Source organism: Nicotiana tabacum, chromosome 3 (assembly GCF_000715075.1).
Source record: "Nicotiana tabacum cultivar K326 chromosome 3, ASM71507v2, whole genome shotgun sequence".
NCBI lineage: Eukaryota > Viridiplantae > Streptophyta > Magnoliopsida > Solanales > Solanaceae > Nicotiana > Nicotiana tabacum.
This window is the reverse complement of record NC_134082.1, coordinates 137,174,447-137,246,535: the sequence shown is the minus strand read 5'-3', so window position 1 is coordinate 137,246,535 and position 72,089 is coordinate 137,174,447. Positions and strand designations below refer to the sequence as shown.

Below are 72,089 nucleotides of genomic sequence, written 5' to 3'. Positions count from 1 at the left end.
CTTGAAGAAGAGACTAGAAGAATCTAAATGTAATTGGCTGGAGGTGCTACCTGGAGTATTATGGGCTTACCGAACAACAGCAAAAATAAGTACGGAAGAAACATCATTTTCACTTGTGTATGGAGTTGAAGCCTTAATTCCAGTTGAGATAGGGGAACCAAATATGAGATATACTCAAGCTACTGAAGAATCAAACGAAGAAGAGAAGCGGGTAAAGCTGGATTTACTTAAAGAAAGAAGGGAAAATGCATTAATAAGGATGACAGCACAAAAACAAGTCATTAAGCGGTATTACAATCGTAAAGCTCGTCTCAGATACTTCAAGATTGGGGACTACATACTCAAGAAAGTTTTCCAATCCACAAGGGCTGCCAATGCAGGTAAGTTAAGTCCGACTTGGGATGGGTCTTATAAGGTTCATGGTATCGCAGGAAAAGGAGCACACGAGCTCGAAACATTGGATGGAAAGATTCTACCTTCAAATTGGAATGTTGTTCACTTGAAGAGATACTACTTCTAAAGGAAAGAAAATACCACCGGGCGGGTATCCTCATTAATGATTATTATTTTTAAATTATTAAAATTTTACTAACGATTTTAGATGATAGGCAGAAAGCTAACCCGTACTAAATGATGAATTACGACCTGAAAGATACGTGGAAAGGACATAATTTCCGGTCTAGGGTTACAACTATTCTGATGAAAATTTAATGGGTTAAGAAGTCTTCATCTAAAATCGTACCTCTGAGTCCCTTATGTTTTTCCTTTTCAGGAAAAGGACCAGATGGAAGGAATAGTCAAGTGCTCGAGATTCATACTTCAAAGCTCAAATACTTGGGGGACTATATAATATGCAGATGATGTATGTATAAAGAAACCCTGGCAAAGAAGGCTAAAACGATTAAATTTCAAGTCAAGCCTAAAATCTATTCAAGTTCAGAGCAAAATCACGAGCTTAAAATACGAGTCTGAATCCAAAAACCTGTGAAGAAAACACTCGTGGATACATATTTCAAAATCTTACGAATGTTTAGGTTAAAGTCAGTATTTAACCATGGGTCATAAAGAAATCCTTGAATTTTATTTTTTGTAAATCTGTTGTAAAGAAAACAGTTACGAAAAAGTAATAGAAGATAGTCAAATACATGTAAGGTGTTATCTAAACTTGACAAAGTTCGAATGAAAACTTTATCAATCAAAGTTATTTCAAGAAACATGTATGTTCCTATTTCTCTTTTCGTATGTTTACACCATTATGAAGTTGAGATGTCTTCTTCATTAAGTATCGTATATAAAAGGACCCTCTTTTATAAATTCATGTTTGATTCAAAGATCCATGAAGTTAATAAAGCATTTTTTTCTTTTAAAGAAAAAAAATGCAAAAAGGGTAAGACAGAAACCCACGAATTAAGACCTTGGACTTATAAAAAAATAAGGCAAAGAGAGTAAAACAGAAATTCAAGAGAATTGAGTTGAAACAAAAACTTTATAATATTAAGTTTAAACTAAGTATGAACTTAGTCTTAAACTGGTTGTCATTTTTACAAAGTGTCCCGAAAAGACCTGGGGGACTTGTCATCACCAAAAACATAACCCCCAAATGGGACCAGAGGTAATACCACCAATTCCACCAAAAAAGAAAAAAAAAGAGGAGTGAAACTTCATAAACTTTCACTGAGGAACAGAGGAAGAGTCTAAAACAGCATCATCAACAACAAAAGGCTCGATTTGGTCTGAAGAAGCTGAGGCATCCACCGCACTTGGATTAGCTTCAACGTACTCGGGAGTATCAGCCATGGGAGAAGGAAAACTTTGTCCTTGCTGAGTCTTTTCAATGGTTTCTTTTATTTTAGCTAACTCAGCATCCAAGTTGAAACCGTCTAGGCTTGCCTCCACAAGGGTATCATGGCGTGTGTTCAAAATAACCCAACTCACTTCAACAGTAGCTTTGTCCTCAAGGACCTCATAATTTCTTTCCCATTAATCAATTTCATTCTTGAGCTCCCCCCTCTCAGCCAAGGCAGCATCATAAGAAGATTGCAAAGGGGCAAGTGAACTCTCCAAAAATCTAACCTTATCAGAAGACACACGAAGATCTTCTTGGGTCTGGGTGAGAGTCTAAATAAGTTCACCTGCATAAACTTCTTTCTCGTCCAGCAAGACCTTCAACCTTCTGAGCTCTTTACTGGCTTTGGAGAGTTGTTCAAAAAATGCTGATTCAAGGAGGTTTTTATCCTTGCCTCCTTGATTGGAAGAAGCTTTTTCAACTGCTAACTCTGAAATCAAGACCTTCAATTGTTGCTCTAAGGTACACTTATTTTCTTCTAAAACTTCCATGTCAAGCTGAAGACTTTCATATTGTTCTTTCCAATTGTCTACTTCAACTTGGTAATCATGCATCAACTGCTCTGTATGGGAAACCCTTTTCAACATCTCTGTACCAATGAGATTGATCTAAAAAAAGGGGGAGGGATAAAAGTCTTAATAAAAGGAGAATGGAGTAAAATGTAAAAAGAAATCAATACCTTCAAAGATGATTGTACTATGTCATTCATCCAAGTCAAAGAACTATGACTTTCTAGCTTGGATTTTTCAACCGGACCAATCAAAGGTTTCAATAATACGTCAGCCCGACCTGACTTTTTCAAAAGATTACCGTCAGCAGGGACCTCAATGGTAATATGCTTCATCTCTCTACTCCCACTTGAAGAACCAATCTCAGTATGAGAAATAGTAGTAGTGGGGGTTGTAGAGTAAGTCATAACAGCTTGAGGTGGAGCAAAAATGACAGTAGCAAAAATTGGCAAGGAACGTTCCACAAGGGCAGACACGGTATAAGAGGCAAGAGGTACTTCATCAGACACCAAATCCAAATTTTCACTATCAAACCCACGAGAAAAGAGCTATTCATCAGAGTCACGAGCTGCCACAGGTGTATCATTGTCAGAACTTACTAAGGTGGCTTCAACAGGCTCGGTTATGGGAACAGAACGAGGAGGAGTAGCTTCGTCGTCTGAAAAGACACGTCCTTCTAACCAAAGAGCTTCCATCCTATTCTACTTTCTCTTCGGAACCCTGGGTCACATCAGCCTTCCTTTTCGATGAAGAACTCAAAATTATATCTTGAGCTCTTGCCAAAGAAACCCCGAAAGCCATGATTGCTTCGGCACCTACACCGAAAATAGAAAACCCTGATAAAAAGAAGGGTCAAATAAATTCTAAAGGAAAAGATGAACGAAAACAGAAAAGGGGTGAAATATTTACCATGAGTTTTAACCTTCTAACCAAACCTGTGTGAAAGGTTTTTCCAAGATTTACCTTCCATCGGAGCAACAGTAAATAATTTCTCTACCCAACCACGGAAACTGGGAATCTCATCAACAGTTTCCATGGTTGCTAAAAAAAGAGAAAGTTAAAACAGCCGCGGGAAAAACAAATCCCTTCAAAATGAAGAAAAAAAAGAAGAGAGAAAGTTGCAAAAGTAAACTTACATGCAAAATTCTACTTTTCAGGGAATGGTTTATTCTCTTCACTAACTAATTCAACAGTAGGAGCAGCAACAAATTTGGCATACCAGTCACGGCCTTTGTCATCCTTAGGGTTGACTAAAACTCTCTTACTCCTCACCACCAAAGTGAAGATCCCATGTCGGAATAGCTTAGGGGAGTAGAGGTGGATCAAATAGAAAAAAGTAAAAGACAAATTAGCCAAACTAGCTAAATCCTTACACAAGCAACATCCCTCCACACAATGGGGCCAATTTGTCCTAGACAAACATTGAAAAAACGATAGAATTCAATGATAAGAGGATCAATAAAAGGTTTAAAATCAGAGTAAAGGGATATGTATACACGAAAGAAAATCCAGTCATGTAGGATGTGATTCTTTGATTTGCATTAGGAATTATGATGGGGAAATCAGATTTCCAGCGGCAATCCCTGCGGATAACAGAGATTAAACCTTCAGTAATTTGAGAAGTGTAAACGTCAGCACAATCGAGAGAAGACATAGAAGAAACCTGATTCCTAATTGATTCCCTATTAGTGTAAAAAGAAAGTTCGGAAGGGACAATTTCGTCTACTAAAGGTTCACGAACTGGTTCATTAGAATCTCTGCTTCTAGAAGAAGATCTATGTGAAAGAGGGCCCCTAGTTCTAGAAGGAGGGGTAGAACCCAGTGGGTTAAAGGAGCACCTCGTATAGATGAAGATCCCAAAATGAGTAATCTTCTTCCTCTTCTACTTCTAACAGAAGCAAGGGAAAGTTCATCGACAATAGGTACTCTTCGGGGATTATGGTTCGAAGAAGACATAGTTGTACGAGGAAGAAGACAAGAATGAATATTCAAAGATGGAAAACTTTTGTGGAAAAGTAAAGACAAAGGTTATATTTATACCCAGAAGCAACCATCAAACAAAAAAGGTAATGATGGGAACGTCATAATGAGAACTGTCACATCGTGATTGATGCAAGTCAGAAAAAGCCTCAAAAGGCGTTGAAGGGTTGCAGAACCAATCAAAAGCCATCATGTGTCAAGAGAATTAAATGGAAGTGGCATGCGAAGCGTCAGTTTTGGAGAAGTTATAATGATACAAAGAATGGCGGCAAAAATTCCCGCTTTTATGAGGTCCACTTCTCAAATAGTCAATTGATGAATAAATGAAAAGTGGGGGGACTATCTGTATTGGGAAAAATCAAGTTAACATTTGGAATTATATAAGTGTTGACACGTCAAGACACGTGGATCAATAATAGAAAGGCAGCTGGCAAAAGAATAGTCGAAGAGGCACGAATCTTAACAGGCACGGGCAAAGATTCAAGAAAACAGAAAGAAACGGTTACTCGGACCTCTTGGTGATTTGAAGAGACATTGGAAGAATGAACCTAGATAGCAAGAAGTATAGATACGTATTACCCATAATTAATGAGCATCAATGATGAAAACCGTTATAGAATCTTCACGAAATAGTTATGATGACCAATTATAACGTTACATTAAATGTCATTAATTGCTCATAATTGTAAGATAGTTTGTTATTGGCAAGTTTGAAGTGGAATTCTTCCCACATCGGAAGAAAGAAGTTCCGTGCCTGTCATGTGAAACAACCCCGGGACCGACCTTACTCGTACCGTGCCTGTTAGCCTCGGAACTGATCATTATGAAATATCACATAACATGCACGAGATTGACTCAACAGGCACAAGACTGGCTCAACAGGCACGAGATTGACTCAGCAGGCACGAGATCCTAGAGTTAATTAGTTTTAACAGAAAAATCAAATTTATTTGAATTTTAAATTCAAAATTCGAATAAATAGTCGTGTCTGTTTGTGAAACAAGACATCTTTTCTGAAAAGGTCTGTTGGTTGCCTATAAATACACAAGAATTCCAACGAAGTGGATATAGAAAATCACAAGTGTTATTGCAGGCTTTGTTGTATCCTGAAGAGAATCATTTTGTATTTTCCCTAAATTAGTATACAGGCGATAACTCTTTAAGGACAGTCGATTTTCACGCCTCAAAGCCAATTTTGTTTATTATTTTCTAACAATCTTAAAGAGTTATTCTGCTATGGAGAAATTGATGTCTGTTGTTGAGAATCCGAAGGAGTTCATCAAACTTGATCGCTTTGATGGAACGAACTTTACCCGTTGGAGAGACAAGATGATATTCTTGTTGTCCGCTCTCAATATCTACTATGTTCTTGATTCTGCCTTGCCTCCGATACCTGAGCCCACAACAGAAGATTCTGACGTAGTCAAGGAAGAAAGGAAGAAACGAGAACATGATGAACTGTTGTGTCGCGGCCATATTCTGAATACTTTAACAGATCGACTCTATGATCTTTACTGCAATATGAAGTCGCCAAGAGAGATTTGGACTGCTCTACAAACTGCATACCAGAATGAAAAATGAGGTATTCACAAATTCCTGGCTCTACAGTACTTTGAATTTAGAATATTTGATACTAGGCCTATAATGGATCAGATTCATGAACTGCAAATCTTAGTATCAAAACTAAGTGATCTTGAAGTTAAAATTCCTGATGCACTTCAAATAGGTGATATTCTTTCGAAATTGCCTTCCTCTTGGAATGACTATAGAAAGAAAATCCTACATTCTATGGATAAAATGACGGTGGAACAATTTCATACTCACATTCAAATTGAAAGTGAGACTCGTGCTCGTGATGCTATTAGTCAGCCTTCGAGTTCCGCAGTCAATTTTGTCAGTCAGAATGGTTCAGGAAGTGGGAACAAACATTTGAAAGTTTCCAAAAAGTCTTCTTTTAAAAAGAGAAAGAACTTTAGTTGTCATCATTGTGGAAAGAAAGGCCATATGATTCGGGACTGCAGATATAGAAATGCAGAAATAAATTTCAATGCAGGCAATACCGAAAAGTCTGGAAAGATTAAAAAATCTGGAAATTCTGAAAAGGCAAACGTAGTGGAAAATTTTGCCCAAGGACTGGTTGCCATGGTTTCTGCAATGCAAATTGGTATGGTCACAGAGTTGAATGTGGCTATCGCTGCTACAAATACTCAAGACTGGTGGCTAGATTCAGGTGCTACTATTCATGTCTGTTATGACAAGAAGAGGTTCAATACATATGCAGAAGTGCAGGATTCTGAACAAGTCTTGATGGGAAACCATGTTGCGGCAGATGTTGCAGGAAAAGAAGCAGAATGGCTGAGGAATATGTTACTTGATATAAAGTTGTGGCCACAACCTATGCCAGTCATTTCCATATTCTGTGATAGTGAGACTACAATGTGTGTTGCTCACAATAAAATATACAATGGGAAATCGAGACATATAAGCTTGAGACATGCTTATATAAGAGAATTAATTACAAATGGAGCTATAACTATAATATATGTGAGATCAAATAAGAATTTGGCTGATCTACTTACGAAGCCATTAGGTAGAGATGTAGTACAACAAAGTTGTGGAGGAATGGGGCTGAGACCCTTAAATTAAATACAAGGAATAGGAACCCCACTTTGAGTTAGTATACACTCTAACAATATAAGTTCAATGGGTAATAACAAGTTACTTGTATTGTTTAAGCACTGATCTCCTCTTTAGGAGCCCTAATTCTATTGTACTACTTACTGTTATATGAGGAGTTAAGGAGTTGTTAAATGCTTGTTATAACAGGGGCATAAAGACAAACTCCAAAGTGCATACTGTTACATGAAGAGGTTGATTAATCTTAATGGAATTATTAATGTCTGGAGTAACAGGGACATAGTAACTAAATCCACCTATATGAATATTGAAGTGGTGCCGCTTCTAGCAAGATTTAAAGGGTTGATCTTGTAAATATTCATGAATTCAGGATGAGCACATGGCCGTAAACGTGCTAAAGCGAATACTGGATTTTCTAAGCTACTAGATAATACTGTGTGTGTGGTACTTTCGGTTTTGGCACAAGGATTTGTGGTTCAAATCTTAATATACCATTAACTTCGTCAAAACTTTAATATACTTATACTAAAGGAAAGTTCAAATCTGTAAAAGATACTTTCAATTATTCACAAGTATTATGAAGTGAAATAACAAACTAGTGGGGGATTGTAAGATTGTTTGTTATTGGCAAGTTGGAAGTGGGATTCTTCCCACATCGGAAGAAAGAAGTTCCGTGCCTGTCATGTGAAACAACCTCGGGACCGACCTTACTCGTACCGTGCATGTTACCCTCGGAACTGATCATTATAAAATAGCACATAACAGGCACGAGATTGACTCAACAGGCACGAGACTGACTCAACAGGCACGAGATTGACTCAACAGGCACGAGATCCTAGAGTTAATTATTTTTAACAGAAAAATCAAATTTATTTGAATTTTAAATTCAAAATTCGAATAAATAGTCGTGTCTGTTTGTGAAACAAGACATCTTTTCTGAAAGGGTATGTTGGTTGCCTATAAATACACAAGAATTCCAACGAAGTGGATATAAAAAATCACAAGTGTTATTGCAGGCTTTGTTGTATCCTGAAGAGAATCGTTTTGTATTTTCCCTAAATTAGTATACAGGCGATAACTCTTTAAGGACAGTCGATTTTCACGCCTCAAAGCCAATTTTGTTTATTATTTTCTAACAATAATTGCTTGGTATGAGAGGAAAAAAACGTATTACTTAGAAATAGCTATAAAAGGAGAGAAACGACATTTGTAAGGACACAGAATATTATTGGAATACAACGATTTACTTTGCTTTCTTTTACTTATTCTGCTATTGTTAAAGTCAAATTCTCTTATTCATTTTATATTTGATTATCAGTAATCCGAGTTCTTCTAAAAATAAGTTTTGACTGAAATTTCTATTTTTTGGTTAAACAATGTGACCGTTGATTAAGAAAGGGAAATTATATTGCTACTTTTAATCTAAGGGATGATAAGCATATATCCATCAGTATATATATGGTTGGCCAAAGCTTTTTAGTCAGTATAATAAGTCAACAACTAAACTAAAGACAAATTAAATTCCTTTTTCAATTATATTATTAGTATTATATTGCTGCTTTTTGTGGTACTTGTATAAAAGAAAGTAAAACCATGAACTGGCTTCCAACAACGTAGAGTTTTCTCCTAAAAAAGTGGTTCATCGCTGATCATTCTTCATTAGTAACTGTTTGGAACTTTTGAAAGTAATTACTACCAAATTCAATCAAGGACGGCGCTAGGTGTTGCTATAGAGGTCTGAGGTTAAGAATGATTAGGTCACCTTGACTTTTTAAGCAAAGGGGAAATCAACTATGCCTAATGGTACTTAATTCATTTCCTCCGGATTAAAATACTTGATAGTGTAATTTAGTGTTAATCGATTAAAATATATTGAATATAAAAACTCTTTATATAGACAGTACCTAAATTTAATCTGGAGGACACTAATATTCATATTCTTTAAAATTTTAATTTATTTTTCAATTGTCGACCACTAATGAGAGAGAATTAATATAACTTAGCATACTCTTCTTGCTTGCAATTGAAGTGCCATTTTTGACAATGAAACTTTCATATCTTGCAATTTTATTGTGAGAATATTTCTATTATTTAAGACTCAATGTTTGACCAAAAGATGCCAAAATCTTTTTGGTTAAATAAATTAATAAAGATGATGAGGTAAATCTCAACCAAACGTAATAAAATCTAGATTCAATGATGAAAGAGATGAATGATGCTTCTTAGAATGTCAGAATCAAATGACTACTCATAAATGTGGTAACTTTAGATGTACAAATAAAACGTAATGAATGTGATTGACTTAGCCAAAAGATGATGTTCAAATCATTCTAGGATCCCCCACAAAGTGTTTGTTTCTCCCTATTTATAAGGGACAATCCTCAAAAAACCCTAAAAAGTACAACATAAAGAATATTCCAAAAGCATATTCTTACTACCTCCCACTAAGTATACACTGTCGTGGATGTTATGCATCGACTGACTACCATCGGTTCTCACCTTTCACCACGACGACCATCAGACGGTACATCATGATAACCTCGTTCCTTATCCTGCTCGATATTGGTCGTGGTGGCCAAATTTGGACCTATACAGTTAGTCCCTCCGCTTGTTGAGGTCGTAGCCGTGTGCGTCCTTGATAAGTGGACGTCGCCCATACCCGCGGAGAAATTTGGCGATTAGATTGCAATGGTTTGATCGATACAGAAAAAGCGGCACAATCTACGGTATTCCGGATAGCATAGCATATCGGTAAATGGTGTCACTCTCACGTGCGTCATCATTGCGCGTCTTCCTGAGGCAGAGACCAATTGGCTTGCCGCTTCAATTTTGGTGCCACTGGCAGCCTTTCGCTTCGATTCTGACGCATAAGGTCGAAGAACTGAAAGAACGAGATAAGGACCTTATGAAGGCCATTGCCCGTTCTAGTGAACTCGAGGTGGCCCATAAAGCCAGGGAAGATGAGCTCGAGCTGAATAAGGGAGTAATGGCCGAAAATGCCGACCTCCAAGTAAAGGTGGCTAATTTAACTGCTAAGCTTGGCAAGAGGGCGGTGGAGATCGTCGACCTTAAGGGTGAGTTGGGTGCTAATGTTGATGGGTTGGATCACGCCGAAAGGGATAGGGCGAGTGTCATCTCTGAGGCTGTGGCTCTGGAAGACGCGCTCCGTGTTTGCAGATTAGAGCGGGACAAGAAGGTGGAGGCATCTACGCTTAAGATGGCGAGATTCGAGGGGCGTATACGAGATCTGGAGGCGGAATGTTCGCATTAAATGAACAAGTTGCTGCTTTGAAGGTGGAGGACGTACGACGTCAGTCGCAGCCTTCTACTTCCCATGCTTCGGCCGACCCTATCGTGCCTCGAGATTTATATGAGCTGTGGGTTCATGCCGAAGCCCAGCTTGACGTGTATAAGTCTCTTCACGCTGATGGGAAAATATCTGAGGCGAAACTCCGAGAGGTGCATATTAAAGCGCGCACCGCTCGAGAGGCATTAGGTTATGACCCCGTCACGCCTAGTGGAGACGATGTCGATTTCGACAATGCGGACAAGCTCGCCTCCGATTCTTGGTACAATGAGGAGTATGCCATGGGGAGTGATGCATCATAGGACTTGGCTGTATTTATTTTCCTTTGCCATTTTTGCGGGGGCATTCTTGAGCCCTTTGTAAAACGTTTTTGTAATATAACAGATGTAATGGAGCTAGCAATTACTTTTTATTATGTACCTCTGAATTGTTTTCTTGTCGTGTTTGTTTATTTGGCAATGTCCTTTGTCGTAGTTGTGCTTATTTCGGGTTGTCGAAATGTTTCCTATTGTGTTTCGAGCGTTATTTCTCTTATGTCGAGCTTTTTCGTTCCCTACGACCTTAGCCATAGGGATGTTGCTTTCGAGCTAATGTCGAAGTGTTATCCCGTCATATTTCGAGCGATGTCGAACTCATTTTTATGGCGGTAGCCTTAGCCATGGGGTATCATTTTGACTTAATGTCGAAATGTTAACCCCTCGTGGTTTGAATGGTATCGAACTCTTTCGTGGTGATGGCCTTAGCCATGGGGTGTTATTTCGACTTAATGTCGAAATGTTAACCCGTCGCAGTTCAAATGGTATCGAACTCTTTTATGGTGATGGCCTTAGCCATGGGGTGTTATTTCGACTTAATGTCGAAATGTTAACCCGTCGTGGTTCGAATGGTATTGAATTCTTTCGTGGCGATGGCCTTAGCCATGGGGTGTTATTTCGACTTAATGTCGAAATGTTAACCCGTCGTCGTTCGAATGATATTGAACTCTTTTATGGCGATGGCCTTAGCCATGGGGTGTTATTCTGACTTTAAAGTTGAAATGTTAACCCGTCGTAGTTCGAGTAGTGTCAAACTCTTTTATGGTGATGGCCTTAGCCATGGGGTGTTATTTTGACTTTAAAGTCGAAATGTTAACGCGTCGTGGTTCGAGTAGTGTCGAACTCTTCTATGGCAATGGCCTTAGATATGGGGTGTTATTTCAACTTTAAAGTCGAAATATTAACCCGTCGTTGTTCGAGTAGTGTCGAACTCTTCTATGGTGATGGCCTTATCCATGGGGTGTTATTTCGACTTTAAAGTCGAAATGTTAACCCGTCGTTGTTCGAGTAGTGTCGAACTCTTCTATGGCAATGGCCTTAGCCATGGGGTGTTATTTCGACTTTAAAGTCGAAATGTTAACATGTCGTGGTTCGAGTAGTGTCGAACTCTTCTATGGCAATGGCCTTAGCCATGGGGTGTTATTTCGACTTTAAAGTCGAAATGTTAACCCGTCGTGGTTCGAGTAGTGTCGAACTATTTTATGGCGATGGCCTTATCCATTGGGTGTTATTTCGACTTTAAAGTTGAAATGTTAACCCGTCGCGGTTCGAGTAGTGTCGAACTCTTCTATGGCGATGGACTTAGCCAAAGTCGAAATGTTAACCCGTCGTGGTTCGAGTAGTGTCGAACTCTTCTATGGCGATAGCCTTAGCCATGAGGTGTTATTTCAAACTTTCTTCGGAATGTTAACCCGTCGTTGTTCGATCGAGGTCGAACTCTTCTCTTTGGTGAAGGCCCTTGGCCTTAAGGGTGTTATTTCGAACTTTCGTCGAAATATTAACCCGTCGTTGTTCGCTCGAGGTCGAACTCTTCTCTTTGGCGAAGGCCCTTGGCCTTAAGGGTGTTATTTCGAACTTTCGTCGAAATATTAACCCGTTGTTGTTCGATCGAGCTCAAACTTTTCTCTTTGGCGAAGGCCCTTGGCCTTAAGGGTGTTATTCGAACTTTCGTCGAAATATTAACCCGTCGTTGTTCGATCGAGGTCGAACTTTTCTCTTTGGCGAAGGCCCTTGTCCTTAATAGTGTTATTTCGAACTTTTGTCAAAATATTAACCCGTTGTTAGTCCCAGTTTTTTGGAGAGTCGGGTATCCTCTGGGGGAGTCCCAGTTCTGCTTAACCTCTGCGCTTCCTGGGTGAGTCCCAATTCGCTTGACTTTGTTTGCATCGGGGAGTGTAATGTCGGAGAGTACGAAACGTTGATGTTTTGCTCACGTTCGTTTCATGCACACATTGGGGTTTCCTTGTCTAATCCTTTCGCCTTCTGGTCTGGAGATGTCCTTGGTAGGCGGGACGATGAATTATACTTTAAACTTGAGGATATTTTCCTCGTCGACTCGGTCCCTAAGTCACTGGGAAAACCGTATTGGGACAACTCCTATGCGAGGGAGAGAGAGTACAACTTTAAGGGGCATCCTTTTCTAGAAGTTGGATTGTCAGGTGGGCGATATTTCGTAGTAGTTTCGCATTCTCCAGTTGAGATGTTTCTTTGCTCGCTCGCCTGCACGGTGCTTGTGTTCCTGTTTGAGCAAACAGCAGAAGGTGAGCCAATATGATATTTTCCTTACCCCGATCCGATGAGTCGGTGAATGAGGATGGATTTATAGCGTTGCTCATTTTGCCTGGCGTTTCAATGGTTGATGGGGCGGTGATTTCTAAATTCGGTGGTCGTATTCAGCTCTCTTTCCCCTTCTATTTTGTGTTTTTGCCCTGCGTGGGTTGGGCTTGCCTTAGCGCTCTTTTTGGTGGGTGATCATGTTTCCAGTATTTGATCTGGAAGAGACTAGGAAATTTCACTAAGAAATCCTCACAGGCGGCGCCAAATTGTTTGACCAAAAGATGCCAAAACCTTTTTGATTAAATCTATTAATGAAGATGATGGAATAAATCTCAGCCAAGCGTAATAAAACCTAGATTCAATAATGAAAAAGATGAACAAGATGAATGATGCTTTTAGTATGTCGGAATCAAATGACTGCTCATAAATGTGGTAACTTTAGATGTAGAAATTAAACGTAATGAATGTGATTGACTTAGTCAAAAGATGATGTTCAGATCATTCTAGGGTCCCCCACAAAGTGTTTGTTTCTTCCTATTTATAAGGGACAATCCTCAAAAAACCCTAAAAAATACAACATAAAGAATAATCCAAAAGCATATTCTTACTGCCTCACACTAAGTATACACTGTCGTGGATGTTATGCATCGACTGACCGCCCTCGGTCGTTACCTTTTACTATGACAACTATCAGACGGTACATTATGATAACCTCGTTCCTTATTCTGCTCGATAATGGTCGTGGTAGCCAAATTTAAACCGACACACTCAACAGTGGCAAAATTAGAACAGGAGAGGAAAGAGGCGGCAGGTGAGGTGAAGCTGGTTGATCGGGCGGCTAGTCTTGTGATATGGACTAATTGGTTGTTCACGTCAAAGGATGCGGTCGGCTGTGACCTCCCATCATTCGGCGGACCTCATCATTGACACTTCCCATGGTCCACAACCCCCACCCCACCCCACCCAATAAAAAATACTAGTATTGTCATCTTAAGAACATGTATTGAATAATTCTGCTAGTAAGACTTAAGGCACATATATACAAAAATTACCTAATCTCTTGTGTATTTAAATGTAATTTTCTTTTGTAGTGATTTATTTATTTTATTGACCACGGTGTCACACTATAGTCTTCTCCAAACTTCACTATTATAGTTATCTGTACCCGTTGGATAATCATTTGAACCTTAAAGTCTGTCTCTCTCTAAACATGTGTTCAATAGCAATACAAAGTGTATAAAAAAGTAGTAATGAAAATACCAGTTAGCGTAACGAGCAAAAGGAATATCCTTGAGGGGGGTCCTCTCAAGATTTTAGACTTTTGACATTGACTTTCCTCCAAACACCCCCCACCCCCTGTCGGAAAATCCCCTTAGGATAATGGAGTTTTAAGAATACTAATTAATCAGAACATAACAGCTTACCCTTTAGTTAAGTGAAATTATTGACTTGTGGTTATATGGTGGTTGGTGAAGAAGAAAATTCACACTCTTAAACTCACTATAAATCAATGGTTCTAACAACTTCACCATTATTTTCACGACCAACACAGTTGCATTTCATTTCATTAATGCCCTCTTCACTAATATTTCGAGAGGTGTGAAAAACAAGATTCTTGTTTTGGGGGGGGGGGGGGGGGAGCATATGCATTATGATTACACTCTCCCACCCCCATCTCTTCTCTGCTAGGTAGCAATACTAATGTCCTTTTACAAAAGAATTGAACATATCACTTTTCGAGACTATAACATCACACCAAAAAGCTCATGATTTAAATTTAAACGCTTTTGGCACCTTATAATTAGCAATTGTGCGAGACTGTTAACATCACTAAACTTAATTAATTTCGATTTAAAATTATTGAAATTAGTTTTGGAGTTACTTGCCTTCCCTAGAAATTAATGAGATGTTGATTATTGACCATCATGGTAAATTGAAGTGGATATATCCTGTGCCTAATTAATGGACCATAATATTATTTAAAAGCTACAAAGTTACTGCTAGGTGACTGATTGATTGATGACATACCAAAACATTGGTTGTGTGAGACTCCTTTTTGTCTCATAAATTTATGGATCTCAATCTTATACTTTTGGGTCTACAAAATTGTGAGACAAAACAAATGTCTCATACAACTAGTGTCAGTTGTATGAGACACAAAACAAAATTTTCCCCTTTGTCATATGTACAAGCCAAAGATGCTTGGAATTCCTTTGATTAATACTTTGACAGCTCGTTAATTCTGAGAGAATGAAAGTATCACAACCCGGAATTCCCACCTTCGAGACGGTGATGACACCTAACATTTCACTTGCTAGGAAAGTCAACGTTAGAAGATCTTTAGGACAATTTTAATCAATTTAAATAAATAAAACCAATGAAACCGAAATGAAATCAATACGGAATGCGGAATGACATAAAAACCAATAATATCTAAGTACAGGCCGAATCTGGAGCTACAAGTTCACGAGCTTCTAGAGTTTCTACAAACAAGGTTTGAAATAAGTACAAATGTCTCGAACGAAAAGAACAGCAAATAGGAGAAAGTGAAAGGGAATTTCAAGGTCTGCGGACGCTAGCAGATCTACATCGAGTCTCCAAATGCTAATCCGAGCTGAAACGCCTCACGGACAGCTGGGACCGGTACCCAAATTTGCACAAAAAATGCAGAGTGTAGTATGAGTACAACCGACCTAATGTACTCCGTAAGTGTCGAGCCTGACCTCGACGAGATAGTGACGAGGCTGTGACAGGACACCCACGTAAATAAACCTGTGCAGATAACAATATACATACAACATAACAACAAATAAAGCCTAACACATGTACTATTGGGAAGGGACATGCGAAAGGGGTACAAGATACGATAACCACGTCAGGGAATGATAACAAGAAACAGTCAATAAGCCTTTAACCAGTAAAACGAATAAACATAATGAATAAAATTGCATGGCATCACCCTTCGTACTTTTACTCTCAACCTCACTATTAAACAATAATAACTGTACGACATCACCCTTCGTGCTTTTACTCCCAATTTCATCATGAATTAATAGATACAACACAACATTACCCTTCGAGCATTAACTCTCAATTATGGCACGGCAACACCCTTCGTGCATTAACATTCTCTCTTACCATATAACAAGGAACATATAATAATAGGGAGATAGAATAAAAAGGACAAACCTTACATCAACAATGGTTCCACGATACCAACCTCAACTTCAGAAACAGTACTCAATTATCACAGATAGCCCGTAAATGAGGAAAGAACGATCAATTTAGTAATTAACTAGTCTAAGCATGAATATCATGACCAAAAAAAAGCAATAAATTACAAGAACCAAGTCTCACCTGCATGCTTTAACCTAACAACAAAGCATAAGTACTTGTCACCCCTCATATATACGTTGTACCCAACATTTAAACAAGTAATAAATAGGCAAACAAGTCCTAATCCCTCAAGTCAAGGTTAACCACGACACTTTCCTAGCTCCAAAGATCAAATCAAAGCTCAACCACGGCTTTGCCTTTCAAACAAGCCTCCAAACCAACCAAATCTAGCAAATTATCAACAAAACGATTCAAAATAAGCCTTAGGAATTACCCAAAAATGTAAAAGGTTCAATTTAGGTCATTATTCAAAAAGTTAACAAAAGTCAACTCCCGAGCTCGCTTGGTCCAAACCTAAAATTCGGATCAAAATTTGATTACCCATTCACTCCCGAGTTTGGTTATGTAATTTGTTTTAAAATTCAACCTCAATTTGTGATCTAAATTCTAATTTTACAAAAATCCCTAATTCTATCCAAATTCCCAATTTTCACCATAAAAATCCTAGAATTTTAGGTTGAAATCTTATGAAATGTAATGTAAGATTGTACGAAAATAGGTTAGAATCACTTACCAATGAATTGGGGAAGAAAGATTCTTGAAAAAATCGCCTCTAGGGTTTTCTAAGATTAAAAATGTGAAAGAATGAGAGAAATCCCGTCTAACTTAGATTTTGTTCAAGCGTTGGTGTCACAATTGTGACCCGGGATTCGCAATTGCGAAAGCCGCAAATGCGAGAAACACTTCGCAATTGCGAAGATCCCCCATTTCGGCTATCATCGTATTTGCGATGATTTGTTGCAAATGCAAACCGTGGTCCCCCGCTATTTCAACCCCTTCGATCGCAAATGTGAACCCTGGTTGACCCACCCTTCTTCACAAATGCGAAGATTTTCTTCGCAATTGCAACCCGAGCAGGAAAATGAATTCTTCGCAATTGTGAACACTGACCTTGCAATTGCAAGGTCAGAGACCTGTACCAGAACTGGAGCACACACCAGCATTGTTTCTATGTCCAAACTCACTCCGTAGCCTATCCGAAACTCACCCGAGCCCTCGGGGCTCTAAATTAAACATGCACACAAGTCCAAAAATATCATACGAACTTGCTTGTGTGATCAAATCGCCAAAATAATACCTAGAACTATGAATCGGACATCAAACAAAATGAAATTTTCAACAAAAACTTATGAACTTCTATATTAATAACCGGACATCCGAATCACGTCAAACTAACTCCGTTTTTCACCAAATTTGACATACAAGTCATAAATATAGTAATGGACATATACCGTATTCCGAAACCAAAATATGAATCCGGTATCAACATAGTCAAACATTGGTCAAACCTTTAGATTCATTAAGCCTTTAAACTTCAAAATTTTAACAAAAAGCGATAACTCGAGCTAGAGACTTTCGAATTCAATTACGGTCATACGCACAAGTCCCAAATCACGACACGAACCCATCGGGATCGTCAAAATATGTATCCAGTTTCATTTTCTCAAAACGTTGACCAAAGTCAACTCAAATGGATTTTTAAGGTAAAATTTTATATTTTATCAATTTTTTATATAAAACCCTTCCAAAAAAATACCAGGATTTCACACGCAAATCAAGAAAGACTTAATGAAGCTATTGGAAATTTCGAAATACAGAATTAAGGTTTAAGACTCTAGATGACCTATCGGGTCATCACAGAAAGAAAAGGTTTTAACAAGTGAGCATTTTACACTTCCACTGAATTTGGTAAATAGGGAATTAGTGAAAAAAGAATTTAAAGTTTTTTTCTCCAAAGGAAAGATCTTCAGAATAACTCCTGTTAAATTTGCAAGAATTTTAACGGAAAATGGTTCTTTAATCTTACTTTAGTTGTTCTTTTACCTTTCAAATAAATGCATGCACGAAAACGTTTTTCTTTTTCTTTATTTATATATGTATAATTGTCTTGAAAAATTATACTCTAACTTCTCTTTATTTTCCTTTTATATTTTCTATTCTAATTGTGAAGTAGGCGAGATTATAGAAATGCAACTCTAGATTGTCTGTCACTTTCAAGAAGGAATGTTCCACATGTGATATTCTGCACACTCACTCAAGCTTTCTACTCTACGATTAGTGGAGATGGAGAAAAGAAGAAGTGCTTCTATGAAACTTCGAGAACATAGCAGCAAATGAAAATGAATGAGCTTAGCTTCTCATTGATTTAATCCTTTATTTATACAAGTGACTAACTCCTACATTTAACTGACAGCTCATTAACAACTGTCCAAACTATCACTAGCGAACTAACTACCTTTCCAATAATTAGTTACATAACTAACTCTAGTTTTAACTCCTAACTACTTCTACTTAATGTTGGTTCCCATAACAGCTTCAAGTTATCTCATCTCGAACACTCTCCCTCAAACTGGTAGGTGCGAAAATGTTGAGCACTCCCAGCTTGAACATCAAGTAATCATGTTGCAACCTTAACAGCCTCTTTGTCAAGATATATGCATGTTGATCTTTCGAACTCATATGCATTGTGTTCACTTGTCCTTGTTGTATTTTTCCCTGATAAAGTGAAAATCTATCTCAAGATATTTTTTTCTTTCATGATATATTGGAGTTGCAACAATTTGCAGAGCTGCTTTGTCATCACAGAACAATTCAACTAGAAGCTTCACTTCTGCACCAAGATCTTTAAACAAGCTTGTTAACCAAACAAGTTCTACTACTATCCAAGTCATGCTCGTGTATTCTGCTTCTGCAAAGCTTCTTGAAATTGTGTTTTGCTTCTAAGATTTTCAGGATATAAGAGAATTGTCGTGCTTAACAAGAAACCCTGTGACTGACTTTCTTGTGTTAGGACATGAAGCCCGATCAGCATCATAATATACACTTAGTGTATTGCTCCTTTGACTACTCATGAAGATTCCCAAACCCGGTTCTTTCTTGACATACCTGACCGCTCTCAATGCTGCCTCCCAGTAACTTCTTTTGGGTTGTTGCATGAATTGACTAAGTATTTGGACTGCAAAGGATATGACTGGTCTTGTCAATGTTAAGTAAAATAATTTCCCAATCAGTCTTTGATACTTGTCCTTGTCCTCTAGTTTCTCATCTCCTTCTAAGCCTGCAATATCATCCAACTCTTTGAGAGTATACTACTCTTCATGAGTTCTAGTGAATATTTCCTTTGATTCATCAAAATGCTTCTCTTTGACCTGTTGAACACCATCCCCAAAAAGTACCTCATGTCTCCAAGATCTTTCATCTTGAAATCTTGCTGTAGTTTCTGCTTTGTTCCTTCTATCAACTAGAGATTTTTCTCAGTGATTAACATATCATCCACGTAAATAAGAATAACAATGATATTGGTCCCTATTTTCTATGTAAAAAGAGAATGATGAAGAGTGCTCTACATGAATCCCTGAGCTATAAATACTTCTGTGAGTTTAACATTCTATTTTCTACTTGCTTACTTTAGGACATATAAGGATTTAACAAGCCTACATACCACTGGAGTCTCCCCTAGAATGTAAAACCCTCAAGTAGTTGCATATAGACCTCATCAGGTAAGTTACTTTGTAGGAAAGTATTATACACATCCACTTGATGGATGTGCCACCTCTCCATTGAAGCTAAGGATGGCAATTGAGGCGGGGAAGGGCGGGGTAGGGCAGGGAAAACTCCTAATAGGACAGGGCAGGGGGACATTTAAATGGGGCGGGGCGGGGTAGGGCAAAATCTAATTTTTGAAAATTTTTAATGGGCCAGGCCAGGCCAGGCCAGGCCAAGATTTGGGTTGGATAAAAAAGATATAATCGTGTATTTTTATTCTTTTTTCTATGCTCTAAATTTGAATCCGACTTCGAAAACCATCCCTGAAGGTTTCTTCTATGAGAATCAAATTCTATATAGCTTGATTTTGCTAAAAAAAATTGTTTCTTTAATGATTGTGATTAATGTTGTTAAATTTTTATGGATTAATCATTTAATTATCAATGTAAACCACAATTAAGATATAGTTAATAAGGCTGAATAACATCCTTTTAGGTGATTATTTTGGCTGGCAGTTGTATACGAACATTAACCTACCATTTTGATTAATCATTTAATTATCAATGTACACCACAGTGTAAGGGGGATTTGGTCTTTGATAAATTATGTAACATTGATAAAAATTATATTTTATTCAATCAATATGCATAAATAACTTTTATTGACATGTCAATTTTAAATATTTCAATAGAAAGTTGTAAAAGTAAAAGAAATTAAAAGCATACCGCAAAATAAAATATAAAGAGAAAAAAATAAAAAGGAGCCTAAACGGGGCAGGGCGGGGCGAGGCAGGGTAAAATTTTGACAAAAGGCTAAGCAGGGCAATGCAGGGCGGGTCAAAATTTTAGCGGGTCAAGGCTTGTCATGCCCAACCCTACCCTACCCCGCCCTATTTACATTTCTAATTGCAACTAGTGACAGGACTGATCTCACAATTACTATTTTTACAAGTGGAGAGAATGTCTCATTGTAATCAAGCCCCTCTTGTTGATTATAGCTTTTAGCTACCAACCGAACCTTGAACCTTTTAACCTCAGCATTAGCTTTATATTTAACTTTAAACACCTACTTGCAACCAATAGGGATCTTCCCATTAGGTAAAGATACTAACTCCCATGTATAGTTATCTTCCAAGGCTTGAATTTCAGCTCTCGTGGCATCCACCCATCTTGGATCTTTGGAAGCCTCATGAAATATTTTAGGTTCTATAATTGAAGTAAAGGCCGCTATGTAGTTCCCGAAAGATGGCTGCAGAGAAGAGTAGTTGACTGAGTGATCAATAGGATAACGGATGGTTGAAGCAATGCTTAGGTGTAGTGATGTAGGCTGATAGCCATCCTGAAGGTTTCTTTGTTTTGGTAGACTTTCTAAAGTTTTGTGGATCTGCAAAACCTAAGTTATGGGATAAGTCTTTTTGTTGATCTTCAGAAGTTGCAGGTTAATTTTCATTCTGATGCATCAGTTCATCATGAGAGTAACTTTTATGTTGTTGTCGAGCAACTCCTTCATGAGTCTCCTCATAGTGATCATGGGATTCCTCCTCTTGAACTGGAAATTCCTTTTCTTGAATTTTTAAGTCCTCCTTTTGAACTTCTGCCTGCTCATTTGTAGTGTAATCTAAGTTTGGATTATTGTTTAGTTCAACTTCTGAGAACAATGATGGTTGTGTAGCTGGCTTGTGCTTGAAAGGAAAAATATGCTCCTTGAAATGAACATCCCTATTAACAAAGAACACAATTAGTGAGGTCATATAGTATGTACCCTTTGTTGACTGTTGAGTATCCCACATAACTGTTGCAGTTGCTCTTGCTGCAAACTTGTCATGGTTATGGACCTTCTTGGCAAAGCAAAGGCATCTTATTACTCTCAGATGATCCGGTTTTGATTTTCTTTTATAAAAACCCTTATAAGGAGACTTCCCTTCTAAAACAACTTATGACATTCTATTAATCAAATATACTGCAGCTAGAACACATTATTCCTAAAATTTCATAAGAATACCTCCTTGAAACCTGACTGGTCTTGCAATTTCCAGAATATGTATGTGTTTTCTCTCAGCAATTCTATTCCACTGAGGAGTATAAACACATGTTCTCTGATATATTATCCCTAAAGATTGAAACAAATGAAAACAATTGGTGTTGATGAACTCTCCACCATTATCAGATCTTAACATCTTTACTGTTTTCCCAAGTTGAGTTTTAACCAATGAGAAGAAATTCCTGAGCATCACAATTACATCACTTTTAAGTTTAAGCAGAAACAACCAAGTAGTTCTTGAACAATCATCCATAATAGTCAGAAATATTTTATTTCCATCAAGTGTAGGTACATTGTATGGCCCCCACACATCAATATGTAACAACTCAAAAACATCAGAAGACCTACTTGTACTGTTGTGAAAAGGTAGTCTAGTATGCCTTGCTAAAGGGCAGATTGTACAATTATTTATTGCTACTTTACATTCTTCTTGTCCCAAACCTAAGATCTGCTTTATGGTTACTGTTGATGCATAGCCAAGCCTTTTATGACACAGTCCAATGTTCAACTTCTCCTTTGTTCCATTCAATCCTCTTGCTATATTATTGTTGTTGTTGGTAGATTTTTGAAGAAACAGATAAAGTCCTTCACTTTCTCTACTAATCCCCTTCACCTTTTTACTGTAGAGGTCCTAAAATATATAGAAATGTGGAAAGAAACACGCTGACCATTGCAGTTCTTTGGTAATTTTAGAGACTGACAAAAGATTATACCTAAAATCCGGTATATACATAACATCATCTAATTCAATGTTATCAGCCAATCTATAGGATCCAAGATGTGTCACAACTGTTGCCTCACCATTTGGCAGATATACCTTTTTTATTTAATTCTTATTACTTTTTCTTTTTGTATCCAACATATTTAAGTCAGCTACCATATGATTTATGGCTCCAGAATTAACAATCCAATGTTTTATGTGTGCATCTGCTAGAAAAGCATTAATATTACCTTCCATGTTGGCCATGCCAACTGAATTTGAATCTGCACATGTACCATCCTTGTTGAGCAGCTTTAGGATCTGATTATACTATTCTTGTATGAAATATGATCCTTGGATCCCATCTGTGGTACCGAGTTTGTGTGCTCGTCCACCAGTATTTGCAATTGCATCATGTTTTTTTGATATTCCACTACAGCATTGTGAGCAGCTCAAACACTAGGCTTCTTTCTATACTTAAAGTCAGCAGGATATCCTATCAATTTGTAGCATCATGCACGAGTGCGCCCTTTGAGTTTGCAATAATCACAGTATAAGTTGTAGTTCCTTTTCCCTTTCTAAGTAGGATTATTAGCTCTTGTTGTCATGAGTGCTATCACCTCTCTAGCATCAGCATTTTCCATGCTCCTCTGGCTCTCCATTTTCATCAACATCGAGTAGGCTTTGTTGATAGTAGGCACTGGCACCATCATTAGAAGTTGGCTCTTTGTCAGTTCATAAGACTCATTGAGTCCCATTAGAAATTGTAACAACTTCAACCGCTTTATGAATACTACAAATTCACGTGATTTGGCATAATCACAGCCAGGAATTGGAGCTAGGTTGTGAAACTGAGCCCACAACAGACGCAACTTTGAAAAATAAGCAGAAATAGAACTGGTTCCCTGAGTTATAGTAGCAATCACCTTATGTATCTGAAAAATCCTAGAGCAATCGAATTTGTTAAATCGCTCCTTCAAATCTCCCCAAACTGATGAGGCATTTATCGAGTACATGTTACATCTCGCATTTGGTACGTTAAAGCTTCGTCTTCAGTTAATCGGCGTAGACTAGGGGATGAGATTATCTTGAGGTTTACGTATTTATGCTATTTATAACAAGCAATAAGTAAATTTGATGAAGGATAAAAGGTACACGAATTAAAGAAAACGAGAGTCGTTGAAGGTTGCCGATTTGGGATAAAATACGGGTCGAACGATAATACTCGATATTTATAGCTTAGAACCATACAAGGTACCATATGACCACGGTAGTATGATGAAAAAAATATATTAAAAATAAATAGAATTTTAGGTAATTTAAGATAATTCTTAATTATACGGGTAATTGGTTAATTATCGGGTAACGAGACATTACCTAGTTAATAAATAAAATTAGTGGATAAGATTAATCCCCCTCTCCCAAAAAAATGTGGCAGAAGGCCACAAAACCAAGAGAATAACCCTTAGTTATTTGATGTCTAGGTGGTTACCCAAGGTTAGTAAGGATTTAACAATTAAGATTATTACAAATCTTGTTCCATTTTTCTTTTGGAAATTAGAATCTTGAAGAAAATTAACCTTTTAACATTCCTGGAAACATTAGCCATTTCAAGCTTTTAACAAAGCTAATCTTTCATTTCTTGAAAACAAAGCACCAACAGAACGTTAGCAAGCTTCAAACAAAAACGTTTTCCAACCAAAAGAATCCAGCGAGAATTATTGAAAGTTTAACAACATAAAAATTTTGTGGTCTTAAAAGGGTACGGTGCAATATTTTTCAAGAATATTATACGGATTTTTTCCTACTCCAGGTATATTAAGGCTATTCCTTCTTTCTTTATGGCATGATCCAAATTATACAAAAGAGACGAGCAAACGCACAGTTTTTATAAACGACTCTATTCATAGAAATACTAGGGGTCTCTATATTCTTGGTTCCCCATGTGACATATTATTATATCTTCTGTCCATGGGTCTCAGAATAATACGCAGTTGAAAAAGTTTATCCGAAAGGAATATTGAGATTATTACATATTTTTCATGCATTTCATTCATTTATACATGTGCATTGACCCATGACCAGATGACGTTATATACGTGTATTTATATTTATTTATATATATGTATATGAGATATGAGAAAAAGGTTACGACGTTATATACACACTACTACCTAATCAGTTGGTATATGTTGATGATGTTGCCTACAATGACCGAGACGATATGATGGGATGCCCTCAGAGGCTTGATGATATTATGTACACCTATACCTATTATATGCACGTGCATGACATTATAAATGTTTCAGAATTTACAAAGTTATTCAGATTTACAGATGGATTTCTTTATTCCATGTTTCATCTATGTCTTTTACGTACTGATTTTCATGCCTTATATACTCTGTACATTTTTCGTACTGACTCCCTATTTCACTGGGCCTGCATTTCATGCTCGCAGGTGCAGGTAGACAAGCGGATGGTCCCCTTCTTAGGATCCTTGATCAGTGAAAGTTGGCATGCTCCACTTGATCCGGAGCTGCTTTTGATATGCCATATATATATATATATATATATGACGTGACTCAGTCTCGTCTTTGTACAGTTCTATTTTTATTAGAGGTCTGTAGACAATATGTCTAGTTGGATAGCATGTGGCCTTGCTGGCTTCCAGTTTTGAGGTATATAGTTGTCTATAGCAGCCTTGTCGGCTCGCCCTACGTATGTTGCACGTATATGTACATATGCCTTTTGGGTAGATTTTCTTCATGTATATTATTCTCGTAATTCAGCAGATGTATTCAGGTTTATATCTTAGACGCATGCTTAGGGGTGTTTGACAGGTAGGACTCGGGCACTCGTCGTGGCCCATCAGTTTGGGTCGTGACAGTACACTATTCCACTATACAGTTCCTTCGACACACAATTCATGATCCATGACATGACAATAGTATTGCATCTCTCCTAGAGATCAACTAAATTTGGCCCCAAATTCTCTCTTTTACCGGTGTCGTCTATGAACCCTAGTTTGTTCCTTTCTAGGATTGCAATTCTCATAGCTCGACTCCAAACAGAATAATTTTCTGGGCTAGTCAATTGAAGAGGAATTAGTACTGTACCTGAAGTGTCAATAGAATGCATGATCAATGTATGATTGTGACTCAAATTTTTCGGCTCGGTATCGTCAATTGCCATGATTCAATTTTTGATTGCTTCGAAAAAAATGAGATTTGAAGAATTGGATCGAAGATTCAACTGCACTAACAGTTATAGTGCTCTGATACCATGTGAAATTCTACACACTCAGCTCATACTCAACTCAAGCTTTCTACTCTACGTTAATGGAGATGGAGAGAAGAAGAAGAGCTTCTGTGAAGCTTCAAGAACATAGCAGAAAATGAAAATGAATGAGCTTAGCTTCTCATTGATTTAATCCTCTATTTATACAAGTGACTAACTCCTACATCTAACTGACAGTTCATTGACAATTGTGCAAACTACCACTAACTAACTAACTAGCCTTCCAATAATTAGTTACATAACTAACTCTAGTTTTAACTCCTAACTGCTTCTACTTAACGTTGGTTCCCGGAACAACTCCAAGTTATCTCATCTCAAACACCATATACCTAGGGGTGCACATAGGTTGGGTTGGTTCGGATTTTACAATTACCAAACCAAACCAATTATGTCGGGTTATTAAATTTAAAGACCAAACCAAACCAATAAAACTCGGGTTTTTCAATCTCGAATTTTCGGGTTTTTCGAGGTTTTTTTCGGTAAAATCTTCGTAGAAAAAAACATATAACTTGTGCTCAAAATATTTCTTTAATCCTAGTAAGATACAACTATATAAAGTATTTTTCAAGAAAATAATACAAAATATGAGATGTGTCATGGTATTATCCTAAAATACTCAACAATAAAGACAATAAAATTATGTAATATAAATATTGCTAATTAAAAAGCCATAATAAAAATAAACATAATCTAAAAGTACTAAGTCATGCTAAAATAAGTAGAGTAATAAGGGAGAATTAATTACATGACTAAACGCTAAAGAAAAAATAAAAATAAGTTATGTATTTTTATCTAAATTATTGCAAAACTAAAAATAGATATTCCATACATTCTCGTTCGTAGTATTGAATTGAATGTCTTTTGTTAGCGTTAGTATTGATTTGATTTTGATTTGAGCTTTTGTCAGCATATTTAATGGGTGCCGCTCCGCTCCAGTAATTGTCAATACATATCTTGATGAATGACACGTTCTGTTATGTATTTGAAACACTGTGATTCCTTTTTAGCATCTACTCTATTTTGGTTGCAAATTAATTGTAGCAGTTCAAAAAAAAAGGTTTAATGGTAGCGTTAAAAAAAAAGAAGAAGCTAAAATGTGGTGAGTCAAACTTTGGCCTCGAGGTTCTATTTTACGCTTCCTCTTGCAAATAATTGTCCAACTTAACTAAGTAATACAGTACTGACTTTCTACGGGTAAAGAGTAAAGTAAATTTTATTTTGTTAAACAATAAATAAAAATATATTTAACATAAAAGAAGAAGACAAACTTGGGAATCTTTCATTTCTGCTTTGTAATGGCGTAGCTAAAGTGCACATAGTTCAATTTATCTCTTTCGTTTATTACACTATACAATTAGGATAAAGATTTTAGCGTAAGAAAAATTTATAATCTCGAATTATTATATTTGTGCATTTTTTGAATTATCTTATTAAAATTCCTGACTTTGTTAGGGATAATAATGATGACTTTTAGTAGGAGACAATTGCAAAAGCTTTTGAAAGTTCAAATAGGCTGAGGGCTTGTTCCTAGTCAGCACCTCGCCAGATTGCTCTTACTTTTTTCAACTCTAACATTACTAGTGTAACCAGATTGAGAGAAAACTAACAAAGAATCACAGCCTTTCAAGTACATAAGTGAACGTGTCATTCATCAAGATTTGTATTGACAACGCATGAAACATTCAAAAATTCTAAGTCCAACCTTGAAATAATACCTTAGACGATAAAATTATGAAATCTTTTAAGAAATATTTATAAATTACATCACAATAAATATATTTATATATTAAATATATCTAAAATTTCTATATATATAATGTCGGGTTGGTTTGGTTTCGGTTTGACTTTCTTTAGTTAAAATCAAACCAAACCAATTATGGTCGGATTTTTTTCCAATACCAAACCAAATCAAACCAAACCATAGTTGGATTTTTTTTCCGGTTTGACTCAGATTATCGGATTGGTGCGATTTATTGGTTTCCTTTGTACACATACCTATATATTTAGATGGGAACATGTCAATTTGGAAATTTGAGGGAGTAAGTGTTATAATAATAATAATAAAGGAATATTCAAAAAACAAATACGAAAATAGGAGCGGATCTTAAACAGATTCTTTCAATTCAACTCATGAACACAATAGCCAATTTGCTTCAAACAATTAAAATGCATACATATAACAATATAATTTTATGTTATATGTATAACAATCTAAAACAAATTCTGTCAATTTCTTTTTTCTTTTTTTTTTTGGGGTGGGGGTGGGGGTGGGGGTGTTAATTAGGGTGAAAGAATTAATGATGAATGGCCTTGTTCATTGCAGTATCAGTATGGTTATGGCTCCTACACTGCCCCGTGTTAATGAGAGTTTCTTTTAAGTTTATTACAAGTGGGGGTCCAAAAAACCAAAATTTTCATTCTCCCTCAATGATAGCACTTCCCAATTGACTAATTACATCTATCTCTTCTTTTGCTTGCACTGCTCAGACAGAAATGGGTTTCTCTTTTCTTTACTTTATTTCTTGGTTTCTAGATACGTTTTCTTTTGGCCTTTGACAAGCCATTTTTAAATATTCTCTGATGCTTTTGTCAAAAGTTATGATTCTTTTTGGTATTTTTACTTTTTTAGAATTCCTTTTTGATCTTTTCTAGTTGCTGAGCTTTCTATCTTAATCTCTACTTACACTTGGCAAGTATTTTTGCCAATATGGTGTCTTTAGTATTATTAGCCATGATTTTATGAACCCTTGGCTGGCATTTTCATGGACCATTTTGGAAAGTAAACTGAATATCAAAGAATTTCTATATAGGAAAAACATGTTTAGTTGGGTAAATGAAATTCTAGTAGGATTCATCCCAATAATATAAAAAAGAGCAGCATGGTGCCCTAAACTCCCGCTATGCGCGAGGTCAGGGAAGGACCACACCACAAGGATCTATTGTACGCAACCTTACTGTGTATTTCTGCAAGAGGTTGTTTCCACGGCTCAAACTCGCGATCTCCTAACTACATGGCAGCCCTCCCAAGCCATGTAAATGTGGAAGTTGTACATTGGATCTGATGTGGGATTGCACATATATAGGGAGAAGATATTCTAAGGGGTTGTTTGGTTGATGGTATTTGATAATTAATTCCAACGTAAAATAATATTGTACAATAAAATAACCACGGCATAACTAAGGCAGCTTTCGTTGATAACCCAGGAAAACATACATGGAGAAGCTTCTTTATAATTATTTGTTACTGATGCTTCTATTTCTGAATGATCTGTTTTTCTTTCCTCCGGCCCCCACAAATATGGCTTCAGAATCACTTCATGATTTCAGTCGAACGTGGGATGAGATGCTTCTTCTGTATACGTATAATATCAACCAGAGACAGCCATTCCTTTTCCTTTGTATCTTGTCTTATATAAGTTGCATGAGAATATCCATCAGTCACCTCCAAGTAAGTGCCTTTACAATCTTTCTGTTAAGGGAAAATATTAAATGTCTTTTACTTTAATTTGTAGTAGATGTAATAGAGAAGCTCTTCACGGCCGTGCGGGTGGAGCTTTGTAATAATAAATACAATGATGAAAAGTGTAAATTAAGTGGATGCCTTTTTATCCACCACTTAATTACTGCTTTGTTTTGCATGTCAAGCAAAGGTTTTCTCGATCGAGTGTCCCATTCACTAACTTCTTTGTTCCGATTGAAAAGAAGTTTGTGAATTTTCAAATGAACTAGGATGCTATTGTGGGAAGTACGCACCGTAATTTTTTGAAAAAAGAGAGGATAAACTAAACAAAACTAAGCTAAGTGGTGTTACTCGATTGTAGTTTTCACGTATATAAAGCAGTGTATTAATTTGTATTGATGATGAGCTTCCAATTGCTTCTTCAACCATGCATTCATTCCTTGCCACTAATTTAATTTATTTACCATTAAGTACTCGTTGATGTCCAAATGAGATGATTTAAATATAAAACCCATGTATTTTAGGAAAGAATTTAATATTCATTTGTCTACTAGTACTATTTATTTTTGATTGATAAAAATGTTAGCTTTGGGCAAATACTTTTGCAATTCGCCAACTATTCACGGGCCAAGGCCGCTGTTTGCGAAAAGCAATAATACTCACTTTTAAGCTTGCTATTTAAAATATATTCATAATTCACAATATATTTAAAGATTAGTTAATTCACCCAAACTTCAAAACTTAGTGTCTTGAATTTTTGAGCTGCTAATTTGAATTTCAAGACTAAGTGTTCTGAATTTCTCAACTGCTAATTTAAGGACATAAGATTCAAACTTCTGAGTACAATTTTCGAACTTTAGGAAACAATGTCCTGAAGTTTGAACTTTGAGGTTTAAACTTCAGGATGTCGTATCCTGAAGTTTGAGCGAAATTGGCTAATCTTTAAACATATTGTAAACTGTGGTTACCTGGTGTCATTTCCACGTAAACAGGGGCATTTGCATCCGTACCCGCTTTTTGGATCACGTTTTAACTTGTACTCGCTTTGCAAAAAAAATTACAAGTGTACCCAATTTTTCGCGTAACTTCAGCATACGGGCCTGAAGTAACAAAAATTGTTGAACCAAGTGTGCTGAAGTTTTTGTTTATAATTATTGAACTTAAGCATTCTAGTAGCTGAAGTTTTTGTTTGTAATTGTTGAACTTAAGCATTCTAGTAGCTGAAGTTTTGTTCTCTATTTGCTGAAGTTTTTGTTTGTAATTGCTGAACTTCAGCATGTTTTAGCTGAAGTTTTTCGTGTAAACTTAGTGTTGGCTGAAGTTTTTGTTTGTAATTGTTGAACTTAAGCATTCTAGTAGCTGAAGTTTTGTTCTCCATTTGCTGAAGTTTTTGTTTGTAATTCCTGAACTTTAGCATGTTTTAGCTGAAGTTTTTCACGTAAACTTAGTGTTGGCTGAAGTTTTTGTTTGTAATTGTTGAACCTAAGCATTCTAGCCGTTGAAGTTTTGTTCTCTACCCTCCGTGCTAATATTTAACACAAAATGTCAGTTGTTTTTCTTCTAATCTTGACTAATTATGCTTCGTTGATTTCTTTGCATTTTCCAACTGGTAGGGAATTCTAGTATATTGCACTGTACTGCTACTCTTAACCTATCTTGATTTAATTAGTATTCCTACTATAGTAATTTGTTTTTACAGCAAGACACATTTCTTTTTAAACTTTGGTTCTTTAATCCGTCAAGAGTGCAAATTTTGTTACAGAAATGCTGAGATTTATATTTGACTAACAGAAAAATAGGTCTCCATATAAAAGTATTGTTTATTCGCCAAATTATAGCATCACCAATAGCAATAGAAGAAAGAAGAAGAAGAAGAAGAAGAAGAAGAAAACGAAGGAGGAAAAGGAGGAGGAAAAAAGGGTTGAAGTTGTTTAAAAAGTAGGTACAAGTTAAAACTTTATGATTGATAGAAATGTTAGCTTTGGGCAAATACTATTGCAATTCGCCAACTATTCACAGCAAGTTTAGCCCATTCAGCTAACAGAAGAACAAGATCCAGCTTACAGCGGACGGCCCAATTAAAGTCATTTAACGAAGGGACAAGAAAGGGGGCTGTCAGTGCATGGTTAGCCGCTAACAACACATGTATTTACTTTTAAGCCACTGTTTAAAATGTCTTTATTTTTAAGTCACTGCTTTAATAAATTTTAACTGCCCGAACGAAAATACCCTTCTACTCATGTCCTTAACTTTTGAACTTAAGTTCAGGACTTCAGGACTACATGTCCTTAACTTTTGAACTTGGAACTCTAAGTTCAGGACTTTAGGACTACATGTCCTTAACTTTTGAACATGTCCTTAACTTTTGAACTTGGAACTCTAAGTTCAGGACTTCGGGACTACATATCCTTAACTTTTGAACATATCCTTAACTTTTGAACTTGGAACTCTAAGTTTAGGACTTCAAGACTACATGTCCTTAAAGGACTACATGTCCTTAACTTTTGAACATGTCCTTAACGTTTGAACTTGGAACTCTAAGTTCAGGACTTCTGGACTACTCCTTAACTTTTGAACTTGGAACTCTAAGTTCAGGACTTCACGACTACATGTCATTAACTTTTGAACTTGGAACTCTAAGTTCAGGACTTCAAGACTACATGTCCTTAACTTTTGAACTTAACTTCAGGACTTCAGGATTACATGTCCTTAACTTTTGAACTTGTAACTGTAAGTTCAGGACCAAGTGTCCTTAACTTTTGAGCTTGTTAGTCTAAGTGGTCCTTAACTTTTGGGCTTCTTAGCCTAAGTTCTGGACCTATTGTCCTTAACTTTTGAGCTTGTTAGTCTAAGTTCAGGACTTCAGAACCTATTGTCCTTAACTTTTGAACTTGTAATTGTAAGTTCAGGACCTAATTTTTTGTATGTAAAGTTCCCCAGACAGATGTCTGGCTGTTGTATTGCAAAAAAAGATCAGTGAGGGGGACTATACCTTACCTCAGAACCAAATACTACATGGTGATTCCTATCACCCAAAAAGGACAACAGATTATTCTACCAATATACTGCCATACCTATATATACATCATATTCAACTAACAAAAAAATTGTTTTTCTCATATTTTGTTCTCACCCTAGGCATTTTCCACTTATCCATAATGAAGGCGCCTTTAGCTTCTTTTGGGAGATGTTCGAAGGATTGGCAAATCAAATTTGTTCTAGAGATGGAGGCTATTTTGGCTAAAGCATCAGCAACCTGATTGCCTTCTCTATAACGGTGTTGGACTATTGCATTTGCATGCTGGACCAGACTTGTAATTCTCTCCACCACTATCTTTAGCTTCATGTTCTTGTTTCCATCTTGATTGACCATGATTACTATGATATTTGAGTCAAGATCGAGAATAAAATTAGTGAAACCTAACTGGTTATACCATTTTCCTCCGAACTCAGCAGCTCGAGCTTTAGCCATGTTATGATTGTCACAGTCAATCGACATTGCGAATGCCATGATGAAATTTCCCTCATCGTCTCTGATGATTCCTCCTATACCAGCTTTCCCACTTTCCTTGATGTAACTTCCATCTGTGTTAATTTTGAATTTGCCATGGGGCGGAGGATGCCACTAAACTTGCCTCCATGTTTGGATAGGTTTCAATCTTTCAATTTTGTAGTAAAGACAGTGGTGTGGGGCGTCTCCATTTGGCATGAGCTTGGTTACCATGGATTTGAGATTCCATATCACCTGATGTTTCATGACATTATGATGAAATTTCCTTTGTGTGTCATATCTACATGAACTTCTTTGTTTCCAGATTTTCCAGCAAATAAGAGTTGGTGCAGCTTGTAGAACCAGGCCATGGATTTTATTCTTTATTTTTGCATCCCACCAATTATTGAAGATTGCCGCAATAAGTGCATTTGGGTGAATAATACACAAGGGGTTGCCAATATTCTTCCAAATGCGCTTTGCAGCTTCACTTTCCACGAAAACATGTTGCATGGATTTCACCTGTGGGACACTACAACAAGAACATCTCGAAGCAATATTAGTACCAAACTTACTAATCATGTCATTAAAAGGTAATTTTCTTTTCATAATTCTCCAAGTTAGAAAGGACATTTTAAAAGGGATTGCCTGATGCCAAACATTTTTTTAAAAATTATTTTTTGGTTTTTTATGTCTAATTAAATGCCACGCTGAATTATTTGAGAACTTTCCGTCATCCGACAAGGTCCAAATAGGGAAATCATCTTCTGCATCATTACCAATATCAATTCTATAAATAAAATCAGTGATGTGGGAAGGAAGAACCTGGTTTAACCTGTTGATGTCCCATTGCCCATTTGTTAAGAAGTCATTCACCTGAGTTTTGGCCGATTTCCTGATGCCTTGGACCTGATGAGCAAGTGGACCATCACCCGTCCAATTATCCCACCAGAAGCTTGAGGAGCCATTTTGAATGCTCCATTTGATGCGAAATTCCACCTTTTGCCTGGTCTTTAACATTTTTTCCAACCATGGGAGTCAGCCGAAACCATGGATTTACTTACCGGGTGAGATCTTGTGCAGTATTTGGCCCTGAGAAAGGTGGCCCATAGAGAGTTCTGTGTTCTAAACCTCCACCATCTCTTAATACTAAAAGTATCAATAGTATCTTGTATTTTCCTAATTCCAATGCCACCTTCATCTTTGGGAAGACACATATTATGCCAAGAACTCCAATGATATTTGTTTGACCCATCTGTCGACCCCTAAAAGAAGTTTGCAAAATATTTTTCCATGAGAGTAATAGTGCCTTTGGGAGGACTCATGGCAGACAAAGTGTAAGTGGGGAGGGACTGTAATACATGCTTGATAAGTGTGATTTTCCCCCCTGGAGATAGAATTTTACCTTGCTAACCATTGATCCTTTTAACAATCTTCGCTAACATTTCATCAAATAAGACTATGTTTTTCCTTCCATGATAGATTGGACATCCCAGATAATTGAAAGGAAACTTTTTATCCATGAATCCTGATGCTTGCCTAATTCTATTGATCCTAGAGGCAGAGGTATTAGGAGAAGTGATGAAATAACTCTTGTCATTATTGACTTTTTGCCCTGAAGCCTTTTCATATCTCCTGATTTGTTTCTTGATAAGCTTGATGGATTTGTTGTTACCCCCGCAGAATATGACAATGTCATCAGCATATGTAAGGTGATTGATCTTTGGACCTCTGTTATTCATGTTGAAAGGAGTAAAGTTTTCACAGCTGATGAGATTATTCAAGGACCTGGATAGCACTTCAGCACTAATAATGAACAAAGAAGGAGACAATGGATCTCCCTATTTCAAGCCATGAGATGAGGTAAAAAAGCCTTTTCTATTGCCATTAATAATAATAGAGTACCAGACTTCATTAACCAGACCCCAAATGATGTCAATCCATTCCTCCGAGAATCCAAATTTCCTCAAAACCGACATGATAAAGCTCCAGGACATTCTATCGTATGCTTTCTCCATGTCCAATTTGATAATAACATTCCCCCCACAGTTTTTATTCTTGATGTTCAGTGTGATCTCCTGTGCTAGCAAAATATTTTCCGTAATGGATCTTCCTTTGACAAACCCACTTTGGTTCTCTGAAATGATTCTATGAAGCATAGGATTTAGCCTTCTCGAAAGAATTTTGGATATGATCTTGGCGGTGAAATTGCTTAGACTGATGGGTCTAAGTTCTGAGAAGTTATTGGGAGATTCTACTTTGGGAAGTAGAACCAGGCAAGTGTGTGAGAAGAACTTGGTTAGTCTCTTTCCATTGAAAATTTCTTGCACGAAGTTAGTGATATCCTCTTTGATTATATCCCAACATTTCTGAAAAAAGATGTGGTTAAAGCCATCTGGACCAGCTGCACTATTAGCTCTCAAAAACAACATCCCTGATTTCATTTGTGTTAGGTATGGTAGTCAGGGCAATGTTGTCTTCTTCTGTAATAATCCTGGGGATGCATTCCAGTATATCATTATCATTGAATTGATTCTTGATGTTGAATCTTATGTTGAAGTCTCTAATTGCAGCTTTTGCAATGTTATCATCACCTTCCACCCATCTGTCTCTATGATCTTTGATCTTGTGAAGTTGTAGCCTTCTTCTTCTTTCTCTGATTAGGTTATGGAAATACTTGGTATTTGAATCACCTTCTTCGAATCACTTGATGTTTCTTTTTGTTTAAGAATAGAGTCTTGCATGGTCATCCATTTGATGTATTCGGCTTGCCCTCGATTAAGCTCTTCTCTAGATAGGTCAGTATTATTTTGTAGATCAAGTTGTTCAAGGGCATTCATTTTGGCTTCCCAGCGATGAACATGCTCATATACATTTCCAATCTCCTCATTCTACCATTGTGTAAGCCTTTTGCTAAGCTTTTTAAGCTTCTGTTGAAGTATCCACAAGGCATTCCCACTAATATTAGAGTTCCACACATCTTCTACCAGGTTCATGAAGGAAGGTTGCTCCGTCCAGAAATCCAAGAATTTGAAGTACTTAATACTATTGTTGTTTTTGTTATAGCATTTGAGAAGTAAAGGCCTATGATCAGAACCAGTTCTTGGAAGATGCTTGACAACATTATTTTGCATAGTCTGGCACCACAAGTCATTAACAAAGACTCTATCAAGCCTCTTCCAAATTCTTCTTCTAGCTTCCCAATTATTGCACCAAGTGAATTTAGGCCCAACATAACCCAAATCCTTAACTTCACAGTTGTCCATATATGAGCTGAAATCTAAGCTTTTATACATTCTGTGAGGTCGACCACCCTGTTTCTCTGCCGGATCTAGAATATCATTGAAGTCAAACCTCCAATGCACCACGGGCCATCAATCATCATGCGTGTGTTTTCCAAGCTACACCAAAGGTCTTGTCTTTCATTAGCGTTACATTTTGCATAAACTGCAGTTAGGAACATACTCTTGTCATCCACCCCATTCTGAATTTTGATAGTAATTTATTGATCATCCACAATTATCACACTTGACTGAAAGTTCTCAGACCACATGGGCCAAATTTGCCCATTAGTGTTGGATATACAATGCTTAAGCCTAAGAAATTTAAGGTTCCTTGAGTGCTATGAAATCCACTTTGTTTATGTTGACAAGCTTTTTCAGTCTAGGCATTGCCTTTTTTGTGTTAACTCCTCTAATGTTCCAAAAAATGACACTAATCATGGAACAATGAGGGAAATTAGTTTGATCTACCTCCTTGAGGAGGTGTATTATCGTTTTGTTTTTTCTTCTTTTCCTTCTTTTTGTTCTGCTTCCTGCGTCTGATCATTGGAGAAAATTCTTCTCCATTGTCATGGTCCTGGCCATTTTGAAGTTGATCTTCTGCTATCCGAACAGTCACAGTGTTTGGCGGTGTGATCTCAAATTGTTGTTATGTTTCTTTCCTCATTGAGATAGAGTCATTGTTGCTTTGTTGCTGCACAGGGTTCAGATCTAGTTCAAGACATATTCCAGGCAAATTTTTGATTTCTGAAGGGATGCTGACTGACTCATTGACATATTCTTGCCATTCCAACCCCTTGGTTGTCTTAACCACCACATTACTTGTTTTCAATCCACTTTCCTCATTATCCAAAGGACCTTCCTTCATGTTGTCATTGGTACTCCTTTCATTTCTAATTTCTTCACTGTTAATCCCCTCAGTAGTTTTTGTTTTGCTGTTGCTAATTTGGAGGCTCTCTTCATTAGGCAATAAAACAGTTTTGTTCTTTGAGCTGCTGAAAATTTTGACACATTTGAATACAACTTTAGACCTCTTTTTTGGAATTTTCTTTTGTCTTCTAACCTTGTTCCTCTTTGTAGTTCTACTCTTAATGCTTTGCTGCTTTGGAAAGTCTTCATTTATGTCTTGATCCTTGGAAGTTCCAATTTGTACCTGGGCAGTGGTCTGATCAGCCTTGGTGTTAGTATCAGACTTGTTAGGAACATGTTTGTTCTGTGTTTTGTTTTGCCCCAGTTTCATCTGGGACTGCTGCGGTTCATTGGAGCTGCCAGCTTCCCCTGTTTCACCCTCGTTATTCATTTTACTCTTTGCCTTAATTTCAGTTTCTTTCCTCCCTTCTTTGTTCAATTCTTCCTCTTGTTCTCTCTTTTCCAGCTCTTTTTTCCTCTCTAAAACTCTGCAATTCATCATATTGTGACCAAGTTTTCTACAATGTTTACAGTATTTAGGAACCCCTTCATATTCAAGTTTTTGTATGAATCCTTTTTGAGGAGCATTCTCGAATACCTGCCCGACATAAACAGCATCTAGTTGTTGTTTAAGTAAATCAATCTAAATTCGAACCTTCGCCATGCTAGGTCTAATTTTACCACCTATAGCTAGGTCCATTTCTAATGGAGTTCCGACAACACTGACAACTTACTTAACATACTACCATGTGTGCATATGAAAGGGGAGACTCATACCGGTGCCACTGGGAGGTCCTCCTCTGGTTTAAAGTCGCCTCTGAAGTCACATTTGTTGTCCCTCTATTTCAACTACTCGTTTGAACCAGACCACATTAAAGTCATCTTCATTTTTAAAATCCAGAAATACATTAAAGTTGTCATAAACCCCAATTTTCACATTACCTTTGATGGAGATTATCTCTTTGAATTTTGACCTAATTCGGTCAATTTGGGGCCTAGGTTTAAGGAATCTACCAACAATTGTATGTTTACATTCTTCATCCATGATTCCATAGTAGTATGATGCCTTAAATAAGACATCCGGCATCCCATTGTGAGTCGAGTGATTTGCTATTACAGATGCCCTTGCTTATTGATTTGAGGGTTGAAATTGTTTAGAGGCTGGGATTGTCTCTGCATAGGAGATCTTCTTGTTAGCTATATCAGTGGTTTGTTTTGTAGGTTGGTTTGTAGTGTTTTGGCCACCCAGATGCGCCAGTAGGGCGTCGTCCGATGGGTTCATGCCAGTGGCGTGTGGGCCAACCCGCTGGGAGTTAGCCGTTATCAGACCGTTGCTTTAGAGAGAAGTGAGAGAGAAATTTTTAGAGAGAGACTGATGACTATTTCATTAGTACAGTTCAGGAGCTATTGTCCTTAACTTTTGAGCTTGTTAGTCTAAGTTCAGGACCAAGTGTCCTTAATTTTTGAGATTCCGATAACCTCCCTACTTCGACGACCCTCCTCCATTTTTTCAGACAACTTGTAGCTCCCACTCTCTCTTCTTCACACTCACCTTTTTAAGCTACATACCTATTTTTCCTCAATCTTTATCCTAACAAGAAAAGTCCTAACGATCAAACATAACAGTAGCAACGTTTTCTTCTTGAGAAAGTAAGACAGTAGCAACATTTTCTTCGGAGGAATCTCATTTGGAGGCCAAATTTGTCTTACGCGAATCACAGTCATGAAAATGAAAGACGATAGCAAGCCTAAAAGTAAGGAAAATCCCATCGATCATAAAAACTTAGAAAGGGTAACATTATCTTTTCATATTAATTTTAATAGACTAGTAGCTACTATTGCTAAGCATTAAAAATGCTGGATAAAAAGTAAATACCACTTTAAAAGTGGCTACCCCATACAATTTTTACGAGAAAGGGGGCTGTCACTCCTCTTTTAGAATAGTCCAACACCTCATTTTGCCACTTCTTAATTTGGGTTACCTAAGTAGTCCAAATCAAACCACGAAAAACTTTTTCAAAATACAGAAATAAAAGTGTATAATTTACTATAGTATCCATATTTCTCTCTCTATATTTAAACAAAAGAGAAATTGTCTTTAGTTTGTCAACTAAACAAATTATAACAAAACAAACAAACAAATAAAAAATAATTTAAGTTGGTCGAATATTAGCCTATTGTTTAACCCAAAGTCTAATCCAGCTTATTTTGACATAATCAAGTTTTGGATGGATTAGGTCGTAGACCCACTTATTTATTCAAATTCTCTTATTTTAATCCCTTCAAATTTATCTTAACCTGTTCATTAGACACATTTAAATTTGAGGAATGAAGCTTTGATTTGGAGCCCAATTAAGAATAGTAACCCCCAAATATCAGGGCCATGAACATAGAGCCCATACTATGGCAGCTGCAGAGAAGTTTCGTGCACAACGTGTCCAGCGTGGTAGAAATGGCGTGGGGTAGCCACTGTTTAAGCTGGTATTTACTTTTTATCCAGTATTTTTAATGCTTAGCAATAATAGTCACTAGTCTATTAAAAATAATATAAAAAGATCGTGTTACCCTTTCCTCCCCAAACGGAAATACACTGATGCATTCAAAACATAAAGACTTCGTTTTAATTTGCGCTTGTTCACTACTGTTATGATTGACAACGATGCTTTTGGTTTTGAAAACAGCTGCTAATACAAAGATTGCGGATTCTGAGTCAAATAATGATAATGACGAAGAAGTTCCTTATGATATTGATTCAGAGATAGAAATAGTCTCGCAAAATGTTGAACAGAAAACTCCTTCAGTCACTTCAGATGAAATACAAGTACTTGGTAGCAAGGAAATGTAGTCTTGAAGTCCTAAAGTTAAGTTCAATAGTTAAGGACACAAGTTCAAAAGTTAAGGACATACAGTTCTTAACTTATAGTTACAAGTTCTAAAGTTAAGGACAGGAAGTCCTTAACTTAAAGTTACAAGTTCAAAAGTTAAGGACAATAGATCCTTAACTTTGATTTTCAAGTTCAAAAGTTAAGGACAGACAGTCCTTAACTTACAGTTACATGTTCAAAATTTAAAGACAAGCAGTCCTTAACTTACAGTTACAAGTTCAAAAGTTAAGTACGCTTGGTCTTGAAGTTTGAGTTCCAAGTTCAAAAGTTAAGGACATGTAGCCTTGAAGTCCTGAACTTAGAGTTACAAGTTCAAAAGTTAAAGACATTTAGTCCTGAAGTCCTTAACTTAGAGTTACAGGTTCAAAAGTTAAGGACATGTAGTCCTGAAGTCCTCAACTTAGAATTCCAAGTTCAAAAGTTAAGGACAAGTAGTCCTGAAGTCCTGAAGTTAAGGACATGAGTAGAAGAGTATTTTCGTCCGGACAGTTAAAATTTATTAAAATAATGGCTAAAGACTAAAAATATTTTAAATGGTAACTTAAAAATAAATACTTGTGATTTGATAGCGACAGTGCAACAGACCCAGACAAGAAACGAAAGCGAAGCCAACACAAATACAAGGACACACAAGTAAATATCTCTCACCGATCAGAAAAATTGTCCTCAAAGTTCCGATCGGTCACCGGCGAAATCTCTGATAAACTGAAAAAATGTCATCAACTTTCAGCGGCGATGAAACGGCGCCCTTCTTCGGTTTCCTCGGAGCAGCTGCAGCTCTCGTTTTCTCCTGTAAGCTCCATAACATCCAAAATTTGCATCCATTATTCGATTCAATAAAATAGGAACTAATAAAAAATCATCAATTTCATTGTAGGTATGGGAGCTGCTTATGGAACGGCGAAGAGTGGGGTGGGAGTAGCGTCAATGGGAGTAATGAGGCCAGAGCTTGTGATGAAGTCAATTGTGCCGGTTGTTATGGCTGGAGTGTTAGGTATTTATGGTTTGATTATTGCGGTCATTATCAGTACGGGAATTAACCCTAAGACCAAATCGTATTACCTTTTTGATGGATATGCGCATCTTTCTTCTGGTCTGGCTTGTGGTCTCGCTGGTCTTTCCGCTGGAATGGCTATTGGAATTGTTGGTGATGCTGGTGTTAGGTAATTTCTCAGTCTCCTCGTTCTTTTGTAGACAACTTAATTAGAAAAAATTACTTCTTTTGCACCTGAATGGCTTGAAAATCAATGTTTTCCTAATGTATTTTGTGAAAATTATAGTAAAGTAGTTTTTGCGTCCTAACTGAAATGAATCGCTTTAGGTATTTTCTTAATAACTGGATTTGTCCCATCCAATGTCTTGTAAGAATTGCAAAACTTACATGAATGGCATCTTATTTGACTCTCTAGTGAATTGACCTTGTTACTGGGATGAGGTGTTTATCCTGTTGCATTAGATTCTATTTGTTGTTAATGTTATTGCTTCTTAAGTGCTTGGTTTCTTCTAAAGCTTTGAACTTTGAATGTTAGCTGATTTGTCCTCATTGTTTGGTGAAAGAGAGTATTTGTTCCACGAGAGCTGCATGTCTTTTCTTTTCTTAAAAAAAAAAAAGAAACAAAAAACTTATTGCAAAGATTGTATAAATGCTTTATCATCCAAAAAACTAAGGCAATTTGTGTCGACTAAAACTAGATAGTGCGACGGGGGAAACATCAATCTCTTTTCTTACTATCCATATGTCAAAGGCAGTACACTATTTTCTCTCAAATAAGGACCTCATCGGCTCCACGCATTAGGGTTGTCCATCATCACTCAAGATTGCTAATTTAGGTTCCATATAAAGCGCCAGCAGAACATGTTTTAGGTAATATTTGTAATTTTTCTAAATTATGTGCTTTACTTCAAAGAAGTAAACGCTCCCCTTTCCTTCTCACTTCACTAAAAGCTCCTAAAGTCATGTTGATTTTGAGCTTGTCGCTTTTGAAAATGTTGAGTGTAATCAATAGTAAATTAGTAATAATAGTACCTTCTAAAAAAATTCAATAATAATCGTTGTAGTTTATATATGCTAGTCACCAAAATCTAAGTTGCTCCGAAATGGCAGTTTAGGTGCCGCACCTGTGTCGACATGACACTAGTATGAGTGTGGGTATGGGATCCTTACTGTATCTGGTCAAACGATTTTGGGTAATTTGACCGCGACGGACGAAAAAGTTCGAGACGAGATACAATTTGATTCACGAAATCAGAACCAAAACTAGGGTAAATTTGAAGAAAATAGCATACCGTATCTAGGAAATCAATCCTTTAACTTTACAAGCTATACGTAAGTATTCCACAAAAAATTTCGTAGTAATTTAGATATACTTTATATTTTTATTTTTTTGAATTATTTTTAGCTGGATCCCTGCATATCTATACTAGGATCCGTATTCCCGAATCTTAGAATTTACATCTTGAAGGATCCGCACTTGTGTCAGGCACCCGCACTCGTGTCCAAGCAACTTAAGACTTGGAACTTCCATTTCAAGCAAAGAATTTTGTGCTCTCTGAATTATTGTTTTTATATATTTTTTTAAAGTGGTTTTTGTTTATTGAATAAACTGCATTTATCAAACTGCAGCATTAATGTTTGTGGTTGAGAGATTAGAAGGATAAACCATGTTACTTTTTTTATATTTCAAATTTTGAAGTGAGAAATCCTAACAGTAGCATAAGATGAACCAACTATTTGAGATAAAATTGACTGTAATCTATCACACTGTGGCGTGCCAAAAAGTAAGTCATTAAATGATACTAAGTGGAGGACCCTTTTATTGCTTTATACACATTTTTAGCAGAATAACAAAACCTATGTTCTATTGCCCTTTCCTTAGGAAGATACTTCTAGTTCACTCTTTTTTTCCACATATGCTAATGTCTTTCCATTAATGAGTTGCAGAGGTTTTTGTTCCCATTAGATTCTAAAATTAGTATAGTTATTTTAATATGGAAACAGAAAGCTGCAGTGTTCATCCTTGATGTGAACCAAAGTTTAATATGACTGTCATCATGAAAGAAGTGTACAAATATATCAGTTTTGACATAGCAAACTTTATTATCACCAGGAAATGTTTATGAAGGTGAGAAATATCCATCTCTATACTGTTTAGTTTCATTCTGAAATAATATCCGTTGGACTTTCCTTCTAGCTGCTTTATATATGTTCTTAATCCTTCTAGTCCCTCCTGTTTATGTGCTTTATATATGTTCTTAGGTGAGAAATGTTGATATGTCCTTCTAGTCCCTCTTGTTGCTTTATCTAAGGTTGCATTATGTTCTTAAGTTTTCTTATATACAAATTTGTATTTATTATCTCTAGGTTCTGTACCCTAACATTATTTTATTTTCCAGAGCAAATGCACAACAACCAAAACTGTTTGTTGGTATGATCCTGATTCTCATCTTTGCTGAGGCATTGGCTTTATATGGACTGATTGTCGGCATCATCCTTTCTTCCCATGCTGGTCAATCTAGAGCAGAATAGAAATTAATGATTTCCAGGTTCATGATGGAATCATTTTGCATCATTGTGCTGGCAGTTTGGTAACTGATGCTCGTTTAGATGCTTCTTTTCCTTTTCCGTCACACTTTGTAGATTTGGAAGCTGCTTTTTCCCTGCATGCAATCTAGAGAACGTTCTCTTAATTTTTCAGTTGCTATATCTTGCAATAATGAGGAGCATCTTGTTGGTTGAATGCTGATACAGTTGTATATTTTTGTTGGAATGCATTTATAACCTCAGTATATGAAATCCACCTTGATCATTGCTATAACTGCTTGAGCAGTCATGCAAAACTCTGGGCTTTTACTATATTCATATATTGGCTTTTCTTGTGTATGACTTTAACTTTTATCTATTAAAAATGGCAGAATGAGCTGTGAAGTGAAAGAAACTTTACTTATTGCACATAGAGTTTTGATGTAGTGAAGTGGGTCTGTGATGGGGAAGATTATTGATTAGAAATATTACAACCGGAGTTGGGACTGCTTGTGTTATTTTTCTTGCTAATAAAATGTTTTTTCTTTTCATCTCTTCTCTACCTGCTAAGCACATAGATACTATTTCTTTGCAGTACAATAAGGATCATATTTTCTAATGAATTCTGTGAATTAGTAGCGTAATTTTCAAATTTGAGCAGAGAAATTTGCTGCATTGCATGAGTTAAGTTTTGGATAACTGGTGGAGCTCTAAGTGTGAAGATGCATTTTTGTAGTCGCGACACAAAGCATCAAATTGACTTGATATGCACTAGAGGCGTATTTCATTTCTTTAATTTCAGAAATTAGCCAAGAAAAAAGAGGAGTATACTTTCAGAAAGGTGTATTACTTGTGAGCTGCATCACATAAGGCTGAGGATATTTGGGATGAATTTGTTACTTGTATTTCAATGACGAACTTGATTGTGTTCCTTATTTCACTGGGAAAAACGGGCTCGGCAGATATTAGTTATAAGGCTTTAGTGCATGGTAATTGTTGTGAAAGATGCCTGTTTGAACAAGGCATTGTTGTGCGACATCTTTTTGGGAGAACAAATTTCCCATTATGTTAATTAATAGAGATAATTTATGGCTTGTTTAGTACTCGAATTAGTATGTTTTTATGACTAACTGTTATTTCTTTCATTGTTGATCACCTTACTATTTGATTGTTTTTATTCTGCTTTTATATGGCTTCTTGGTACTGTCCTTTGTCTATATTTTCATTAATGTGGTGCTTATACTTTTCTAAGCCGAAGGTTTATTGGAAATATTTTTTATATTCTCACAAGGTAGGGGTAAGATTTGCATACACACTACCCTCTCCAGACCCCACGGTGTGGGGTATTACTGGATATTTTATTGGTGGTGTTGTTAGTACTCAAATTAGAATCATGTTTACTTTTGATTGACTAATCAGGTGCTTGGTATTGATAAGGGTCCCTGTTGATATACACGTATTCTCAGTGTTATCTGATGCCAAAGAGAGGTGGTGTTGTTGATATTGAGATTTGAGATTGTTGATCCACCAATTGTTGATATCTGATGCCAAAGAGAGGGTGGCCCGACCAATTTTGTGGGCTAAAGCTAAATTTTACGAGGGACTTTAATTTATTTTTTTTAATTTGAAATCCATTTTTTTAAAAATTTTTTAGATGCAAAGTTATTAATAATTTTTTATAATTATTTTTTTTCTAATAATTCTTTCTCAATTGACAATATAATTAATTCATTTAACCTCTCTTCAGACATTATTGAACTTAGTTAAGTTTTTATCAATTTTACTTTTGAAAAACTTCTTTTTGCTGAAGTAACGGTAACATGAGTTATTAACATTATTCTATAAGCAATATAAGCATTTTGAAAAGAATCAAATCTTTTTATTTGATTGAGTATATCAATTAAACTGTTATCTTCTAGTTGTACTATTTTTCTTAACACTTTTAATTTATAAAATAAATTTAAACCATCCTCAATATCAGATTGGTTATTATGCTTTAAGGAACACTCAAGATTAAGGCAGTATTTTTCTAAATTTCCATCATCTAGTGATCTTAGTTTTTTACGCTAAATAGAAAACAAAAAATATTTTCATATGCTTCGAATTGTTCAAATTTATTTTGAAGTGAAAAAAATTATCTTGTCTACTATGTATAAAAAGTAATTTAACTCTAATGGACTCTTCGAGAGATTTTGAGATTTCAATATCAATATTCTCGTCAAATTATTTTTTTCTTTATATCACACGTATCTTACAAAGTTGGGGTTTGATTTTCATTTCAAATGCAATTTTCTTGGCAAACATCATACTCGTTGCAAATCCTTTTACCCCTTAAGCTTTTAAAATCACAAGTTTTGAAAGTCTTTTTTTTTTCTTTCTTAAACTTCATAGCGAGTCAAACAAACTCATCTAAATTGAAAAATATAAAGTATATAATATATTAGGTGTAACTAAAAATAGGACCCTACAGTCCCTGCACTACCTGCTTTAGAGTAGGGGCACCCATGTGATCGACCACCTCTCAAATCTAAATGATGATATTGCTCCTCATAGTTGTGAACTGTGAAGTGGTCAACTATAAGTGCAAATTTTGCAATGTAATTTTAGACCCCAGCTATAATTTATTACAAAATTTGTTTAATACAATGAATCAAACATCCGATTTTAGTGTAAAAATTGCACGGGGCGATCAAATCAAAATTGTACGGGATGTCCTATTTGGTCGCCCCCATTTAACTTATACCTATTTTTTATTTTTATTTTTAACTTGTACTCACTTTTAAACAAATTCAGCCCCCTTTTGGTGGTGCTATGAAACTTCAGTTCATGGGATGATTGCCATAAGTATGTTTATCAGATTGTTTAAAAATAAATTATAAATAATTATGTAAGTTAGTAGACAATAATTTGTGAATATTTCCACGTTATTATGTTCTTTTCACGTTTATTGTTTCCAAAATTTATGATTTAGATACTGTTGGCAATCGGATTATTTTATAGTAGTAATACACTATGAAAGAATAATGTGATTATTTATCTAGTATGTTAGAAAACTTTTTCAAAAACTTCAGCTTATATAGTGTTGATGTTTTTACAAATGAACTAAATAACTTTAGCATCTTCTGCTGAAGTTTTTGAAAAAGCTTTATGACAAAACTAATGAATCAAGGACAAAATTTTTTTAGCTTATATAGTGCTGAAATTTTTATAAATGAACTAAATAACTTCAGCATCTTCTGCTGAAGTTTTTGAAAAAGTTTATCCAGGACAAAAAAAACTTCAGCTTATTTAGTGCTGGAGTTTTTACAAATGAACTAAATAACTTTAGCATCTTCTGTTGAATTTTTTGAAAAAGTTTATCTAGAACAAAAAAATTTCAGCTTATTGTCTTTGCTACTTCAGGCCCATCTACTAAAATGTTGAAGTTTTGCGTGATTGTTTTTGCTATTTCAGCCCCGTATTCTGAAGCTACGCGAAAAAGTAGGTACGCTTGCAATTTCTTTTACAAAGCAGATACAAGTTAAAACATGACCCAAAAAACGGGTATAGATGCAAATGCTTAGTCTACCTTTATTAAGTAAAACTTCATAATTTAGGTAAGTAATAAATATTTGATTGTCGTACTGTTATAAGTTGAGGTGTTATGCAATCATTACACCAAAGGATTACTAATGTGTTTTCGTTAATAAACAGTGATTTTAATGAGTTGGAGCTTTATAACCCGTTTGGCCAAGCTGAAAAAATCAGCTTATTTTGAGAAGTGTTTTTTTTTAAAAGTACTTTTGGTGAGAAGCAGTTTGTGTTTGACTAATTAGTTTGAAAAGCATTTCTGAGCAGAGGCGGATATAGTATATTACCAACGGGTTCAACTGAACCCATAACTTTCGACGCGGAGTAAAAATTTGTAAGTAAAAATTCATTAAAATTGCAAAAATAGTAGATTTCAACCCATAACTTTGAAAATATAATGGGTTCAATACTAAAAACTTTAAAATTGAACCCAAAAAATTTAAATCCTGCATTCGCCTCTGTTTCTGAGCAGCAATTAATGTTTGGCCAAACTTTAAAAAACTGCTTCTAAGTGTATTTTTCTCAAAAGTGCTTCTCAAAAAAGTACTTTTGGAGGGAAGCTAATTTTTTCTGTTTCTCCAAAACTGCTTCTGCTTCTCCTCAAAAATACTTTTTTTTCTTCCAAAAACTTGGCCAAACACCTCAAGTTTTGGCCAAAAGTACTTTTAGCCAAAAAGAAGCTTGACCAAAAGTACTTTTAGCCAAAAAGAAGCTTGACCAAAACGGCTATTAAAGATGACTGATTTATGTCAATTCCTTGTGCGAGAGCATTTCACACTTCACAAGCTTTAACCCGAGCCTGATATTAGAAGAAATGCATTACGTATTTATAAATTTCTTTCCTTTCAGGCTATATATCCAAAAATTAGTATAATTTGAAGTGTAGGTCGACAGAATTTCCTCTTGTGCCTTAATATTATGCGCTAGTAGGAGTGACAAATGGGCGGGTCGGGTCGAGTATGGTTCTAGTCGAAAACAGATAATGGAAAAACGGATAAATTATCCGACACGAACCATATTTAATACGGATAAAAAATGGGTTAATTGACGGATAATATGAGTAACCATATTATCCATGACTTCTTGCATATGATCACTTTTGGGAGAATTCTTAATCTCCTAACTTGAAGAACCCCCAATTTGAGGCTTTACAAATGTAAAAGTTAGACCCATTGATTATCCATTTTTTAAATGGATAATATGGTTCTTATCCATATTTGACATGTTTTTAAAAAGTTCATTATACAACCCATTTTTATTGAATAATATGGGTGGTTAACTGTTTTCTTGTAACCATTTTGTCACCCCTATGCGCTAGTGAGATCTATATTCACATATTTTATGGGATCACGAATCTAATCGTAGGATCTTCAGTTCAACTCAAATGAATAAATTTTGTACATTTAGAAAAATTAAAGAAAAAAGTTGAAAAAGATTGCCCAAATATAAATTAAAAGAAACCGGATGACTTTTTTTTTTTTCTTTTCATTTTCATGTGTTTATTATCTTTGTTCGTCATCATTGTTTACACTGGGATACAATTTAGAGAAGCTGAGTGGCATGAAAGACTTAAATGTCTGTATTTAGTAGGTAAAAAAAAAAAAAATCAAAACTGGAAAAATGTGTTCATTTCTCGATTACATTACAGTTTAGTTAGCAAAAACCACCTCAACACTGGTAATGGTTAGATTTGCACTTGGACTTGGTTCCTAACAATGTCCAAAAGCTGTATCATTACCCATGTGGATGTGGTAGTCCTTGCCATAGGAAATCACGGGTGCAGATATATGGTTTATGGGCACTTCCTAACCAGTTATTTTGATTTAGCATTTTTGGATATTCAAACTAGTTTGTAGGCACCTCAATTAATTTTATGGGCTGTTATTTTTTCTCTACTATGTGTTTGAACTTTACATTTTACATTTGAAATGAATAGCTAAGACAATTTATCGTTACCACCGATAATTTCAAATGCACAGTATACAGTGTACGCTAACAAACTGCATGATTATAAGCAAACAAAAAGTGAAACAACCCCCGGAATGTGTCCTCCCTCATCTACTTTTGACGTTTCAATATTTTTCCACAGGCATTACCGACATTTTGACTAATTTTGTTCAACTTTTTGAGAAGCTGCTCATCAACATTTTGGTTAAGCTATTTTTATAAGCTGCTGTGATTAGCATTTCATCCAAAGCAGCACTATTAGTTCAATTTTACTACTTTTTTGCAACGGTAGTGCACCTCAATTATTCCATCATGCATCTATTACCTTATGCTAGTATTATTGAATAGGTATCGGATAACTCTGGCCTTCAAAAATTAGGCATGTAAGAAAAAATCACCAAATCATATTTTGTCTTGTATCCCATGGTTTTCGTCTATCTACTCGAAACATGAATTATTAACTGGCTACAAAATTATTGCAGTGCATAGCACTCCAAGCATTGAAAAAGATAATGCTGTGGCTCTCCGGTGTCTAAGAAATATAATAACAAATAGATGAAGCCTTTAACGGTCACTGCAGCTGATTATCTTATAAAAATATGATTTAACTCAGATCTTGACCTCGTGTGACCACAAGCATGCTACTATATTTTATTATGGGGAATCATTTCATGTTGCTGGCCTTGTCCACGTCTAGCATGATCTCAATATTTACCAAACTTCCATATCCTGGAATCATAAAAGCGAATAAGGAAGAAATTGTTCACTTGTTATCAAATGAACATGATAAATCATACTCATTAAGCTGCTTTTGTATTGTGAAAACAGAAAAGATAAAAAGAAGAATGGAAAAGACATAAAAACAAATGGTCCAAAAAACACCCCACAAAATGTTTGAAATGGATTATTTAGTGGGTCACCAGCTCAATCATTTTCTTCAAAAGGGTCCATTACATTTACAACCCACAAAATCTCAGATTCCTTTACCTTATGGCATCTCATTTGTCACTTTCCTCCCTTTCATTTTCATTACTTGTTACTCCACAGAAAACAAGTATACAAAGAACAAGCAAGTAACTATTATCCAAGTAGTAATATGTATACTAGTAGTATTCAAATTCCATCAATGCAACTGAATAAAGAAATGTGAATACACGCAGCTTAAGGCATTTAACGGCTACATTTTCAGTACCCCAAGAGATACCTTTTAAGTGACCCCATTATCCTATTCTTTATTTGCACAACTGTCCAAATCATTGACACAAACACAGTTCCAACATGTTTCTATTTTCCCTTTTTTTCTTTTTTAACTTTGACTTATTACAAGTACTACATTTTGGTCCCCACGCCAAAGGAGAGAAATCCCGGCCGGCACGGTGGGTGTGTTTTAAATACAAATGGCAATGAAGAGAAATACTTGTTTTCCTTTTTCTCATTAAAATATGTTTTTTTTTTTTAAAATGACATGAAATTTGAACTGCTAGTGCTAGCTATTACATGGCATTGCAAATTTACTCTCAAAACTAATAAGGCTAATAAAAAAAGGAAAAGAATTAGAATAAACCTCGGGTTCACGGGTTACAACATGCGGGTTGAGGGAATTCAGGCGGGTGAAGGTTGGCAAGTGGGATCGGCTGAAGACGCGATATCAGGGCCTACACGGCAACCTTCAAGCATGAACACAATGTCGGCCATGCTAGGTCGATCAAGGGGGTCGGGTGCAGTGCAAAGCAAGCCTACTTTAATTCCTAGCAAGAACTCTTCCCATTCTGATGATTCAGGGTCCAGCTCAAGCAATCCTGGCTCTAGTAGTTCTGAAATCTGCCCTCTCTGCAATTGCCTCTTTACCCATTTCACTATGTCCTCATCTTGTGTGAACATTAATGGCCTTTTTCCTGTTAGTAATTCCAGCAATACAATGCCAAAGCTATAAACATCTGATTCTCTAGTGGTTTCTCCGGTTAATGCTGCTTCTGGGGATATGTAACCTAGCGTACCAACTGAAGTTGATGTGGAGGGCTCAGCTGGTGTGGCTACTACAAGCTTGCCTAGGCCAAAGTCTGAAAGATGGGCTTCAAAGTCTGCATCGAATAGGACATTCTGCGGCTTCACATCTCCGTGAACCATTGAGGATGAGTGAAGGAAAGCCAGGCCCCGAGCAATGCCAAGTGCAATGAGGTGGCGCATTGGCCAGTTGAGGACATGACCATCTTGGTGGGACGCTTCTTGGAGCAATGTTGCAAGATTCCCGTTAGGCATGTAATCATAGACAAGTAGTCTGAGGTCCGGGGGGCCAGCATAATACCCACGAAGAACTGTTAGGTTCCTGTGCTTCACCCTGCCAAGTGACTCCGCCTCTTTTCTGAACATGTTCTCATCAAGTGATGCATCTGGGAGTCGACAAATTGAGAGCACCATTCCATCATTGTAACAAGCTTTGTAGACCACTCCATAACGTGTTCTGCTCAGCACATGTTCCTCGTCAAATTCTCTAGTTGCTTCAATTGTTTCAGCGAGTGTAATTTTGTTATTGAACATAACAAGTTTGGGTCCACCATTCTCGCCACTGCCACGACCACCACTGGTCCTTGAACTAGCCCTTGCAGGACTATGCTTCTTTTCTCCAGCTGCCTTCTCTTTGAGCTTCCTGCGCCACCTCAAGAGGTTGTAAGTATAGAAGCAGCAGCATGATAAAAGGAGAAGAGCTCCACTGGCAGCCACTGCAATAAACATAATCAATCTATTCCCACCATTACCAGATGTCTCACATCTTCTATCCAATGGCTCCCCACACAAACCTTGGTTGCCAGCATAGTTCGATGAATCGTTAAAATGGGAGCCCAACATCACTGGAATTTGGCCTACCAAGTGATTGTGTGACACATTGAAACTCATCAAACTCGAGAGCGTGGTAAGATTAGCTGGGATTTCTCCAGTGAAATTGTTAGCAGAGAGGTCAAGGGTAGTTAAGTTTGATAACCTGGACAGTGACTCTGGTATGTTCCCAGAAAGATCGTTAGAGTCTAGCACGAGCGATGTCAGGGATGAACAATTGGAAATATCTATTGGGACTTCGCCTGTCAAGTTGTTTCTACCCAAATCCAGCACACTCAAGTGGGAGAGACGTCCGATATCAGCAGGTATCTGGCCACTCAATGAATTTGAGTGCAGATTTAACTTCTCCAGAGCAGAGCAGTTACCCAATTCAGGAGGAATAGAACCATTTATGTGGTTGTTAGACAAAGAAAGCACAGCTAATGAGGTCAAGAACCCAAATGTAGATGGTATATGGCCAGAAAAGGAATTTGAAGAAAGATTCAAATATTGCATACCCAATAAGCTACTGAAACCTTCAGGAATATTACCAGACAACTTGTTTTCTTGCAAAGCTATAACTTGTAGATTAGGCAAACCAGCAAGATCAAATGGTATTTCCCCTGACAAATTCTGTCCACTCAAATCAACAACTGCTAACTTATACAAAGTCCCAATGCTAGTAGGAATGTCGCCTGAAAAACCATTTTTACTCAGATTCAGAACCGATAGTTGCTGAAGATTCCCGATACCAACTGGCATACTTCCAGAAAAGTTGTTTCCACTGAGATTCAATATGCTTAAATTGCTTAAATCCATTAGCACCTCAGGCAAGCTTCCATTGAGACCATTTCTTCCTAAGTTCAGATTTTCAAGAATAGTCAAATTTCCAAAACTAGAAGGAATGGAACCCGAAAATTGGTTCCCTCCCAGTGATAAAATCTTCAAGCTTCTAAGTTCACCTAAAAACATAGGAATTTCCCCCGTCATTTGATTGCCTTCAAGATCAAGAACCTTCAAGTTACTGCATTTCGTAATCTCAAACGGAAGTGCACCCCTGAATAAATTATTCCCCATTCTCAGTTCCTCCAATCTCCCCAAATTCCCAATAGCACTAGGGACTTCACCAGAGAACAAATTCCGCGACAAATCCAGGGACGTTAACCCCGAATTGTTCATCAAAATCAAAGGAAATTCACCTTTTATTTGATTATGTTGAAGATCCAAAATTTGCAAGGAACTAAAACAATTAGACTCCTCATGCTTAACGAAATTAGTAAACTCATTAAAGCCCAACTGAACAATCCTAAGGGAAGGAGCATAAATTGAAACATTACAGAACAATGAAGCTGGCAAGGAACCAGAAAGATTATTGTGTGATAAATTTATGACCTGAAGCTTCGGTAAAGCAGCAATAGCCGCCGGAATAACACCTGTAATAGCATTTCCCTCAGCACTCAAGTGAACCAACGATGAACAGTTCGCAATTGCTGAAGGCAATGTACCTTGCAAGTTGTTGTACGCAAGCCAAAGATACTGAAGCTGCTGAAGCCGGCCGAGACTCACCGGAATTTCTCCGGAAAACCGATTGTACGAGAGATTGATGAAAAGTAACTGTGTCACGTCAGACAAATTCCTCGGAATGTCACCTGATAACAAATTCGACGAGAGATCAAAGTACCGTAAGCTCCGAGGAAGCTCACCGGGGAGTTCGCCGGAGAGTTGATTTCCGGCAACATTAAGGATTTGTAAATCGGTAAGATTGAACATTTCCGGCGGGAGTTTACCGGAAAACGCATTGCTCTGTAAGAAAACAGAATGCAAAAGGGTACATTTGGATAACGAAGCAGGGATAGTTCCGTTAAAGGAGTTGGAACGGAGGCTTAACTTACGCAGCATGCGCAGGTTAGCGATTTGGGGAGTGAGCGGCCCACTGAGTTGCAAATGAGGGAGGCGGAGTTCACTGACTCGAGCATTCACGCAAAAAACGCCGCGCCAATCGCAGGGAGCAGAAGGGGAAGAAGAATCCCAGTCAGTGAGCGCACCGAGTGGGTCGTGAATACTGAGTTTGAAAGAAGAGAGGGCTTGAATTTCTGAAATGGTTTGTGGGTTTCGTTGAGCGGAGCATAATGTGGAGAGAAAAACAAGAAAGAGAAGTAAAAAAGCAGCCATGAAAGAAGAAAGTAAAGAGTATCAGTAGGGAAATGTAGTGGATTTAGTGAAGGTTAAAAGCAGCGTATGATAATGATAAAAAGGGGGAAGTTTCAGACTGGTAATGGCCATATGCTGTTGCAGAAGCAGAGGCCCCTCGCTTACACAGAGAGTGAGAGTGTAAGGAGGAGGTGGAACAACACTTTTCAAAAGAAGGGGCCTAAGGTTACTACTGTGGTTAATATGGGTTGCCACTTTTTAACATTTTATTTATGGGTTGAATTATTAGGCCCTGTTGCTAACTTATTTTCTCTATAGCAAAAAATATTTTGTTTAAATATTAATAATAAGAAGAAAGTCCTTAGTCGTACTGCTACTTTCATGTGTGATGCTCATCTTGACATATTAAATTATGTTGTTTCTCTTTTGTTACCTACTAAATCCACATGCTCTAGATTTGGCTTGAGTTTCGTGCAAGTGTCCCCAAAAGTTGAAAGAGCAAGCTTATTATTTAGTAGCCTGCTTGCACAAGTTTTTTTTGGCCAAAAATATTTATTTTTTGTCAAAAGTGCTTTTGGTTAAAAATTGAGGTATTTGGCCAACCTTTTAGAAGGAAAAAAATATTTTTGAGGAGAAGTAGAGGTAGTTTTGGAGAATCAGAAAAAAGTAATTTTTTTTCAAAATCACTTTTTTGAGAAGTACTTTTGACAAAAATACACTTAGAAGTAGTTTTTAAAAGTTTGGTCAAACTCTAATTACTGCTTAAAAGTGTTTTTCAAATTAAATAAACTGCTTATCACCAAAAATACTTTTTTAAAAAGTATTTCTCAAAATAAGCCGATTTTAGAAGTGTGGTATAGATTTGGGAAAAGAAGAAAGGCGCGAGTTTTCAACTAAGCATTTGTGCGAGTCTAGTTTTGCTTTCTGAAGGCTTCTCATTGTTTAGTTTCATACTTTAAACACTGTTCGGTTACCTTATTGAATTGATTTGTCAACTTTGGGATTTTCATGAGAAATAAATCAGCGTTTGAATTTGTTAACTTTGCTTTTGGTTTAGTTAAATACAAAACGGCTTAGGAGTATTACTTTTTGAATTGCAGCTATTTTAGGTTAAAAAAGAATTTTTATTTGCTTTGGAAATCGAAGTTTATTTTTCAGTTCAAATAACTTTCTCGAGCCAAATATGAAGTTCACTATATTAGAATACATTTTCACTTTTATCAATTTTAGCAAATCAAGAGAAAGACAGATTTTTTTCTTGTTTTATCCTTATTATTAATTATTTATTTCCCAAATTATTTTTCAATACATTTTAAAATGATATCATTATTATGAGTAAAATTACAAAATACATACTCATTCCGGTCCACTTTACGTGATTTTTTGCCTTTTTTTTTATTTAACTTCTTCTTTTAAAGTTGTCCTTGAAGTAAAAAGCCCAAGAATAATTTGTTATATTTTTAATGAACAAATTAATGTTAATATGATCAATTTCATTGTTAATTAATACTAAAAGGTAAATTTCTTAATAAATGCAAAGTTAAAAATGAACAACTAAAATTAAACAGTGAGGGAGTAGTTTCTTACTCTTTAACCTACCGTGCTAGAAAACTAAATCCTTGTGGCAAATGCCGCAAATCATTCAAATTTGATCCCAAAATAGTCCAAATAATTAAAAGTTGCCGAAAGTATGAATTGATAGCATTAAATTGAAAAGTGAAGTGAGTTATTCATAAAAGGAAAACAAATAAAAGAAAATGCTAGGCAGTGGTATTTTATCACAAGGATGCACAGTAACCCCTTTATAGCTGTAATTGTTAATGCATATAATATAATGGCACATAAATTGTAATAAAGGCGAATACAATAATTGGGCGAGGCAAGTATATAAATTTACTACTAGTACCTGCAATTAACTCAAATTAACTTTTGTACAACATTAATTACAATAAAAGTGGGTGGATCCTGGTCAGTGGTGAGCTCCTGTATTCTTAAAGATGTGTTAAATCCCAGATTAATGCTGCCCTAAGCCTGGTACAGTTAAAAATTTGTCAGTTATTTAAACTTTTTATCCCCAGATTAGCTTTTGTACTTTGACTTTCTTTTGAAATGTGAGCTAGTCAAATGGAGGTGGGGGAAGAAAAGCAGACAAAAATCTCTACTCAGGGATTTTGTTTTGAATTCTCAGTGGGATAGTTTATGTAAATTGTGTAGAACATATTCAAACTCAAACATGGTACTGTAGAAGTTTTATCAAGGCAAATTTCTACTTTGTTGACTCTTGGTTTGGGAACTTTGTATTGCATTCTGAGTTGGTAGGACCACAAAAACCTATCACCTCAAGAGGTAAGAAAAAAAGGAAGATGGAATTCTTTTTGTTTTAAAATTGCAATTATGAGACTGCATGTGTTTTTTATTTTATTTTTTATCTCTTCCTAAAAATTATAGACATGTAATAGGCTGATAGCCAGCAACATTTAGGTCTAATTTTCCCTTCTTATTGGGTATTTCTTTAAGAGCTTATAACGTGTCATAAATTTAAAGCAGCTAAGAATGAAAAGTTGCATTCACCTGATCACAGAAATAAAGTTCAGCCCTTTCGATGTAATCTGCCCATTTCATGCCCGCTTTGAGACTATCTATGCAAAAGGGTATGATTTGATTCAGGTGACAAACAACATGACACTGATGAACCCATCAAACACAAATTAAATACAGTCTCCTCTTATAACTGGAACAAATACTGCGTCCGTGAATATTTGATTTGTTCCTTTCCTTATTGTTCCTACCATAAGGGGTTGTTCTGAAACAATTTTGCATCAAATTACAGTCAGTTATCCCATTTTTCAGCTTGTTATCTACAAGATGATTGCAAAGCTTTGCAATTGTATATGAAAAATTTCCTCAAGACATTCTTCTATTGATTAAACTTCAATATCGACTTACCAAAATAAAAACTTTGTTCAATTTGTAAAATAATCTTAAGTACTAGTAACTTATTGCAGAATCCAATAAAACAAAGTAAAAGTGCTAATCAAGAAAATAATACAATAAATAAAGATGGAATGCTAATTTAACTCAAAGAATTTAAAAAGGGTTGATTTAAAATTTGATGTGGAAGTTTTAAGGACATCAAGAAGTAAAGATTTTCATTAGATGCATAGTTCTTGACTGACTGAAAATAGAGAAAGAAGGGGAGGAAGACATACTCATCTTTCTTATCCTATGTGGTACTCAAACACTAGTGTTACAATGCAGTACAATTTGTTTCTAAGTTTGGCGATTGATCTCTATTTATCAAAAGGTAAATGAAGCTTTTTTATTTCTAAGATAACAGTCACTCTATGCAGTAAAATTCTGAGCTCGTCATTGACCACACAACCCGTTGTTTTTCTACTAATGTTGACAATGTCTGAAGCTAATTCATTGTAACGTCAGATTATTTCCAAAGCAACACTTTGCAAGAGCTCATTCATAATTTCATTTGTCAGGCATGTATAGTAGCAGCAGCCCTTTCTCCATCCAAAAATTCCCCCCGTCCAATCCTGCAGATAACCAGTTTGAGAATCTGGACATAAGTTGCAAAGACAAATGTCTGAGCTAGAGAGGACAAGGACATCATCTCTCTAGCAACATCTTAAGCATTCTAAAAGAGACATACTCTGCTTCAAAATCAAGAGCCCCAACTATCTCCTGAAACATCAATGACAAGTAGATACCAACATTAACATTACATTGCTTCACGAAGCCAATATATGCAGCTTCAGTGCGAAACTTGACTAGTTCAGCTAGCGGGGATAAACCTTCTAAACCTGCCCTTCCAGTAAGCTACAAAATGTAGACCCCAATTTTCTATCGAGGATATATATCCAATAGAAATTTAAAATCATCCTCTATATTGCTTGATCTTAGCATAGTCCTGCTCAAGTTCAACTCCAGATGGTTTTTGAGGGATCACTTTTTTGGATCAAAGGGCCCACTATCAGGGGTGGATGTAGCTTATCGTTCGTCTCAACATACAAAGTATAGAATATATGTAAAAACCTGTTAAAATCTTAACAATAATTTTAACAATACAACAAGTTTAATGCTGAAAATCTTAAAATTAAGTAGAACCCATCCTGGATCCGCCTTTGCAGCCATTATAGTTGATCACAAAGTATCCTCTGCATTCCTGGTGTTATCTAGAGCAGCATATATAGCATTTGCATCCCTATGTTCAAGTCCATCTCTCAAGCCTAGTATCTAATATTGCACTTTGCATTTTGTATTCTCTTCTCCATATTCTCAATAAAGGGCAATTCTGTGTATGAGCAGCTATATAGAATTTTAGCCTATTCATTTCACTCCAGAACCATGCTTTGATTAGACGTTCGCAGTCGCGGGTAAAGGTGACAAAATGGTTAAAAGAAAACAGTTAACCACCCATATTATCCATTAAAAAATGGGTTGTATAATGAATTTTTTAAAAATGGGTCAAATATGGATAAGAACCATATTATCCATTTAGAAAATGGATAACCAATGGATAACTAATGGATCTAACTTTTACATTTGTAAAGCTTCAAATTGGGGTTCCTCAAGTTAGGGGGACTAAGAATTCTCCCAAAAGTGATTATATCCGCCGGTTAACTCGTTTTTTATCCGTATTAAATATGGGTCGGGTTGGATAATTGATTCATTTTTCGTTATCCGTTTTTGACCCGAACTATATCCGACCCGCCTGTTTGCCACTCCTAATCGTGTGTAAAGATTTTTGTTTGCTTTTTACCACTTTTCTTAATAAGCTACTTGGGGGATAAATAGTTGAAAATTTAATGCTAATTGGAGGGTACAGTAAATAGTTGAAAAGTTAATTAAAGACAAGAGCTGATCTTAACATAAAAAATCAGCTACAGTAAAGAAATGACGTACGAATATAATTGTAAAACTCATAACTCTGTTGGTATTATTTATAATGCAAAGTCAAAAACTTCTTTTTGAAAATCCATTTACAACCAATAGTCATGGGTCTTTTTATTTTTCAAGTGTTCTATCTATTTCCAAGTGGCTTCTTACATTAAGCCTTAACGCCAAGTGTTGAATGACTTTGACAAATGGCTATGCAAATGTATCATGTGTGTTCATGCATGGAAAATTAGGTACACTTGTTAATATTGAAGTCAAGTGGACTAATATATTTGGACAAGTGCTAAAAGGCTCTCCACAGTTGTCATACATGCAACCTCCCTAATTGCCTATAAATAAGATGATCATTAGCCATCATATTCACTCAATTCTTAACCAATAATTTATCTTGCTAATCATTATTTTCTTTCTACAATATTTTAATTTCTGTAACAGCTACAGAAAATACCTTCATCTTCTCTTCCTTCTAGGCAATTGTTTTCTGCAAATTCTAAACTTTCAACCACGAGTGCACGTATTTGGAGGTGCTGTGGAACCTTGAGGAGCGACCGGTCTTAACGATTTACACCCAGTCGGGCCAAAATCTCTTTCAAGGCAGTGACTTGCCACGATACAATATTTTTTATAAGTTGTTCTTTCCTTCTTGTTCTTAGTCAATATTATCTACTCATTTTCCTTACAATTTGAAAGCGATTTCGCATATAATATTGACTAATGGCCACCACTTTGAACAAACACTTCCTGATCTCTCAAAACTTGAGCCTTTAGATGGAAACAATTATAAGCATTGGTCACAGAAACTTTTAATTTTCTTGGAACAATTAGAAGTTGATTATATTTTGTTTAACGATCCTCCTGCTGATATTGTAGCTGATAATTCTAATTTTGTCAATATTGTTGTTACTGATGATGCTGCTAAGAAGAAATTTGAAAAGGATAATAAAATTGTGAGAGGGAATCTGCTTAACCATATGACTAACCCTTTCTTTCATTTGTTTATAAATTATAAATCTGCTAAAGTTGTATGGGACAGTTTGGAGAAGAAATATGGTATTGATGATGCGGGAAAAAAGAAGTATGTTGTTGGAAAGTGGATCAAGTTTAAGATGGTCGATGATAAGCCAATCATGGAACAGGTTCACGAGTATGAGAACTTGACTGCTGATGTTTTGAACGAGGGCATGGAGATGTGTAAGATTCTTCAAGCTAATGTTCTGCTTGAAAAGTTTTCACCTTCCTGGAGTGATTACAGCAATCAACTGAAACACAAAAAGAAAAACTTAACTCTTCAAGAACTGATCAGTCACATGAGGACTGAGGAAGCAAACCGTCTCAAAGATGAGGAGTCTGAACGACTTAAGGATAAGATGAAATCTCTCTCTCTTAATTCTTCTAAAGCTAACCTTGTGGAATCTTCTTGTAATTTAGGGAAAGATAGGTTTAAATGAAAACAAAAGAAAGGACATGTGAAGAAGCAGAATTACTTCAATAAGTCGGAGGACCATATTCAAAAGTTGAAAAGACCTTGCTATGTCTGCGACAAAATTGGTCACAAGGCTTTTCAGTACAACCACAGACAAGGACAAAGCTCAAAGATTGGAGGAAAAACTCCACTCCAAGCTAACCTTACTGAGGGTGGTGATGTCATTGCTACTGTGGTTGTTGAGGCGAACATGGTGGCTAATAAGATTGACTGGATACTAGACACAGGCACTTCAAGGCACATTTGCACCAACAAGGAGCTGTTTCGCGACTTTGAGGAATCTGCTGATGGCGAGTGTGTCTACATGGGTAACTCCACTACAACTAGAGTTATGGGTAAAGGAAAAATTCTCCTTCAGTTAACTTCTGGAAAAACTTTAGCCTTGAACAATGTTCTGTATGTACCCTCCCTTTATAGAAACTTAGTTTTGGCTTCTTAACGAAGCAGGTCTTAAACTTGGTTTTGAATCTGATAAAGTTGCTATTTCTTGTGGAGGAGACTTTGTTGGGAAGGGTTACCTTAGTGGGAATTTATTTGTACTGATTATCGCTCAAGAGATTACTAATAATGCTAGTACTTTTAATTCTGCTTATATTGTTGAGTCTATTGATTTGTGGCATGGTGGACTAGGTCATGCCAATATTGCTTCTATTAAAAGACTTAGAAAAATGGAATTAATTCCTGCAATTAATATTGATAATTTTTCTAAGTGTCCCATTTGTGTAGAAGCAAAACATACCAAAAAGCCTTTTAAAAATGCAACTAGTAGAAAAATAGAATTGCTTGAACTAGTACATTTAGACTTAGCAGATTTCAAGAACACTGTTAATAAGGGTGAAAAGAAATACTACATCACCTTTGTAAACGATTTTTCTAGATACACTAAGGTATATCTTCTTAAGTCAAAAGATGAGGCTGAAAACATGTTTTTGAAATACAAGGCAGAAGTAGAGAATCAATTAGACAGAAAAATCAAGAGGCTTAGGTCTGACTGGGGTGGTGAATATAGTACTAATACTCTAGAAGCCTTTTGTGAGAAAAATGGTATTACATGAGGTTAGTGTTCCCTATACTCCCCAACAAAATGGTGTAACCGAACAAAAAAATAGAACCCTTGAGGAAATGATGAATTCTATGCTTTTGAGTTCGGATTTATCTGATAATATGTGGGGGGAAGCTGTTTTATCTGCATGCTATGTTCTTAATAAAGTCCTTCATAAAAAGTTAGATAAAACCCCGTATGAGTTATGGAAAGGAGTTGTCCCTAACTTGAAAATTCTGAAAGTGTGGGGGTGTTTGGCTATGGTTGGTCTACCTGAATTTAAACAAGTAACTGTTGGACCCAAGACTTTTGATGTTATTTTCATTGGTTATGCTCAAAACAGTGTTGCATATAGATTTATGTCTTTGAATGATAGTTCTATTTGTGAATCTAGAATGCAGAATTTTTTGAGCATGTTTTTCCATTGAAAAATAATGTGCCTAGTGTTATGCCTAATAATGCTTTTACATCTATGTCAGTTAATTCTCATATTGTGCCTTCTTCTAGTTTACTGCTAATGAGCATGAAAATGAACTTAGAATAAGTAAGAGGCATAGAATTGAAGCTAGCTTTGGTCCTGACTTTATTGCTACTTTCTTGACTGAAAATATTGATCTTGATATTTTGAGTGATGAATTAGTGTCAATCTATTTAATAGGAGAAGTATGGTGGATACCCGTTTGTGGTCAAACAAAGCCATATGATACCTCAATATGCACTACATTTCCTATCCCTATGGCGTGTGGTAGTGCTTTATAAGGTTGAACTTACTTTTCTCTTAATGTTCCATAGCCTTAAGGTAGTCTATGTGTAGATAGACTTGATGGAATCACCTACGTGAGTGTAAATGTGCAGTCGCCTTTTATGAAAGACTTGGGATGTCTTTCTAGAGCACTCATAAGACCAAGGTATGTGCATGACCATAAAAACACTTTGTTAGTATCACGGAGTTTGCATAAAATTAAGGATATAGTATGTGTTGGGGGGGTCTCAACTAATGTCCATTCAGTTCGAGAGTACTTCACTTTGTAGATGTTAGTTGTTGCCTCTTTTCACTACGTGTCAATTCAATTTGAAAAATATTGACGCTTAAGTACATGTTCCTTCTTTTGCCCAAAATCATTCTATTTTTTTTCTTTGCATTAGTGGGAGATTGTTGGTATTATTTATAATGCAAAGTCAATTTTTTTTTTTGAAAATCCATTTACAACCAATAGCCATGGGTCTTTTTATTTTTTAAGTGTTCTATCTATTTCCAAGTGGCTTCTTGCATGAAGCCTTAAAGCCAAGTGTTGAATGACTTTGACAAATGGCTATGCAAATGTATCATGTGTCTTCATGCATGGAAGACTAGGTACACTTGTTAATATTGAAGTCAAGTGGACTAATATATTTGGACAATTGTTAAAAGGCTCTCCACACTTATCATACATGCAACCTCCCTAATTGCCTATAAATATGATGATCATTATCCATTATATTCACTCAATTATTAACCAATAATTTATCTTGCTAATCGTTATTTTCTTCCTACAATATTTTAATTTCTGTAACAGCTACAGAAAATACCTTCATCTTCCCTTCCCTTCGCTTTCTTGAGCCGAGGGTCTCCTGGAAATAACCTCTCTGCCCCTCGGGGTAGGGGTAAGGTCTGCGTACCTATTACCCTCCCCAGACCCCACTAGTTGGATTATACTGGGTTGTTGTTTTTGTTGTTGTTGTTGTTGTTGTTGTTGTTGTTGTTCCCTTCTTTCTGGGCAACTGTTTTGTGCAAATTCTAAACTTCCAGCCACGCGTGCACGTGTTTAGAGGTGCTGTAGAATCTTGGGGAGCGACCGATCTTAACGATTTGTACCTAATTGGGCCGAAATCGCTTTCAAGGCAGTGGCTTGCCACGACACATTATTTTTTATAAGTTATTCTTTCCTTCTTGTTCTTAGTCAATATTATCTACTCATTTTCCTTACAAACTCAACTATTCATTTTGGACTTGAATACAAATCCAATTATTCATTCCGTTCCCCCATGCCACCATTTATATACTTCTCTAATTCAAAAATTAGAAAATAGAAGAAAATCCTAGTCACTACATTTATTGGTGCATGCAGATTACTTGAAATATTATGGAGCAGAAGCTGAGGGAATTAGAAGAAGCGAAGTTGCAACATACACCAAGGCGATAACCATAAAAAGCAAACAGATAATGGCTACGGCGAGAGAGGTTGCTATGGATAAAAGTCTTCCTTGGGGATGTGATATACGGTTGGCATTTTCAACCATAAAAAGCCAAGACAAAATAGTTAGACTTATAAGGTAAGAGCTTGCTGTAAGTAGAATCTTTTGATCGGAAAAGGAATCCTCTTCTTGTGCCTTGTCCATAACCTCCATTCCTATCATGGCTGCGTATACACTAAATAACCCTATGATTATCAGACAAATAAACTGGAACCCGTCGCTGTTTTTTCAATTGATGGCGACGACATCATTTTACCTCTTTTTGCTAATGTATTATTGATGTCAAGGGCGGCTCTAGGTTGAAGTCCTTCTCTTCGGCCCCCAAATATTTACTACTGTATTATTATTATTATTATAATATATTTATATAACTTTTAATAAAAGATTTTTAGTTTTAAAATTTTCTCAAATTCGGTTGAGGTAGGATGAGTGACTTAATGCGATAAATGTTTTTCTCTTATTAAATAAAATAATATATTTATCTCATCATCAATTCTACTTTTCTTACTCTATGAGTCTTTTTATATTTCTCAGGATTTTACTTTTTAATTTCAACTCATATTCTCTATGTTTTTTTTGGAGAATTCACTAGGCATTGTACCTAACGCTGAATTTTATATATTTAGAGTTAAAGTACAACAAGGAGGGGGACCTAAATTGTACTTCCGAATAAGTGGTTGGTATTAGATGACTATTAACTATACAACCATTTGATACTTTACAAGAGTGTGAAGTCATACCTAAATAGGTGTACCATTTTGCTAACCACAAATGGTAGCCTAATGATTTACAAAAACTAAATGAGGTTAGGTCAGCTATAAAACTAGAATTGGAGGACTCCTCCAATATACGTTTGCTCCTATAATACAACAGAAGACATGTTCTCCCTATGTGAGGTGACAAAAACATAATACAACAACATATGGGAGATAGTAAAGGCTACATCAAAGTTATCTTCATGTTAACTTGAGTACAAGAAGTCATTGTAAAAGTAACCCAAGTAGATGCCAAAAATTGTGCAGAAAACTATCCAGAAACTGTGTTGCATATTGTTGATTGTTCAATTTCAATCAACTCCAAGTATTCAGAGAAGTTGATGCTACTTGGTTGTTGTCTTGTAACATCTGTGACACTACTGAGTGTTGAGCAATGCAATGTCCAAAGGGGCTTGTTGACATAAGAGAGGAAGCAACAACTGTCCTGCTGATTCTTGTGATTCTAGGTAGATGGAAAATGCCAACCACATTGGTATACATTCAATAGAATGAGCACATACAGTGTTGATACCACACCTTGAATGTATACCAATGCTGCGAGTTTACTTCCGTTACTTGCAAAAAAGAAAAACAAGGTTAGGTAAAAAATTGTCTGATTTCTATTTCTGGTTAAAGTGGAGGAGAGGTTGCTGCTGCTATTGTTATTGCTGTTGAGCATGTTGCTTTTGATAGATAGGTTAGCTCCCATTATTTCAACAGTATCAACCATATCCATGAGAGGAGCTAGAGGTTGAAGCAAGCTATGATGGGCATATGATTCTACTAGTTTTTTTGTGTCTGAATGCAGGGGTGCTTAGAAGGTCCTGCTGGATCTGACCTCTAATGTGGTTGGGGAGAGACTGAGTGGAATAAAAATGGTTTATGGATGATAGGTTGTCTCTGAGTTTGGAAAGGAAGTCTACGGGCAATTGGCCTCCCTATACACATGTGAGAATTTGATTTCTTCACATTGGCCACATAGTTGTCTTAGATTCATCAGTTGCATCTTTAAATTCCATGGAGGGTCAATGTCAGTGGTAAGCCAATGAATGAGCAGTGTTGAGTCAACTTCTAAGTGTACCTTGTTGTGGCCATTGTCAACACACCGCTTAATTCCTAAGGTTGTTGCTTCTACTTCAGTTTGGTTATTGGTACCTTCTCCCAATGGAGCAGCTAAGGCATGAATAAATGTACCACTGCAGTTCCTTATTATTGCCCCACCCCTACACTTTTTCGATTGTTTGGTGCACTCCCATCACTATTGATTTTTAGAAATCTATGTCCAGGTCTGCTCCAAACAACCTGCCTGACATTGATGTAGTGTTTGGTGCTCTCAGCAATGGGATATAAATCCTCCCATTTTATTGACCAGCAAATTGAGGGGTAGGTTGTTTGCATGAGCATGTGAATATCTGAGTTGATGGAGTAGATAACTCTGGTGAAGGAGGAAGTTTTGTTGCCATATTTTGCACTGCACCTGTTCTTCCAAATGTTCCAGCAAATAATAGTTGGTACAGTGTCAAGTAAAAGCTTCTGCACTTCATTGTTTCTTTTCTGAAGCCACCATTTCATCAAAAGAAGTCTTAGAGGCATTTTAGTAGTGTGGATACTAGATTGTCCTGCAAACGTTTTCCATACTGCCAAATTGGCCCCTACTGAAAATATGATCCATAAATTCTGCCTCAAGTGTATAACAACATAAACACTTGGATACAGTAGGGCTACTAAATAATAGCACCCTATCATATATAGGTAGTTTGTTTCTGAGGGCTCTCCACATACAGAAGGACCATTTGAAAGGGATCTTCTTATGCCATGTCATTTTATTAGAGAAACATCTATGCCTCTTCTTCCTAATCAAGTCCCATGCAGAAGAGCATATGAAGTTTCCTTTCACATTTGGGGTCCAAATAGGTTGGTCTTGGATTTTAGGGTTGTGATAGATTTGGATTTGGAGGATGGAAGGTATTAAAGGACATTGCGTGGTCTTCCTCATTCACTTCTGTGCTAATAAAGAGCACCATCTCCCAACCAGTTATCCCACCAAAAATTGCAGCTACCAGAATGTAGTCTCCAAGTGATGTGTTTTTCAGATTCTTTCTTATTAATCATCATTTTCTTCCATTTTTGTGATTGCCCAGAGTTCCATTTTTTGGAAATGGAATTTGATCTCTGGCAATATTTAGCTCTGAGAAACTTGCTCCATAGTGAGTCTTTAGTTCTGAAAAGCCACCATTTTTCGAATTTCATGGTTTGGCAGAAATCTTCCATTGATTTGATGCCAACACCTCCTTCTTCAGTTGGAAATGTCAATTTTTGCCAAGAAGCCCGGTGGTATATGTTTTTATCTTTCTCCATTCCCCAAAAGAAGTTAGCTGCTAACTTCTCGACCCGCCTCAGTATAGTTTTGGGAGGGGGTGATGGCGTTAAGGCTGACAACAGATGTGTAGGTATAGATTGGAGAACATGCTTAATCATAGTGGCTCTGCCTCCATAAGAGAGGATTTTGCTTTGCCACCCTTTAATTCTGCTTACCACCTTGGCTACCAGGGAGTTGAAATATACTATTCTCATTCTTCCTGTGTATAATGGACACCCCATGTAGGTAATGGGAGATTCTTTCTTGGTGAAGCCTGTGATCTGCTGAACTCCTCTGATGGTAGCTGGGAATGCAGGGGGAGAAACCATGAAGTGGCTTTTTTGCCTGTTGATTTGCTGCCTAGATGTGTGTTCATAATTGTTGAGAATCTCCATAATCTTCTGCAATGATGCTCTACCTCCTGATGTGAAGATTATGATGTCATCGGCAAAGGTTAGGTGGTTGATTTGTGGATCCCTCCACTCTATGTATAAACCATTAAAGAATTGATCATGGGTGAGGTTGTTGAGCATCCTAAAAAGAAGTTCAACTCTTATGATAAACAAGGATGGGGCCAGTGGATCTCCTTGTTTCAAACCTCTGGTAGAGTGAAAAAAACCACATCTAGTGCCAGTGATGATTATTGAGTACCAATTGTTTCCCATAGTTCTCCATATCATGTCAATTATTCTTTCATTGAATCCCATTATTCTCAGCATAATACATGTATAGCTCCAGGATACCCTATCATAAGCTTTTGCCATGTCCAGCTTGATAATAACATTTGACCCTTTGTTTGGTTTTCGATGCCTTGCACAATTTCTTGTGCAAGCATTATGTTTTCAAAAATACTCCTGCCCTTAACAAAACTAGACTAATTGGGTAAAATGATTCTAGGAAGGATTGGGCTAAGTTTGGAACAAATAACCTTTGAGATGATTTTGTTAACAAAATTGGTGAGGCTGATAGGTCTGTATTCAGTGAAGGAGTTGAGAAATTCAACCTTTGGTATCAAAATTAGGCAGGCACTAGTCATGTACTTAGGCATTTCTAAACCACCAAAGAAGGCTAGGACAACCTGTAGTATATCAACCTTGATGATGTCCCAGCAGGATTGAAAGAACTTTCCATTCATACCATCAGGACCTGCTGTACTTATTAGACTCATTAAGAATACCACTTCCTTGAGTTCTTCAATAGTTGGATCTCTGGTGAGGAGATCATTTTCTTCATCTGTGATGAATGATGGGATGCAAGATAGCAGGTCTTCTTTAATGATGCCACCAGTTTCTGTAAATAGATCCTGATAGTAGTCACAAGCAGCTTCCCCTATAGCTTCATCACCTTGCACCCACTCACCTTCAATGTCTTTGATTTTATGAAGAAACAACTTTCTTCTTCTTCCTCTTATTAAATTATGGAAGTATATTGAATTTGCATCAGCATCTTTGAACCACTAAAGCTTTGTTTTTTGCTTCAGAATAGACTCTTCCAGCTTCCTGTATTTTTTGTATTGAGTTGTTACCTCATGAAAGTTCATTCTGTCATCTGTATCATTTGTTTAATCCCAAGTCATTTCTGCCTGCTTAACCTTTTCTTCATATTCCTTGGCCTTCTAGAAAATATCCCCATATTCGTGCCTCGACCATTTACTTAAGGTATTAGAGACTGCTTTAAGTTTTTGATGGAAGATCCACATAGCATGCCTCTGACTTCCTGATTCCAAATTTCTTGAACCAGAGGGATGAAGCCTTCATTTTCCACCCAACAGTTGAGAAACTTGAAGTATTTTTTTTGCTAGTATCCTGTTTGACATTCATCTCCATTATTAGGGGATTGTGGTTAGACCCAGTGGAGGCTAAGTGTGAAATGGTGGTAGCTGGGAATGAGATTAACCAATTGTCATTTACCATGTCGCCGTCCAATCTCTTCTAAATTACTGATCCTGGACCTCTGCCATTAGACCAAGTATATCTAGGGCCATAAAACCCCAGGTCTACAAGTCCACAATCTTCTATCATACTGAGGAAGTCCAGGCTCTTACTCAGTTGGTATGGTAGACCCCCTATCTTTTCTTCAATGGATGCAATAACATTGAAATCTCTATTCACGCACCATGGGATGGTACATGTCAAAGATTTCTGCCTCAGTACCTCCCATAGTGGTCTTCTAAGATTTTCTTTGCACTTGGAATAGACAATAGTTAATTGGAAAATTTCAACTGCTTCTACATGCTTTAGCTCAATAGTCATTTGCTTCTCATCTTGGTCAATGACTGACCCTGTATAGTCTTGATCCCAAAAGATCCAGATTTTTTGTTGATATTTGACGCTGCATGATGCATGGAGAATTGAATTATGTAGTAATTGATATGATTGTTGTCAAGAAAAGGTTTTAGGAGTGAAATGAAGGATAGTTTGTGAAGATGTTTGAGAGTTTTGAGTCTTTCAATGGCTCCAGAGGTTCTTATACATCTTATATTCCATGTGATTGTACTAATCATTAAAAGTGTTTGGGAGGTTGTGCTTTGGTGGAAGGGTAGAGATGGTTGCTTTGCTTCTGGTGAGGTAGTGCAGTGGCTTATTTCTGGGAGAGAGTCCTTGTGCATCAATATTGTAGCAGAATCAGGGTGACCATTAAAAGCAGTAAGGAGATGACTGCAAGTGTCATCTTCTTTCAGGTCTTCACTATGTTCATTATCTGCTTCATCACTAATATCAACTTCATCCACAGGCTGTATGTGCATATACTCATCTACTGCATCATGCAAAGGTGAGGGTACAACTAATGCCATAATACCTACTTCCTCTTTTAGAGGTGAGAGTTCTACATATTTCACAGTTCCTACTTCCTTTGCAAGAGATGAGAGTGCTACATGAGACATAGTTCCTACTTCCTCTATCCGGATTTGAGTAGTAGGGTCAGCCCCAGTTCCTACTTCCTTTGATACAGGTGAAAGACCAGTAGAAATCATAGTACCTGCTTTCTTCCAATGAGGTGAGTGTGATGACCCAAAGGGTCTTCTTGTGTTTTAGAATCCGAATCCGGGTTTCGAGGCCTTAAAAACCTTATTTTCTTCCTTCTCGATTTGCGTGCGCGGTTTGGGCATGTTTTCAGAAAGCCTTTATGTGAAATATAAGAAAAATATTGAATTTGGCATCTAAAATTTATTAAAGTTGACTTTGGTCAATGTTTTGGATAAACAGACCCGGACCCATAATTTGACGGTCCTATAGGGTCCGCAGTAAAATATGGGACTTGGGTGTATGCCCGGAATCGAATTCTGAGATCCCTAGCCCAAGAACTTTTTTTTAAAGAAAATTATTTACTGGAAAATATAAGGACTTTTGGAAATGAAATGATATGTGATCTTGATGGTATCGTTCCCGTATTTTGGTTCCGAAATCTGGTACAGGTTTAATATAATATTTAAGTTGTATCTGTGAAATTTGGTAAGAATCAAAATTGATTTGACGTGATTCGGACATCCGATGGTGAAAATAGTAAATTTGAAGTGTTCTTGAGGAAAAATCTTGAGTTTGAGGTTAAATTCGTAGTTGTTGATGTTATTTTGGCGATTTGATCGCATGAGCAAGTCCATATGATGCTTTTAGACTTGTGTGCATGTTTGCTTTGGAGCCCCGAGGGCTCGGGTGAGTTACAGATAGGCTTCGGGGTGTATAGACTTAGGAAAAGACATGTGTTGCACAATTCCAGAAAAATTGCAGGTCTTTGAACCTGGGCTCTCGCGGTCCGCGGAGGAATTTTGTGGCTGTGCTGGGGATTCCACTGGCGCGGTAGGATTTCACGATCATCGGTGGGCAAGGCTAAAGTTTCTGCGACCGCGCCCGTTATTTCGCTGTCAGCCGTGAGTTTCGCGGGCACGACCCTTTTTCTGCGATTAGTGTTTGAGGATCTGTGAGGGCTATATAAACGGGACTTTTTATCCATTTTCATCTTTTTCAAAACCCTAAGGCATAAGAGGCAATTTTTGAAATACTCTTTCTTCCCTAAATCATAAGTAAGTGATTTTAAACTCATTTCTTTCACTCTTTAACTTCTTTTTACAAGATTTCATCCTAGAATCTGGGGTTTTCATGGTGGAATTGGGAATTTTGGGTAGAACGTAGGAATATTGAAATTTGAGGATTTAGACCTCAAATTGAGGTTGGATTCCAAAACCAATTGTATATCCGGGCTCGGGGGTGAATGGGTAATCCGGCTTTGGCCCAAATTTTGGGTTTGGACTAAGCAGGCCCGGGGTCGATTTTTGACTTCTTGGGAAAACCATTGGGAAATCTATATTTATGTATTAGAATTGATTTATTTAGCATTTATTGATGTTATTAAGTAATTTGTGACTAGGTACAAGCGGAGTAGAAGTGGAACCGAGAGGTAAAACGGTAATTGAGGTTTGATTTTGTTCGTAGAATCGAGGTAAGTTTTTGGTCTAACCTTAGCTTGAGGGAATAGGTGTTGTGGTCTTATTTGCTACGTGTTAGTGTTGAGTACGATGTATAGGTGTGGTGACGAATATCACACCTCCTTTTTTCCTACACCCCGTAAAGGGTATAAGGGAGTTTTTCCAATTAAAGGACAATCGAAGCGGGATTATTTACATTAAATTCAGAGTCGTCACTTGGGATAATTTATGGTGTCCCAAGGCACCGGTTAGAATCCCGAATCGAGGAAAATTTTGACTCTGTATTACAGTGCGCGAGCCAGAAATCCAGGTAAGGAATTCTGTTAACCCGGGAGAAGGTATTAGGCACTCCCGAATTCCGTGGTTCTAGCACGGTCGCTTAACAATTTATACTTGGCTTAAATTATTTAATTACGTGTTTAGAAACTGCATGCATTTTACCTTTATTGCTTTTAACTACGTGATTTGCTCGTACTTAAAGAATTATCGTGTTACGCATATGTATACTCGTGTGGTTTGGCGTGTCAAGAGTCATGTCACGCGTACGCGTACACAATTCACAACACTTAGTTTATTAAAAAAAAACTTAGTCAAAGTCGCGCGGACGCATACCTTAATTTATTTTGATAATTATAATTATGTCACGCGAACATGTACGCAATCACGATGATTGATTTATTAAGATCATACCTAAAAGCATACTATCGATTTGATTCTGATGTAAATATGTGAATGCAAGATTTTCATGGATGAACAGTGAGCCCTCCTCATTCTCACATTTTGGGATTAAAATTTTTTAAGAAATAATTAAATACTTGCAGTCTTAAGAACTATGTTAACAGAAAACAAAAATATTACCACACAAAGCGACAAATTTTGCTAACAGAAAACTGAGCAAAACGAAAAATGAAACTTTATAGTCTTTTGGTATTAAAACAAAACTTCAAACAAGCTACCTAGAGCACTTTATGAATTATATATCTTAAGCACATAATCTTTCTTCTCCCCTCTTTTTTTTTTAAAAAAAAAATAAATTCCTACCAAATTAATACTTAGAAATTCCTACCA

The 72,089-nt window shown here is 36.5% G+C and overlaps 5 protein-coding genes across 5 annotated transcripts; 1 reads left to right on the top strand and 4 right to left on the bottom strand.

The window, feature by feature from the left end:
* Positions 1-21,190: 21,190 nt before the first annotated feature.
* LOC142177467 (uncharacterized) lies at positions 21,191-23,508 on the bottom strand. Its single transcript, XM_075246254.1, has 3 exons — positions 23,113-23,508; positions 21,754-22,423; positions 21,191-21,672 (listed from the first exon to the last, which is right to left on the bottom strand). Exons 1-3 carry the CDS (start codon positions 23,506-23,508, stop codon positions 21,191-21,193), a joined length of 1,548 nt encoding a protein of 515 aa, XP_075102355.1.
* Positions 23,509-34,148: 10,640 nt separating this feature from the next.
* Positions 34,149-34,898, bottom strand: LOC142177466 (uncharacterized). Its single transcript, XM_075246250.1, has 2 exons — positions 34,645-34,898; positions 34,149-34,527 (listed from the first exon to the last, which is right to left on the bottom strand). Exons 1-2 carry the CDS (start codon positions 34,896-34,898, stop codon positions 34,149-34,151), a joined length of 633 nt encoding a protein of 210 aa, XP_075102351.1.
* A 732-nt stretch (positions 34,899-35,630) lies between these two features.
* Positions 35,631-36,005, bottom strand: LOC142177465 (uncharacterized). The gene has a single exon (XM_075246245.1). It carries the CDS (start codon positions 36,003-36,005, stop codon positions 35,631-35,633), a length of 375 nt encoding a protein of 124 aa, XP_075102346.1.
* A 4,382-nt stretch (positions 36,006-40,387) lies between these two features.
* Positions 40,388-43,629, top strand: LOC107791466 (V-type proton ATPase 16 kDa proteolipid subunit). The gene is made up of 3 exons (XM_016613550.2): positions 40,388-40,606; positions 40,692-40,977; positions 43,208-43,629. Exons 1-3 carry the CDS (start codon positions 40,528-40,530, stop codon positions 43,338-43,340), a joined length of 498 nt encoding a protein of 165 aa, XP_016469036.2. The 5' UTR covers positions 40,388-40,527; the 3' UTR covers positions 43,341-43,629.
* Positions 43,630-49,235: 5,606 nt separating this feature from the next.
* On the bottom strand, positions 49,236-54,050 carry LOC107791465 (uncharacterized). Its single transcript, XM_016613549.2, has 2 exons — positions 50,416-54,050; positions 49,236-49,580 (listed from the first exon to the last, which is right to left on the bottom strand). Exon 1 carries the CDS (start codon positions 53,835-53,837, stop codon positions 50,454-50,456), a length of 3,384 nt encoding a protein of 1,127 aa, XP_016469035.2. The 5' UTR covers positions 53,838-54,050; the 3' UTR covers positions 49,236-49,580; positions 50,416-50,453.
* Between the last annotated feature and the right edge of the window lie 18,039 nt (positions 54,051-72,089).

Bases quoted from the DNA above. Each gene is read 5' to 3' on its own strand.
- LOC142177466 (XM_075246250.1), bottom strand. From the start codon at position 34,898: ATGCTTCATAGAATCATTTCAGAGAACCAAAGTGGGTTTGTCAAAGGA. The intron at 34,528-34,644 runs GTACTCTATTAT...AGTGCTATCCAG, and splicing joins GGTCTGGTTAATGAAGTCTG to GTCCTTGAATAATCTCATCA.
- LOC142177467 (XM_075246254.1), bottom strand. From the start codon at position 23,508: ATGTACTCGATAAATGCCTCATCAGTTTGGGGAGATTTGAAGGAGCGA. The intron at 22,424-23,112 runs GTGATAGCACTC...TATATATTTTAG, and splicing joins AAAATGCTGATGCTAGAGAG to GACCTCTACAGTAAAAAGGT. The intron at 21,673-21,753 runs GTATTCTTATGA...TTGTTTTAGAAG, and splicing joins ACCAGTCAGGTTTCAAGGAG to GGAAGTCTCCTTATAAGGGT.
- LOC107791465 (XM_016613549.2), bottom strand. From the start codon at position 53,837: ATGGCTGCTTTTTTACTTCTCTTTCTTGTTTTTCTCTCCACATTATGC.
- LOC142177465 (XM_075246245.1), bottom strand. From the start codon at position 36,005: ATGGACAACTGTGAAGTTAAGGATTTGGGTTATGTTGGGCCTAAATTC.
- LOC107791466 (XM_016613550.2), top strand. From the start codon at position 40,528: ATGTCATCAACTTTCAGCGGCGATGAAACGGCGCCCTTCTTCGGTTTC. The intron at 40,607-40,691 runs GTAAGCTCCATA...ATTTCATTGTAG, and splicing joins TGCAGCTCTCGTTTTCTCCT to GTATGGGAGCTGCTTATGGA. The intron at 40,978-43,207 runs GTAATTTCTCAG...TTTATTTTCCAG, and splicing joins GTTGGTGATGCTGGTGTTAG to AGCAAATGCACAACAACCAA.